Source organism: Callorhinus ursinus, unplaced genomic scaffold, assembly GCF_003265705.2.
Source record: "Callorhinus ursinus isolate GAN/ISIS: 27379988/994484 unplaced genomic scaffold, GSC_fseal_2.0 scaffold17, whole genome shotgun sequence".
NCBI lineage: Eukaryota > Metazoa > Chordata > Mammalia > Carnivora > Otariidae > Callorhinus > Callorhinus ursinus.
Window position 1 is genome coordinate 35,021,002 of NW_027397079.1, and position 71,153 is coordinate 35,092,154.

General features: G+C 41.1%; 3 protein-coding genes across 8 annotated transcripts in view; 2 read left to right on the top strand and 1 right to left on the bottom strand.

Annotated features, from left to right (window-relative positions):
* Positions 1–8,000: 8,000 nt before the first annotated feature.
* LSM1 (LSM1 homolog, mRNA degradation associated) lies at positions 8,001–19,794 on the bottom strand. Its single transcript, XM_025886294.2, has 4 exons — positions 19,662–19,794; positions 13,921–13,989; positions 12,444–12,559; positions 8,001–8,497 (listed from the first exon to the last, which is right to left on the bottom strand). The coding sequence occupies exons 1-4, from the start codon at positions 19,705–19,707 to the stop codon at positions 8,327–8,329; spliced, it is 402 nt and encodes a 133-aa protein (XP_025742079.1). The 5' UTR covers positions 19,708–19,794; the 3' UTR covers positions 8,001–8,326.
* Positions 19,795–19,892: 98 nt separating this feature from the next.
* BAG4 (BAG cochaperone 4) lies at positions 19,893–47,803 on the top strand. Of its 3 annotated transcripts, none has more exons than XM_025886289.2 (5): positions 19,893–20,003; positions 35,195–35,302; positions 44,599–44,853; positions 45,378–45,632; positions 46,345–47,803. In XM_025886289.2, exons 1-5 carry the CDS (start codon positions 20,001–20,003, stop codon positions 46,828–46,830), a joined length of 1,107 nt encoding a protein of 368 aa, XP_025742074.1. In that variant the 5' UTR covers positions 19,893–20,000; the 3' UTR covers positions 46,831–47,803. The 3 variants fall into 3 exon arrangements, with proteins under 3 accessions (XP_025742074.1, XP_025742071.1, XP_025742072.1); XM_025886286.2 differs by lacking the exon at positions 19,893–20,003 and adding an exon at positions 20,117–20,521; XM_025886287.2 differs by lacking the exons at positions 19,893–20,003; positions 35,195–35,302 and adding an exon at positions 20,117–20,521.
* Positions 47,804–60,454: 12,651 nt separating this feature from the next.
* Positions 60,455–71,153, top strand: part of DDHD2 (DDHD domain containing 2) — a 28,609-nt gene continuing 17,910 nt past the window's right edge. For 2 of the 4 annotated variants that reach the window (XM_025886284.2, XM_073902468.1), the window contains exons 1-8: positions 60,464–60,591; positions 60,859–60,961; positions 62,241–62,468; positions 63,428–63,618; positions 64,199–64,288; positions 64,828–64,948; positions 67,054–67,143; positions 68,729–68,864. In XM_025886284.2, the coding sequence (XP_025742069.2) occupies positions 62,249–62,468; positions 63,428–63,618; positions 64,199–64,288; positions 64,828–64,948; positions 67,054–67,143; positions 68,729–68,864 (848 nt within the window). In that variant the 5' untranslated portion in view covers positions 60,464–60,591; positions 60,859–60,961; positions 62,241–62,248. Of the gene's footprint in view, positions 60,592–60,858; positions 60,962–62,240; positions 62,469–63,427; positions 63,619–64,198; positions 64,289–64,827; positions 64,949–67,053; positions 67,144–68,728; positions 68,865–71,153 lie in introns of all 4 variants that reach the window. The other 2 variants (XM_025886285.2, XM_073902469.1) reach the window with 2 other exon arrangements.

Here is a 71,153-nt window from a genome sequence, read left to right on the forward strand (position 1 = left end):
GTCTCTCACGAAATCTTTTCCCTTTAAGATTGAACTTGAGGTTGCTTCTAAGCTAGATTCACCCGGCAGGGATATCGGGGGTCAAGAGAATCACACTAGTGTGGCCCCTGGCCCAGGGCCTGCCTGCCTTGTGAGAGAGTTGTGTGTCCTGTCACCACTGCCCCGAGGCAGGGAGGGAAGGCCTACGGAGTGGGGAGCAGTAGCAGAACCCTACGGGCTCCTGCTGGCTCCCTCACCACAGAAAGGATGAAAGGGACTGGACCTGCTCAGAGCTCGCCCAGAGCCCACGCAGAACCTAGTGACTCTCACCCCCACCCTCCATTAACCCCTCATGAGTGGGAAGGGTCCAGTGATCCAGGGGCCCTTGTCCTGGGCTCCTCTCTGAGCAGTGGCTGCCTGGAGGTCCCCTGGCCCATTTCTCAAGGCCCACTGTGGGCCCTCTTCCTCTGGGAAGCCTTCCTCGACCACCCCAACCTTCTGGAATGGCTTGTTCCTCTGTCTCACACTCTTACGGTCACTGCCACCGGAGGCGTGCATCATCTCGGGTCCCGATTTGTAGAATGGTTTGGGTGTGTTTGCTTGTCTCCTCCATGGGACTGTTTCTCCCTGAGGCAGGCGCCGTGTCCGCTCCCCCTCATCCCCCGCACTCAGCTCCAGGCAGGGCACAGAGCAGGCTCTTCCTCCTTCTCTCTGGGGTGCCCAACTGGGCAAGATGGGGGGTGTAGTATGTCTTTGGCTGAGAAAACCCAGCCTGTAGGCTTTGTTTCCAGCCCTTGCAGAGTCCCAGGGAAGACAGCACCAAAGGGAGAGGCCTGTGTGAGGGGTGGGGGGACTGAACCTTTCACGGCTGGATGAGAGGGTGCAGAGGGCTTGCTGAGAAGGCTGAATAGCAGCCCCCCCTCCCCTCGGCTTCTCCTCCCCGCATGGACACGTGCGCCCTCAAGCACATGTGCCCCTCAGTGGAGGTGGCGGGGAGCGGGAGGGGGTTATTATGGGACAGGCCATGCAGATAATGTTCAAGGCCCCGCTGTTGCCATCCTGGGGAGAGTTATGGCCACCGTGAGCGGGGAGGAGCTGGGCTGGGGAGACTGCAGGATCCAAGCACACAGCTGCTGCTGATGTCAGAGCGGCCACTGACTCAGGGAGGGGTGCTGGTGACCTCCCCCAAGGCCAAGGCCCTCGGCTTTCCTTCCTCATCATTCCCAGGACCAATGAGTAGTTAACTCTCACTGTCCCCCTGAGCAGTACGGTGGTTCCTCTGGCTCTGGACGTTATCTGTGTCTGGCTTTGCTTTTTGAGGACGGCAGAAGCCCCAAGGGAGGAGACAGGGTGGCCAAGGCAGGCCAGGGAGAAAGGCGACCAGAGGTCCGGCTCAGACGGTGCAGAGTGCGGGAGGGAGGCAGCGCTTGGGAGCACTCATTCCTTCAACACCCCCTTGTTGAGTGTCCACTGTGTGGCTCTGCCCTTGCGAGGGAAAATGAACCATGTGGCCCAGGAGGAGAGTCGGGGAGCCGAGGAGGAGTTCGGAAGTACAGAGGGTGGAGGGCCTCACCACACAGCGGGAAGGCGGAGTGGCCAGGAAGGCTTCTGGGAGGAAGGGACATTTGAGTTGAGTGTGCAAAGTGCGGTTAGGAGTTGCTGGGTTTGAGATCGAGGATGGGGTGCGGGGGTTCCGGGGAGAGCATCTGGCCAGCAGCCCGAGAAAAGATCTGAGGGTTGCTCCATAGCAGGTTGTAGGGAGTGGTGGGAGGTGGAGTACCAAGGGTGGGGGGGGGCACGGGAAGACCCTGCAGGTGACGGAGCTGTCCGGGCCCCCGCTAAGAGGAGGTGTGCACGGGGCATCCCCGGGGTCCCGGGGGCTGGGCTGGCCATGTGGCGAGGCTGGGGAGTGGAGGACACGTGGGTGTCGCACCTCAACAGGCTCCCAGCCCCCATCCCGCCCCGCCATCTGCCTCTTGCTTCGCAATTGCCAGCCTCTCACTCCTTCCGTCTCAACGTCCTGATCTGTGAAATTGGGGTGTATTTTCCTTTTCCTTTGTGTGACCCTCTCAGGGTGGTGAGAAGGCTGCCATCAGGTGACAAATACATTAGGAGCCCACAAGAGAAAGTCCGGCCCTCTTAGCCCAATCTCCAGGCCCTCCAGTGTCTCCCACCCCAGCTGTCTTCTCTGGGGCCTGCAGGCTGTCTGCCCTGTGCACACCTTCACTTCATCCAGGTAGCTCACGGCATCCCCTGCCCTCAGGGCTTCCCCTTGGGCCCCACCTCGCTCTGCTCTTTAACTAGAATTCGGTACTTTTTCCTTTGGGCCCCCTCAATAAACGTGTAGCACAGTATCAGTAAGTCTACTGGCCTCCCACACACCCCTTTTTAAAAAGACTACTATTTTAGAGCAGTTTTAGATTCTCAGCAAAATTGGGGGGAAGGTATAGAGGTTTTGTTTTTAAATTTTTTTTTAATTTAATTATTTGAGAGAGAGAGAAGGTACAAGCAAGGGGAGGGGCAGAGGGAGAGGGAGAAGCAGACTCCCCGCTGAGTGGGGAGCCTGACGTGGGGCTCAATCCCAGGACCTCAGGATCACCACCTGAGCCGAAGGCAGATGTCTAACCTACTGCGCCACCCAGGCGCCCTTAGTACAGAGGTCCCCACACTTGCAGGTCCCCCTTTTTTGCATATCCATAAGCTCCATAAGGACCTGTAAACTCCACGAGAACTTGGATCCTTTGCAAGTTCTTGAATCCCTAGCACTCAGCACAGTGCTAGATAATTCATGGATACTGCATACTGCATCAATGTTTAATAAATGATTGGAAGGCATAGAGCCTGGTACTTTGTAGATTTTTCAATAAATACTGATTTTCTTCCATCTCTTAAGGGTGGTCAGCTTGGAGGTGAGGGCAAATCCTGGACTGCTTTTAGGGTATATGCTTATTTAGGATTGAAAGAATGCAGTATTTTTCTCCCAAGGCATCGTTGTGAGGAGGCAACAGAGAGTTCAGGCAAGTTTGACTCGTTGGGCTTGAGGTAATTATGGATTACCTCCCATTAGAGTACATTTTATGTCGTTGGTATCTTAATTCCTTAACCCGAGTTGGTCACCATCATTTCACAGGGCACCCTTATTTGTACAAAGTATGAGTTCACTGAGGGTATGGAGTCTATCCCAAGAGTCTGGCACACGTTGGGGATTCAGCAGATGATAGTAGCTGACGCTGAGCACGCCTCTGGGCAAGGCACTCTTGCAAGCTCTTTATGCATATTACTTTATCCTTACAACCACCACCCGGAGTTGGTACTATTCTTTTTTTTTTTTTAAGATTTTATTTATTTATTCATGAGAGACAGAGAGAGAGAGAGGCAGAGGGAGAAGCAGGCTTCCAAGGAGCAGGGAGCCCGATGTGGGACCCGATCCCAGGACTCTGGGATCATGACCTGAGCTGAAGGCAGACGCTTAACCATCTGAGCCACCCAGGCGCCCGAGTTGGTACTATTCTTATGCCAGTTTTACGGATGAGGAAATTGAGGCATTGAGGTAAGCAGCTTGACCAACCTCAGACAGCTCTGAAGAAGCCAGGCAATCTAGTTTGTGCTCTTGGTTACACAGCTAAACCTTTAAAAATCTCGTGTTTCTGGTGACACAGTCTTGGTTTCAGCTCAGGTCATGATCTCAGTTGTGAGATCGAGCCCCGAGTAGGGCTCCACGCTCAGCGGGGAGTCCGCTTGAGATTCTCTCTCCCTCTCCCTCTGACCCTCCTGCTCATGTTCTTGCTCTCTCTCTAAAATGGATGAATAAATCTTAAAAAAAACCTCGTGTTTCTCTCTGGAAACCGGGGCCAAGAGTTGCCTCTCATAGCCTGTCAATCCTGGCATATAGAAGTCATCAACAAACTTAGGGCGATGAACGACTTATTCAAACTATATTTGGTTCCTTGTTGCCCCTTCACTCTGCGTCTCCGCAGGTAAGCCAGGCTTTAGGTCTTCTTGCCCAGAGATTTGGGCAGGGAACACAAAGCTTTCTGCCTTTTGGAATAGCCTAAACCAGAGGAGCAAATGGAAGGTGGGTGGGCTAAATTTAACCTTCCTGATTTTTTTTTTTTTTGATCTGTTACAGTATTTTAAGAAAATTTTGTATTAGTTGCCAACATAAACTATAGCAACAGGAAACAGGTCAGTGGTTGCCAGGGGCCGGGAAGGAGGGAGAAGTTAAATTCAAAGGGGCAGCGGTGGTGGGAACATAACTATATGCAGGTGTTAACTCATAGAGCTATGCACTGAAAGAGGGGATTTTACTGTGTATAAATTATGCGTCAATAAAATCTGGTCTTAGAGATAAATTCCCAGGCCATCTGGATATCTGACCTTGAGCTACACTGAGCCCTCACTCTTCCTTTTTGTCCTTGCTACGGGCTCGCTGGCTACCCAGAGCAGCAGTATCTGAGGCCATTACCAGCCAAGTGGCAGCAACCGCTACTGAGGGGCTGGAGTTAGGGAAAACATTTTTTTTAAAAAGATTTTATTTATTTATTTGAGAGAGAGCGAGTGAGCAAGCACGAGAAGGGGGAGGGTCAGAGGGAAAAGCAGACTCCCTGCTGAGCAGAGAGCCCCCCAGTGTGGGACTTGATCCTGGGACTCTGCGGTCATGACCTGAGCCAAAGGCAGACGCTTAACCAACTGAGCCACCCAGGCGCTCAGAAAAACATTTTTTTTTTTTTAAAGGAGAATGGGTACAATATAGGCTGAGAGGGGGAAAAGAGGCAGGGCGGTGAAATGAGGCAGGAGGAAAGAAAAGAACTTGATTTCATCCTCTGCTTCCAGGGAGCCCACGCAGAACCTGAGGCGGAGACAGGTAGAGGAGTCCTAACCCAGGCACACCCACCCAGATGAATAACAGATACGCTCCATTGCCTAGAGCTGGGTTTCCAATTCTTTCAGGCTCGAAGATCTTGCGAAGGGGATAGGAAAAGTTGCTTTCGATCTTGGTTCACTTAACTGGACACAGGACCTGCTTAGTTGTTAGAAGGCAGCTCTCCTTATTGGGGGAGGGGTGTGGCGCTGGAGGGTGATCGGCCAGATGGGGGTGGGGCACTGCAGTTGGGAGGAAAACAGGCTAAGAGTATGTTCTTTCCTTCCAACACCCCTGACAAGTCCACCCCCATCCCCAACCCCATGTTTCCCTGGGATGCTCTTCCAGACAATTGTACGCCAAGTACTTCCACTCTTCACACCTGGGGGTCTGTGGTCTGCAGTGAAGGCTGCCCTACAGTAAGCGCACATTTCCACATTCAGCACAAGGATCTCTAATGATTACTCCTGTTGGTTGCTCGGTGGGTCCAGTTGTCCTCATGTTCAGTCTCACTGGCAAAAGCCTGACCTCTCTTGGATTTAAGAAGCAGTTGACCCTTGAACATGTGTTTGAGCTGCCCAGGTGTGCTTATTTTGATAAATAGAGTATAGTACTGTAAATGTATTTTCTCTTATGATTTTTTAAAAGATTATTTCAGAGGAGGGGAGGGGCAGAGGGAGAGGGAGAATCTTCAAGCTGATTCCTTGCTGAGCGCGCAGAGCCCCACGACACAGGGCTCAATCCCAGTGTGGGGCTGGACTGCGGGACCCTGAGATCGTGACCTGAGCCGAAACCAAGAGCCCGCCGTTTAACTGACTGAGCCACCCAGGCGCCCTATTTTTTTTTAGTAACATTTTCTCTAGCCTACTTTATTGAAAGGATACAGTATATAATACATGTAACATACAAAATATGTGTTAATCAAATGTTTATTTTAAAGATTTTATTTATTTGACGGAGAGAAGAGAGCACAAGCAGGGGGAGCAGCAGAGGCAGAGGGAGAAGCAGGCTCCCCGCTGAGCAAGGAGCCCGATGCAGGGCTCCATCCCAGGATCCCGGGATCATGACCTGAGCCCAAAGCTGATGCTCAACAGACCGAGCCACCCAGGCGTCCCTGTGTTAATCAGTTGTTTATGTTATGGGTAAGGCTTTTCAGTTAACAGTAGGCTCTCAGTAGTTAAGTTTTGGGGGAGCCAGGAGTTACACGGGGATTTATGACTGTGTAGGGGGGCCGTGTTCCTGACCCCTGCATTGTTCAAGGGTCACCTTTAGGAACCAACTGCACTGGTAGAGCACGTGTGCATGTGAGCTTTTATCTCAGGTGACATTCCTGCTCAGCGCACATTAATTCCAAGGGGACAGCTCAGACTACTCTGCTGCTTTTCGCTTAAAGCTGGAGGACTGTTTCAGCATCGGGGCACCGGCCTGCAGCATCTACGGCCAGGATGACTTCTCTGTCCCTCACTGGGAATCCTGGCTCCTAATGTGAAAGGAAGTTGGATGGAGCTGCTCTCGTAGCATGCCTTTTTGAAAGGTGAAATATGCCCCTCCGAGACACACATATGTAGAGCTTCTTTTGGGGGAGAATGGAGGTGTGGAACTGTTCGTTAACTGCCTCTCCTCTAGCATTTCTTGCCCAGTACGATTCCTGGGATTGACTTTTTTTTTTTTAAAGATTTTATTTATTTGACAGAGAGGGACACAGTGTGAGAGGGAACACAAGCAGGGGGAGTGGGAGAGGGAAAAGCAGGCTTCCCGCGGAGCAGGGAGCCCGATGTGGGGGCTCGATCCCAGGACCCAGGGATCATGACCTGCGCCAAAGGCTCAACGACTGAGCCACCCAGGCGCCCCACTGGGACTGACTCTTGCGCTGTGCAGCGCTGCCATGAATCTCATGTATGGCTGCGACTAGAGGTTGCCTGGTGCGTCTGCTATCCGTACGGCCTCTGCCTGAGCCCACCAGCTTCTACTCGTCGGCAAAACGAGACCACTTCCCAGCCATCTTCACCTCTGTGTAACACCTCTGGGATTCATTCGGCCATGGCTTCCCTGAAAAGCCCTGCACAATGGACAAGTATCCAGGGCCTGTTAGGAGTTTATCAGAGCTAGGGAAGGCTGTGACTTGTTTATTTAAAAAGATTTTATCTATTTGAGAGCGAGAGAGCAGGAGTAGGGGGAGGGAGAAGCAGACTCCCTGCTGAGCAGGGAGCCCGACGTGGGATCCTGACCTGAGCCAAAGGCAGACGCTCAACTGAGCCACCCAGGCGCTCCAAAGCTGTGGTTTAAATCAGCTAAGAGCCTGTAATATAAGGTCGAGAGCCATGGAAAGGGAAAAAGAACAGCTAGAAGAGAAAGAGATAGGTTTCTGTATTCAATTTTATCAGAATAAAGATGGACAGGAAAGGAGCTTTGGTAGATCATCCTTATTTGTCTCCCTAGAAAGCAGTCTCATGGGAACCCCTATTGGAAGACACTACTAAAGATAATAGAAAAGTGTGAACTGAGGTGGAGTCTGAGTGGAAATTAATTTCCACTTAAAAAAAAAAATTTCCACTTAAGTGGAAATTAAGTGCCTTTTTCTCATAAACCGTAACTCTTGCTTGTTACTGCATTTGGAATTGTTTGAAGGAGGTTGGAAAAAACAAGATACTATAGTGAAGCAAATTTCTTGAAGGTATCAGATGTTCTGAAACAGTGGGGCCAGGAAAACGAATGTAATTCTGCTGACTCGCAGTTATCTTCTTAAAGTGACACATGCTTTTCAAAGGTGGGTGATGGGTCCTGTCCCTTGTTGTGTGTTAACTTTAGTAAAGTGCAGGATCTCATGGGAATGGAGTTTGAGAAGCTGCTGCTGAAGCACGGACAGCCAGTACAGCCTCTCCAAACCGACGCTTCTCGTACCACCAGTAACTGCAAAACTTGACTGAAAGCTCTTTCCTCAAGCCTGAAAATGTGTTTTTCTTACCAGACAAAAACATGAAAAGCGGAGAGGGGAGGACCTGCAAGGTATTTAGGATGCAAATATTCCTTCATCAGTAACTAGCAACTTGGAATTATCACTGAAGGGAGAAATCCCGGTGTGTGGACAGCTTATATCTTTGAGAGCAGAAACTTAGTTTTGTCTATTCACTGGAGGCAACTCAAAGTTAGGAAATAAAACGAGTCTTGAGATTTTTATTTTATTTACAAGTAAATGAGGAATGTCTCCCCTGTGAACGCTAATTTGGGACAAGACAAGCAATATAAAGTAGTTGCCAGCTCCACAGTGCCGTGTGAAAGGAGTCCTTGCCACTGCTTTTTTCTTAAACAATGATTTTTGTCATTAAAAAGGAAAAAAAAAAGCCACATGATTTCTTCATGTTGCACAAGTGAAAGAATTCAAAATAAACAGGACTTTGCAGAACTCTACAGTCTCTAGTCAAATGTGTGACTTTCGTTCAGTGACAGGCCCTGCTCCCCAAGAGCAATAGCCTCTGAGCAAATGACTTAATACTCATCCAGAGTATCTGCCCGAGGAATGGAGAGACCGCGATCCTTCAGCGCTTGAACTTTCAGCTTCTCGGCTTCCAGCTTGGTCTGCTGTTCTACCCTTTGTTCTTCTAAGATTTCTTCAATAGACACTTGCTGGAGGGGTGTGTCACTCTCCTTTTCCAAGTCCTACAAAAAGCAGGGTTGAAAATCTTCAACTGACCACCAAGAATAGAAAATATTACAGACCTTAAGGCAAATGGATTCCTGGGTCAGGCTTGGGTTATTTTTCATAATTGTGACAGGGCTGAAATACCCTTCTCCTGGGGACAGAGTGCCACTACTACAGAATATATACTTATGTGAATGTGGTAACATGGTATCAGTGTGTCTCACAAAGCTTGAAGTTATCTGAAGTCCTACATTACTCAAGGACTGCTTTTCTTAAAAAAATTATATATATATGTATATATGTATGAATAGCTATCTCCCCAACCTCAACAGATCTAAGAGAGAAGTTCCCGAGGCCAAGATGGCTTTAGATAAGTTTTGTAATTTTCCATTATCAAAGTCAGCTTAATTGCTGGTGGTTGGGGCTCACTAAGAAGGTAGAGAACACTGATTCAAAGAAGCGCCCCCCCACCCCCCAAAGGCAATAAACTGCCCCTCTATTCCATTAACTAGGAGTCTTTAAATTATAACACAAGATTCTTTCCCCCTCTATGGCAACAAATCTTCTAGAGAAAACCTCAGTAGACCAGTTAGGTTACTAAACCAGTTTGGCTCCAATATATTTCTCCACTGTTTTAATTTAAAATATTTTTGTTTAAAAAAAAACAACGTTATTTTTTCTCTTATTTTAAAAATACATGCTCACTGTATGAAATTTAGAAAGCAGACAAGAAAAAAAATTTTCTTAATTATCCATAATTCCATTATGGAGCAATATTTTGGTGAATATCTTTCCAATTTTTCCATGTATATATTGACTTAAAAAACCCCTACAATGCAAATATTAACTGTAATTTTTTCATTTATTCTGGCATAATATGCTTAGTTTTTTTAAGTAGGCTCCACACCTATCGCAGAGCCTAATGTGGGGCTCGAACTCACGACCCTGAGATCAGGACCTGAGCTGAGATCAAGAGTTGGATGCTCAACAGACTAAGCCACCCAGGTGCCCCTGTGCTTAATATTTTTATGTCTGAGCACCTTACAAATATTTAGTAACTAATCTTATGATGCAGAACCTCGTTATAAAAGTATTTTACCATCCAGATTCAACTTATTCTCCTTAAAATGAACATACAGGTACTATTCTGTGTTTCTGTAACATGGAAAGATTATATATACAAGGTATTCTTATTTCTTATCTTCCTCTATGATTTTCAATCATAAAATTCTGGGAAGGCATCAATACACACACAAATCCTCCAGACGTTACAGCCTACCACTGGGTACTAACATCCCATGTGCTGCCAAGGCCTCAGAACCCACAGGCAGTGACATCAGGTGGAAGATTTTCACCAGAGAGGTTAGAATGAAAGCCACACAAATTATATAAGCAAGTCCTGCCTTGGCTCAAATGTTAGCTGCACCGGGCAAAATATATCTTATCAACTATAACCCGCCCTCATAATCCATGGGTAGCAGCTTAAGGGAAGATAATGTTCTTAGTGTGGTGTACTGCCTCTTGGACTTTTCAATATGTTATTCATTGAGCTAGTCATGTGGTTATGATGATGCCAATTCCCAACAATCAGTCTTATTACTTAAGACTGTGTGCATCATTATCCTTGAGGCCGAATCCAGGGACTTCCTAAACAACAGACGTTTACAGCCCTTAATTGGTTTCTGGGTATGAGTTTCTCTAGGGCTGGGACTTGACTTCGCCACACTGCCTACTGACTCATACAGCTGTATAAGCATTCCTGAACCACAAGGCTTTAGTGGTACCACTGTGAAAATTCTGCAGCATCCAGACCATGAACATACTAGAGTCCTTTCTCCACAAAAGGGCTCCCAGGAAACAATGCATCTTCAAGAACAAATGCAAGGTCCCTCCTTCTCCTCACATCCACACACATCCACACAGGGGCCCATGTGTGCCAATGTAACTGGCACGCACAGCATTTCTGTGGTGTCCATGACTATCAAACTGAAGTAGAGTATGTGTAAATATTTTAACTTAAATCTTTTCTCCTGAGAGCAAAGTCATGTTTCCTCTTTAAAAATTATATTGAGAAAAGCATAAACAAAGGAGAAAATAATCACTCATACTCCTACTGTCCAGAGATGGGTGAGCCCCTCTTCATATACTGGCAGAGCACGTTATAGTCACTTTCTCCCGCCACTCCCCACACCGCATGGTACTAGAGTGCTATATTTCAACCTCTATGTATTACAACAAGATGACAACTTCTTCCGCTGAAACATGCAAAAAATGATCTACTGAACCAAAATTATCCATCACAAAAACACTATAAAAATTAGAAAAAAATACTTCCTACATTTCATAGCAGCAACTTAGCAATACTGTTACTGACAGTATTGATTCATCCTCTCTAGTTAACTGTTTCACCTTGAGGTCTCTAGGCCAACCTGACCCTGGCAGATTATCTCCTTACTTTCTCACATGGCTTATTGTTAAAAGCTGCTACAGACGAAACCACTCCGCTCCAAAGACTTCTGTAAACCTGACTTAAGATGTGGTTAGGTATTGAGAAACTATACTGGAAACTTTACAAACAAAATAGAAAAGGATAAAATTAAGCAAACGCCAAAATGTTTGATACTCCTGGCAAACTCAATAATCAGATGCAAAGCCAAAGGTTTTAAATAAGGTATTTTTCTTTTTATGTAAATATTTTATGTAAAACATGAAATCAAGTTTTATCTTCTTTTAAAAATGTCTGAGAATCACCATATTGTACACCTGAAACTAATATAACACTGTATGCTGGGGCGCCTGGCTGATTCAGTTGGAGGAACATGCGACTCTTGATCTTGGGGTTGTGAGTTTGAGCCCCACACTGGGTGCAGAAATTACTTAAAAATAAAATCTTTATCAAACAAACAATAACTACTGTATGTTAACTAACTGGAATTAAAATAAAAACCTAAAAAGCCAAAAAAAAAAAGTCTGAGCACTTCTATTAGCTATATAGGATTCTAATAGTTTTTTTTGTGTATATATATATATATATGCCTAAATATATGCATATGTGTATATGCATGGTTATGTACACACACACACACACACAGACGTATAGTAACACTTTAGAAGACTTAACTTTCCACCTGCCAACTGGCCTTCCTGGCATACAGAGGTATCCTCTTTGGTTGTGAGGATCCAAGTGAGGCTAAGCTCCATTCTCAGGAGTTAACAGAAAGGCTTCTCCTACAGGCCCTTCTTTCCTTCCCCTTCCCCCTTTAAAAAACAGGACATCACGATGTATATGCAATGTGTCTTTCCCCCAAGCATTGCTCATTAGCTTTATGTCATGAAAATCTACTTGTAACCAATTGTTTAAATGACTGCAAAATAGGGCGCCTAGGTGGCTCAGTTGGTTAAGCGACTGCCTTCAGCTCAGGTCACGATCCTGGAGTCCCGGGATCGAGTCCCACATCGGGCTCCCTGCTCGGAGGGGAGTCTGCTTCTCCCTCTGACCCGCCCCCCTCTCATGCTCTCCCTCTCATTCTCTCTCAAATAAATAAAATCTTAAAAAAAAAATAAATGACTGCAAAATATTCCAGTGTATATAAATCATACTTTATTGAATTATTCATCTCTTGTTTGGTATTAAGTTTTTCAATTTTCTGCTATTAGAGATAGCAGAAATAATATATTAATGAACACGTTTGTACAATATGCTACTTTTACATCAGGTAAAATTAATGATACTTTGCTGCTAATGGGATCAAAATGTTTAAAATGCCAAGAGGCACTGAAACAAAGTTAATTATTCTCTGTAGTCTTCCTTTTACACCTGTAGCTTTCCTAAGCTAATGTGGTAGTTTCTGTGAGAAGCTGGGTGCCATGTGGAAAATATATTTTTTCCTTCTTGAAAAGACAAAAAGAAACCTAACTAGTATGATTATCAAGACCCACAGCAGCTTAACGGTTTTCACTTACTATTTCTCCTAGTAGGACAACATTTTCTCCTCTGACCACAAAAATCCCTCGAGGAATATCACCGTATTTTTTGCCCACATGAATACGCTCCACAGTCTGATGTAGCACTAAATTAGCTATAAGTGCACAGGGAAGAAACAAAGATATTTAGTTCAAATTATTGGGTAAAGGTCCATAACTCAAATAATCAGTTATTTTGAGTAGAAAAGATTTCGCTGAACATGATTTCCAAACTTTCTAAAAAAAAATTCTAGGAAAAGCTAAAATTTTAAACAGTCTTCTCCTGTTTTATTAAGACACACCCCTTGAGAGACTTCTAAAAACTGCAAACAGAGAATATTGGGGATTATGTTGTACTAATGCATGAATGATGGTGGGAATCAGTTACAAAAATTAAATTCCTTTCCATCAGTGAAATTGTGAATACTGACATGACTATAAGAAAATATAAAGGGGTAGGGCACTTGGAAGACTCTAAAACCTAAACAACTGCAGAGGTCAAAACTTTTTTTTCTTTTTTTAAACAAAAAACAGTTTTTCTTTGTTGCGTGGGTATGTGTATATGATGATTTACCAAAGGTTTAACTTTGTTTCAGTACTTAGGATTCATTTAACCCAGTGCAGGTATCCATGGATTATGATACACGAAAACCTTTTTTTTCCCCATTTTGTGAGATAACCATACCTGGTAATCTGAGAATAAAGTCAGGATTTGCTACTTTCCCCCCAAGGTAGTTTGATGAATTTGACTTAAGATTCAGAACCCCAGTCTGTTAAGAATAATTTTTTTTTTAAATCGGTACTATTTGTCTTCTTTGAAGAAAAGCAAATATCTATGCTATCTTCTATAATTCCTCTAAGCGTTTCAATTATGTTACTTTTCCTCATGCCCAAATCCACTAGCAGATGTCCAACAAATGTGGATATGAACTGAGAAGTTCCTCGAAACAGAAGCAGATATAGATCTCTTTAGAAAAATGCAAGATGCAAAACAAAGACTGAGACTCTTTGAGTCTGATGTATCCCTAACATGTAAAATCTTGAGCTTAAAGTTGGGACCCCAAAAATGCTTCAGGAAATGCTTTCTACCCAATTTTCATTGGACAGGGAGGGATTACCTTCAGTGCAGGAACTGCTTTGAAGAGTAGTCGCTCCCAAGCCAATGTACAAATGAGCAGCTTTTTCAGTGGACTGAGTTTATTTCTATCATTTGGCTCCCTCTACTGGCGAAAATAAAAAAACAGTCCAAAACATTGTAATCATATGTTCTGATGAAAACCAGTTTTAGATATACAAGCTTGTAAATACTAGCTTTTGAATCACCTAATCATAATTTAGAAAACAATGACGCAATGACTTAAAACAGTATTCCATTATGCCAGACACTTGAAAAAGTTGCAGATAAATTTCAACATGAAATAACACAAACATACAATAGCAGCTCTTCACTGTAGAAAAGTCTGTAACTAGTACATACCAAATTGATCAATGCTTCTTAAAAAACCTATAAGCGTCCTTCCATCTCGAAGCAGGACCAAGTGCTTTTCTGGGGAGAGGAAAAAAGATCTTTAAAAAATGATAACTGTTGGGGCACCTGGATGGCTCAGTCGGTTAAGCAGATGCCTTCGGCTCAGGTCATGATCCCAGGGTCCTGGGATCGAGTTCCGCATCGGGCTCCCTGCTCGGCGGGAAGCCTGCCTCTCCCTCTGCCTGCCACTCCCCCTGCTTGTGCTCACTCTCCCTCCCTCTCTCTCTCAAATAAATAAAATCCGGTAACGGATTAACAATAAAAAAAAAAGTTAATAGTAGTTTAAGCTCTACCACTTCTTCCAATGTATTTAGGGCACAGTTTATTGGGAAATTAGAGGCAGGACCAAGGCATCCTGGGGTTTAGATGACAAGATCTGTAGTGGCAGAGTAGGCAAAGGACTGGATGAGTAGCCTAGAAGCCTGACCCCCAGCTCTAGATGTTGATGTTGGCAGTTAAACTCCCAGTGTCATGTCAGTTTCTATATCCACAAATTGAGAAATTTAGTCTAGATGACCTTTATGATCTTAATACTACAATTATTTTCCTCTCAACTTATAGAAGAGCTTCTATTTCACACTTTGGAATCAGGGAAGGTTTTATTATTTTATTTATTTTTTATTTTTTATTTTATTTTATTTTATTTTAAAGATTTTATTTATTTATTTGACAGAGAGAGACATAGCGAGAGCAGGAACACAAGCAGGGGGGAGTGGGAGAGGGAGAAGCAGGCTTCCCGCGGAGCAGGGAGCCCGATGTGGGGCTCGATCCCAGGATCCCGGGATCATGACCTGAGCCGAAGGCAGGCGCTTAATGACTGAGCCACCCAGGTGCCCTTATTATTTTATTTTTTAAAAAGGTTCTATTTATTTATTCATGACAGAGAGGGAGGCAGAGGGAGAAGCAGGCTTCCCGCGGAGCAGGGAGCCCAGTGTGGGGCTGGATCCCAGGACCCTGGGATCATGACCTGAGCTGAAGGCAGACGCTTAACCGACTGAGCCACCCAGGCGCCTGGGATCAGGGAAGGTTTTAAGTAAAAAAAAATGCCTCAAAAGGTAAATGAGGATGCTGAGAGTCAGCTAGAGCAAAAATTCATTTAATATTTATTGAGAGCTATGTGCTGCTCTGGGGCTTAGATATACAGTAGAGAAGAAGACTCAGAAAGTCACCAACTTTATCAACTTATATTCCTGGTGGAGGAAGGTGAGCAAGTAAAAAACAAACAAACAAACAAAAATCCCGACCTACTGTGAGTAGTACAATGGGATAACAAACAAGATAGCAGGATAATATGATGAAGAGAGAGGGAGTAGCTACAGAAGAGAGGGTGGCTGGGGGAAAAGGTGATTTTGAGCTGATACTGAAGAATGATAATAAAGCCAGTTGCTAGAATAACTAGCAAAATTCATTAATTTCTTTAATGCTATGCATAAAGTACTTTCTAGAAACATAACAGAGAAATAAGACAGTGATTCTTCCCTGAAGGAATCTGTAGCCTTCCTTGTGCCATAATTAAGTACCACTAGAAAGTAAATCTTAATTATATGTGAGAGAAACTATCTAGCTGGAGGAGGTATCTGAGTTGAGCCCTGAAAGATAGATAATTTTTGGCCTCTGGGATGAATGACAGGGAAAGGGAAAGGGGAATCTGTAATTTAGGAAGCAGGGGAAAAAAAAGGCTGGTATGTAGACATATGTTTGGCTAAAAATTGGGGGTGTAAAGGGAAGTCACAGGATATAAAGTCCCCAAAGTACCGGAAACAGGTTCAGATTGGATTATACTTCACAAGAAAACTTTGAAGACTGAACTGGCAGAAAAGGGAGAGCAGAATGTAAGACACGAAGAAACCTACACCACGGCCAATGAGAAGGGAGAGTTGAAGGAACTAAGCCTGTATAGTTCTGTTGTTTTTAAAAAAATGTATTTATTTATTTATCTTAGAGAGAGAGAGAAAGAACGTGTAGGCATGCTTATAGGGGGAGAAGGAGAGGGAGAGACAATCCTCAAGCAGACTCCACACTGAATGCCGAGCATGGGGCTCGATCCCAGGACCCTGAGATCATGACCTGAGCTGAAACCAAGAGTTGGACTTTTTTTTTTAATATTTATTTATTTGACAGAGAGAGAGAGACAGTGAGAGAGGGAACACAAGCAAGGAGAGTGTGAGAGGGAGAAACAGGCTTCCCGCGGAGCAGGGAGCCCGATGTGGGGCTCGATCCCAGGACCCTGGGATCATGACCTGAGCCGAAGGCAGACGCTTAATGACTGAGCCACCCAGGCACCCCAAGAGTTGGACTCTTAACCGACTGAGTCACAGATGCCCCAGACCGTGTAGTTTTTTTTTTTTTTAAGATTTCATTTATTTGTCAGAGAGAAAGAGAGAAAGAGAGAGAGAGCACGCATAAGCAGAGGGAGTGGCAGGCAGAGGGAGAAGCAGGCTCCCTGTTGAGCAGGGAGCCCGATGTGGGACTCCATCCCAGGACCCTGGGATCATGACCTGAGCTGAAGGCAGCTGCTTAACTGACTGAGCCACCCAGGCGCCCCAAGACTGTGTAGTTCTTTTTTTTGTTAAAGATTTATTTATTTTGAGAGAGTGAGAAAGAGAGAGAGAGAGAGAGCACATGAGAGGGGGGAGGGCCAGAGGGAGAAGCAGGTTCCTCGCTGAGAAGGGAGCCTGATGCGGGACTCGATCCTGGGACTCCAGGATCATGACCTGAGCCGAAGGCAGTCGCCCAACCAACTGAGCCACCCAGGCGCCCAAGACTGTGTAGTTCTAAGTGATGGGAATTTGCAAAGGTGGGGTGAGATTGTGTGTGTGTGTGTGTGGGGGGGGTTGCTGAAGAAATGAGTTAAGGACATGCAGGAATTTTTTTAAAGATTTATTTATTTATTGGAGAGAGAGAGAGTGAGAGCTTGCTCCAGTGTGCAAACGCTGGAGGGGGAGCAGAGGGAGAGGGAAAGAGAAACTCTAAGAAAACTCTGCATGGAGCCCGATGTGGGGCTCCATCTCATGACCCTGAGATCACAATCTGAGCTGAAACCAAGAGTCAGATGCTTAACCGACTGTACCCCTAGGCACCCCAAGATGTAGGAATTTTGAGTCATCATGTTACGGTGGATCATTTACCAAAAGTTGGCAATAAAAGAAGCTTAAGATGGAAGATTATTAGCTATTTGTGATTCTGAAGGGTTAATTAGGACACTGTCAACTGGCAGTTGGGAATCTAAGACTGGAATGTCAAAGAGGTCAGAATTAGAGCAATTTTGGGTAAGTCCACAAAGAGGTGATATAATTATTAAAGTCCAGGAGCTCTCTTAGAGATTTTATTTATTTTCTAAAAAAAAGATTTTATATATTTATTTGACAGAGGAAGAGATAGCGAGAGCAGGAACACAAGCAGGGGGAGTGGGAGAGGGAGAACCAGGCTTCCCACCGAGCAGGGAGCCCGATGCAGGGTTCGATCCCAGGTCCCTGGGATCATGACCTGAGCTGAAGGCAGCCGCTTAATGACTGAGCCACCTAGGCACCCCTCTCCTAGAGATTTAAAGAAAGAAGCATGGAGCACCTGTGTGGCTCTGTTGGTTGAGCGGCTGGCTCTTGATTTCAGCTCACGTCATGATCTTGGGGTCCTGGGATTGAGCTTCATGCTCAGACTGGCGTCTACTTGGGATTCTTTCTCTCCCTCTGCCCCCCACCCCCACCCCGCCCCATGCGTGCTCTCTCAAATAAATAAATCTTTAAAAAAAAAAAAAAAGAGGAAGACCAGAGATAGAACCTAAAGGGCCCCTATTTTAGGGAACAATAAGAGTTGGAGAGATGAGAAAATCAGCAAGTACCAGTGCTGGAGAAATCAAGAAAACAGAATTAAGAATATTAAGAACCCAGTGGTAATAGTATCACAATACTGCAGAGGGGAGGGAAGAACCCACAAGAATGCATCAAACTGCTGCGTTTTAAGAATGCAGCTTCAGCAGTGTGATGACAACAAAAATCAGACTGCAGAGGTTACAGAGGTGGTCTGCTGCAGACGGTCAGGAAGTAGAGTCAAAATGGAGAGGATTCAAAAGGTTTGGGGGTAAAGGTACAAAAAGGGGATGGGATTTTGATGAGGAGACATAACTGAAAAAAGTATGAGACGGATGGCCAAGAATATACATGAAGGGAAGGATCCAGTGGGAGAGAGAAGATAGGAGAGTAAAAGGGTGTTAACAGAAGAAATAGTGGGAAGAAAGAGTAATAAAAGACACAGACTGAAAGGGAGGAATACTTCCTACTCAGATGAGAGGATGGGTGAATATGTAGAAGACTTGAGAGAGGAGGAAATACTGTGTGTGGTTGGGGGGACAGGGAAGGATGCAAATGAAAGAAGTGAAGAAATGCTTTCAAACTTTTCAGTAAAGGAGGAGGCTTGGAGTCTACAAAGCAGGGGTTAGAGGGTTTGAGAACAAAAATTATTTTTAGTAGAATGGCAGAATGCATTAGGGGCCTCACATAAATCAGATATATAAAACGAAAGGAGGGGCCAAAACAGCATCCACAAGTGACTAAAGTTGAAGATTTCATTACATATTACAGATGGGCTTGTGTAATTGTTATTCATATACAAATATGGTCCAATTCACACTACATTTTCTTTCAATAGCAAAATCACTCATTTGGATTTAAAGAATGATTTCAGACAATAAGAAAAAGAGAATATGATCAAAGACTCACTTTTTATTATTTTTTAAAGGATTTCATTTTTAAGTAATCTCTACACCCAACGTGGTGCTGAACTCATAACCAAGAGATCAAGAGTCGCATGCTCTACTGGGTAAGCCAGCCAGACGCCCCATGGACTCACTTTTTAAATTTGCATACATAGTAACTGTGATTGTTGTAACTCGTTTGGAACTGTGTAAACCATTCTGCAGCAATTACAAGTTAATGAGACAGACCACAGGATTAAAACGATTAGGAAATGTTGCTTGAGGAATAATTCACAGATGAGAGTTTAGAAAAAGGAAAGACAGGAGTCTTTCTTTCGTACAGGACTGAACTCATCCTCAGGACGATGACCAGGAAAAAGGCAGGTCTTCTTTGAACAAGTAAAAGAAAACTGTCGAACAGAAAAATAAGTTTGAAGTGATTCAGCCTTTTCAGAAAAGTCAATACCTTTGTCTGGCAGTGATTTCTATTATCATAACCTGAAAGTGCTAAAGACTGCACTGTAAATGGCTACACAGCATAAAACCTATGTTTATTGCCAATTAAGTCCAACCGCTGTTATCTTATAATTTTCGTTTCTTAATCCTTTCTCTAAGTACTCTCATTCATCCACTAGTAACAACCTGGTACTTCGATATATTGCAGGTGGGAGAGAGTGGACGTGGGGAGGGGCAACTCTCATGTTTGACTCTTAGCAGCCGCGTCCCTCCAAAGAAGGAATGGATTCTACAGCTTGTGGCTTATCGACCCGGGGACTGGTGGAGGCTGCGAGACGCAGGATAGAGGTGGTCGGCTAGGAGGTGGGCAAACGGAGTGTCTTGGGGCTCTTCCCTCACATGTGGAACATGTCAACGCCGAACACCCTGAAATGTGCTAAAAACACACTCCCCCCGGCCCCAGACTCATATCCCTCTGAAGAGATACCCGCCCAGGAGGAAGGATCTCACCCCAGACTTCATCCAGAGGAGACGAACTACTCACTGTCGATGTCCTCTATGAGGCTGGCGGTGCCGGGCATATAATTCATTTTGAGCTGAGATAAGGCTGCAGTGTACAGCGGCGGTGGGCCAGTGCGTCCAACACCTCCTTTCTCCGACCACAGTCGCCGCCTGGGCGGGACCGGGACAAGAACCCGAACCAGGAGCAGCACGTCTGCCCCGGCTTTCAGCAGCCGGGGCCTGCCGGAAACGCCTCCATATTATTCCCACCCACTTCCGGTATCACGTGCCCGTCCTCAGGAAGAGGCGGGGCTGTCGTGCGGTCCCGGGACACCCATTCCCCATCCCTGATAAAAGGGGAAGAGGAATCTAGATTGACTAGATGGTAAGGAAAATGTATTCTCCCTTTTAAGAAACACGGTGCTGCCGCAAGTCTTTTTGCTTCCCAGACCCCCGAGTCACGGACCTCCGACCTTCAACTCTCAGACTCGGCAGCCGAAGGGGCGGGAACGGGCCTGGGATTGGCTGTTGTCGGCCGACCCCTTTCCCTGCTGTCCAGTTCCTCTCCTCGGCTGGCGCCTGCGCTATGGGCTGGCCGTGGGGGGCGGGAAGCGCTACGGGGCAGTAGAGCCCATGTCGGCCTTGAGGCGCTCGGGCTACGGCCCCAGTGACGGTCCTGCGTATGGCCGCTTCTACGGGCCCCGGGGTGGAGATGTGCCCATGCACCCACCTCCGCCCTTGTATCCTCCTCGCCCTGAACCTCCTCAGCCTCCCATTTCCTGGCGGGTGCGCGGGGGCGGCCCTGCTGAGACCACCTGGCCGGGAGAAGGCGGAGGAGGCGATGGCTACTATGTCTCTCCAGGCTCCTGGTCAGAAACGGGTCGAGCTGGAGGAAACCACCAGGTAAGCTTTGCACCATCTGTCCCGGGGGTTCCGATAAGGGGAGTCTTTGGAGGGTGAGGGCCATTGGGATTGATAAACCTCCAGAGTTCGTAATGGATCGGGTTTCGTATTTGTTTTCGTTATGGGGGGTTGGAGAGACAGAGACTGGATTTGTGGCTGGGGGGATATGCTTGTGTTCTCTTTGCGTCTCCTTTTCTGCTTCGACCATGATAAATGTGTCTGTTACCATTAAAAAAGGAAGAAAGATCCTGCGCTGACTTGGTAAGCTAAGTAGCAAGCTGCGGAATCTCTCGTCTTGGATTGATGTTGGGCTGGAGTGACCTGGCCAAGCTTTTTGAGCTCTAACAATTTATTCTGCGTGGCTCATATGGCTGGCTCTCCCCGAGAAGGGAGGTGGCTGCAGCCCCCGCTGTCACTCAGCAACCCCTCCCGACGGGAAGGATCTGAGAAGGAAGAGGAGGGATCGGGCATTTAGCCCTTTGCCCCTAATGCTGTGCCCAGGATTGAATCACCAATACTCACCTTTACTTGGATTGTTAAATTACGTTGCGGCTGCAACGTAATTGTCATTACAGCCTCCCTGTTTTATGATTTAATAGTTGGCTCTGAGAGGCTAACTCACTTGGTCAGTAGAGATATCCCTGGCTTTTTGAAGGTTCACCTTTATTGCCACTTTGTTTTTTAGGACAGACCTACCTTAGTGTCTGTTTTTACTAACTGAAAGAAATCTGAAGAGGAGTTTTGCTTTTAGGAAAAAAGGTGAAAAGCGAAAATAGCTTCAGCGTTTGTTTTGCAGCAAGCAGTTGTAGCGGCAGTGCGCCACTGGGCAGTGAGAGTGGCACCGCCAAGCTCCTGCCCTGGGAACTACACTCAGCATCACAGTGCCATAGCTTTGAACTGTGTCTGTGAGCCTCTGTGCTTTATCTCAATTTATTTTGTGCATCTGTTGGCAAGATATGTCCTAAGGTAGCAGAAAAGCCTAAGAAAGGTTATTTTGGGGGCCTGGGAATGCTAAAACATTTTTCATAAAAAATCAATGGTAATTGCTTTTTCGCTTTATGACATTTTGGCTTACAAAAGATTTCATAGGAATGTTCTACTTTCAGATAGCAGGGGGAACCTGTACACTCGGACTTACAACATTCTACTCCTTGTCTTCCTGCCAGAAATATACTTCTTTTTTGTTAAATCAGTATTCTTGGCAATGAATTATTATATGGTCAGGGGACACACCTCTCTTTCTGTTCAGTAATTATAATGTCCTCATGGGTTGAAAATGTAGTGGTGAAATTCCCATACATTGCTGGTGGGGATGTAAGATGGTTCAGTGCTTTGGAAAATAGTTTGGCAGTTCCTCAGAACGTTAAGCATAGAGTTAGTATATTACTCAGCAGGTTTGCTTTTAGGTATGTACCCAAGAGAACTGAAAACATATCTACTTAAAAACTTGCCTGTTTTTATGAACAACAAGCATGTTCATGGCAGCATTATTCAGAGTAGCCACAAAGTGGAAATAACCCAAATGGCCATCAACTGATGAATAGATAAAATATGGTATATTTATGCAATGAAATTATTTAGCCGTAGGGAGGAAATTAAGTACTGATACATTCTACGACATGGATGAACCTTGAAAACATCATGCTACATGGACAAAGATAGAAAGACCACACACATACTGTATAAGTCCATTTATATGAAATGTCCAGAATAGGCAAATCTGTAGGGACAGGAAGATTAGTGGTTACCAGAGGCTGGGGGACTGGGGACTTTGAGGTGATGGTAAAGGGTATGGGGTTTGTTTTGGGGGTGATGAGAATATTCTGGATTTAGATAGTGACGATGGTTGCACAACTTTGAATATACTAAAAACCATTGAATTGTACACTTTAAAAGGGTGGTTTTGGGGCACCTGGGTGGCTCAGTTAGGCGTCTGACTCTTGATTTCGGCTCCGGTTATGGTCTTAAGGTCCGGAGATCGGGCTCCGCCTCAGATCTGCACTCAGTGGAGTCTGCCTGTCCCTCTCCCTCTGCTCTTCCCCCCGCTTGCACTCTCTCTCTAATAAATAAATAAAAATAAAATCTTTTAAAAAGGGTGGGTTTTATGCTATGATGGTCATATCTTTAAAAAATTATATGAGAAACAACATGTAGGGAGTGATTAATTGTGAAGAACGGTTATATCTGTGTGTATGTGTGTGTGTGTGTGTGTGTGTGTGTGTGTAAATCTGGAATAAGTAGTCTTCGGAACTTTTATCCCATGGTAGATTAGAGTGATAAAATGCTTGGCCTATAAGTAGGCAAACTATACCAAAGATCAGTGGAAAGCAAGGAGAAAACGAACGATAAAGAGATGACTTCTCCTTGGACTTGCAGTATTCTTAAAACAAGAGTGTGTTTTCTGGGCAAGGTTAGAGAAGTTAAGATTTTAGAATTGTGTAGGGTGTTTTAGTAATCTGTACACCCAACGTGGGGCCCAAACTCACAACCCCAAGATCAAGAAGTCACATGCTCTTCCGACTGAACCAGCCATGCACCTGTATCAATCTTACTTTCTGAATGCATTTCCAAAACAAGCTGCGTAGATTTGAAAGACATTTTTAAAGGTATATATCAATTGGAAGTGAGGGAAGCCAGAGAAACATAAGGTGATTCTGAAGTTTTAGTATTTCCTAGGAATAAATGTTTCATAGTAATAAAAGGGAAGAGGAACAGGTTTTTTGGGAAGATATAGTTTAGTTTCATACCAGAAGAACTAGTGATTGGTTAATAGAGGAGCTTAAAAAAATGCAAAGACTTCACAAGGGTTTGTGTACTGCCTTTATTTCACTTCTGTTGGAAGCCAGTAATTCACCGTGGTTACTATGTGCCAAGCTCTGGATGTAATGTATGTGATTGATGAGACAGGAGTTTGTGATTTTCTCTTTTTGTTTTTGTTTTTTTTGATGCCAAATTTTATAGTCTCTGGTATCCAGGAGTTGTTGTCTATAGGAACAAAACAATAGATGTGGGGTCAGGTGGGTGATGGGGGATGGAGATGGTGATTTGAGAGTCATCAAAGCTAAGCATATTTGAATTACCAAACTGGGTAATGTTCTCACAGGAGATCTTTGAGAGTCTAGAATAAGTGACAAAGAAAGAGGATTCAGAAGAAGACAATAAGAGAGAATACTTGGAAAGATAGTAGGGAAATCAGGAAAGTCATGCAGTGCAAACCAAGCAAAGACACAATTATTTTGAATGTAAGTTATACGAGAACTGAAAAGATGCTGTTGGATTTGGCAATTGAAAGGGTCTTGTTGATTTTAGTGGTGGGAGTTTAAAATAGTGGCAGGTTTGGGTGCCAAGACAACACCCAAGTATGTACGTTTACATACGTTACTACTTCTAGAAGTTAGTAAATGAGAAAGTGGTTACTTGACTGCAAACCAGGATCGGGGAAAGAATTTTTAGTATTAGTGGCTTGAATATGTTTGTAAGCAGAGAGTAGGAAAAAAGATGGGAACAAAATGATGGAATGTGGCTCGTGGAGAGAGGGATGAAGTGAGGAAGAGCTGGAAAACCTTTTTCTCCAAGCTAAAGCGGTGGGGTGGGGGGAGATCAGTTTGGAGGTGGAGGGGAGGGACATTGAAAGAGTTTATAACTCTTGGTGTCCTTGGTGAAGTAGGAGGCTAGGTCATCTGAGAGGAGAGGAAGTGGAATAGCATAAACTGGGAATGTGATATGATAAATGTTTGAAACAGGTGCCAGGGGAAGTGGGAAATTGTAGAGAAGCCTGGGAGAGACCCAAATGAGATTGAAAATAAAAATTTAGGATGATGGTCAGCATAGGAACGTAAAGTGCTTTTGTAGTGATTTGGGCATATATAGCTAAAAATAATTTTTAATGTACTTTTCTAATTTTTGTCTAATTCTTGTGAACAACGTAAACAAATTTGTAAATGGGACTTAGTGGCAGCACTAGTCAGATTCTTCTGCCGTTAGATTTGTTTGGGTTGGGGTTATTTTTTGGAGGCATGTTGGTAAGTCACTTTGTAAATTTAATCTTGTATATACTTCTACAAAACTAGTTCTAAGATAAATATGAAAGAAGTTGACTCCAGCCTTCATCTGAGATTTAGGTGTTTCTTCTCAAAGAGGAAGTAAATGAATTTGTTATCTTCTTGCATAATTTTGATCAAATTTCCAGTGCAACAAGAACTTTAATTCACATTAATTACTGCCTCTTGTGAAAACCTTTTCTCATTTTTGTCTGGTTTACATCACCTTTTAGCACCTTTGTCTAGTTTCAGACAACAAATAAAAAATTTGGAAAGAGTTAAGCACATGATAACATTGGCAACTTGGATTATAAAACAGATCAGCTTCAGCCAGCTTCCTGTGAAACCAAATGATATTTCATAGAATTATGTCTTTCAGGTTAGGAAGGCCTTGAGTTACAGACTTTCAGTGTTACTGGGGATATTTTTAGATTTGTTCCATTTTGTCCAAAGGGGAGGAAAAAAAAGCAAAGACAGTCTTTTTATTAAGACTTAATAAAATTAGTAATTCTTGCCACTTCATTGAAGACATCTCCCATCCAAGTACTAAGCGGGCCCGACCCTACTTAGCTTCCGATTTCAGATGAGATTGGGCGTGTTCATGGTGGTGTGGCCATAGACAACAATCTATTTTTCATTTTTAAAAATTATGATATATTTACATTCTGTAAGTTGTACCTTTTTAAAGATATAGTTCTGTGAGTTTTGACAAATGCATACAGTCATGTAACCACTACCATAATCAAGGTATAGATAATGACCCATCTTTTAAAAGAAAGATTCCTAGGATAAGATGGAAGATTTAATTTTCATTCATTTCTAAACCCTATTAAAATTACAGAAAAGTAACTTTCTCATTTGTTTTAAGTGTCATCTCATTTGCATAATGTGTATATATGTATGTATACACATATAAAATATACTCTGTATTTTGAATGTATTTCAGTCAGTTACAATCATTATTTTTATTGCTTAAATGATTTCATATCATGAGAATGGGAGTCCCTTCTTCTTGGCTTCTGAGTCCTTTTGACGTGACCCACTGATTTTTGACACCTTCCTTGATTTCTGGTACAAGATGTGCCAGGCTTATTTTGTATGTATTCTGTCCCAGACATAATGAACCATTCCTTTAAGAAAACCTTGATTTTTTTTAAAAATGTAAGATTATATTTAGAAGCATATGTCAGGATCCAGGCAGGAAAACAGAACCTACACTAGTTCTTTTAAAAGAGAGATCTGGGGGCACCTGGGTGGCTCAGTCAGTTAAGCATCTGACACTTGATTTCAGCTCAGGTCATGATCTTGGGGTCCTGGGATCGAGCCCCACATCAAGCTCTGTGCTCAGTGGGGAGCCTGCTCCCCCTTCCCCTCCCCGACTCTAAAATAAATAAATAGATAGATAAATCCTTTAAATAAAAGAGAGAATTTGTTCTAGGAAATTAGTGAAGTGGGCATTGGTGATCTCAAAAGGCAAAAAGAGAAAGTGGAGGTAATACAGAGATGGTAACTTGGAAACAGCTACAGCTCCTAGGGCTGGGGAACAAAGAGAAGAGGTTGGGTTATTAGAACCTGCCAACTTGGAAGAATGGCCTGGTGGAGCTGGAACCCAGAAGGCACGGCCTGGCTAGCACTGGTGTCTGAGGGAGTTCTGGAAAACCAGAAGAATTTGGAGATTGCTGCTAACTGCCAACCCCAGGTGGAAGGGTGTTGCTAGGCTGACAATGACAGAAACAGCAAATAAGCAACTGGAAGGAGCCCGGAAGTCCCTTCTCTCCTCCTCTAACCTAGTGCCTCCTGTTGGCAGAACTGAATAGTAACCAAGCTGCGAAGGAGAAATGTTTGGACTGCCAATCCTGCAGGACGGAGCCAATTATAAAATGCTGTGTTGGGCGCCTGGGTGGCTCAGTTGGTTGGGCGACTGCCTTCGGCTCAGGTCATGATCCTGGGTCCCAGGATCGAGTCCCGCATCGGGCTCCCTGCTCAGCGGGGAGTCTGCTTCTCCCTCTGATCCTCTTCCCTCTCGTGCTCTCTATCTCTCATTCTCTCTCAAATAAATAAATAAAATCTTAAAAAAAAATAAAATGCTGTGTTGACGGACAATAGCTTCGTAAGTCGTACAGAAGTTAAATTTGAGTGCTAGGTATACTGATTGCAATTGTGTTATCACTGCTTCTAGACCTTTCGATGGACAGTTAATGAAATAGGTTTTTTTAATTAAAAAGTTTTTTCTTAAGATTTTATTTTTAAGTAATCTCTACACCCAGTTTGGGGCTCAAACTTACAATCCCGAGATCAAGAGTCGCATGCTCTGCCGACTGAGCCAGCCAGGTGCCCTGAAATAGGCTTTTTTTAAATAGAAAAATAAATGAGTTCATATTTATATTAATTCAAATTTAACATTACAAATTATTTTTATTTCTTTGATTGTATTTATTACTTTTCTCTTGTGTGGAATATCTTGGTTACTAACAATGTTAGGATAATTACAAATACTTGCACAGTCCTACAATAATATATAAAATAAGGCCAAAATAATGCCAGGTTCTAGTTCTGGCATGACAGCGTGAGGAGCTCTGTGGACCCAGTCCCCAGTGAAACTGGTGAAAACTGTTTTTCAAAAACAACCAGTTAAAGTCTCTGTAAATGGTTTTAGGTTATATAGCAAATGAATAAACATTTATTCTAGAAAATCTACTCAAACTCAGTGAGAACAGTGAGAGTCTGTGCTGTTTGAACCAGGACCTGCTCCATTCTTCCCTCAGAGCAGTGAGACAAACTCCATTCCAGACTGGTGCAGCCAAGAAAACAGGGCTCCCTCTTCTCCCAGCTCCCAGTCAGAGGGTTCTCATGCTGGGAGGGGCAGCACGTCAACATTTCTTATCTTGCCGCCAGCTATTGTTGATGAGACCAAATTCCAGGCAATTGTGGTTAAGTAATGCTGGTTCCCTCCTCTGCCCCGTACCTACTTGGGGATGGAGGCTTTATTTTGGGCAGGGCACTGCTGAGAATACTAGGGCTCTGATCACCCTTACCCTGGCTTATAAGGCAAGCTGAGAAGCCCTGAGGCTACTGCCCTTTCCTCCACCAGGTGCTCAGCTCTTAAAGCAGGGTGTCTCTTAGAGAGGCATACTATTGTCCCCAACCCAGCTGCGGAGGGTGGCTCAGACATTTTATTTGGAGGCAGAAGCAGACTGTAAAACAGGTAGCTCCTAATCTTTTCCCAAAGGAACTGACTTTATTTGCAACAGAGTGTGGTGTGGAGAAGCGGAAGCCTAAGGATGTTCTCGAAAACTGTGGAGATTGTTGTGAAAGGCAACTGGGAGGAGATTGGTAGATTCATGGGACATCTGGTCTAAACTATAGACCACCTAGTTTGCTAAAGAGAACCAGGGAAAGAAATAGCTGGGAGAAGCCCTTTGGGGTTAGAACAAATCTTAAACACTGACTTTGAGACCTGTCTCTTCCAAGAAGCCTAAATTTTGGTTGGATCAGTTTGTGGAACAATTTTTTATCCCAGGGTGTGGAGCTTTAACAGCTAGGTGTGGTGAGGGAAAGAAATACACACACATACACACACACTCATTACAGAAGTTAAAATATTACAGTAGAAAATATTCACTTAAGGCAAAAGAAAGCAGTAAAAGAAGAATAGAGGAACAAAAACAGATATGAGATAAAGAAAACAAAGAAGATCCAATTCTATGCTGTTGTGAGATAAAGAAAAAATATACATATTGGTCTCTGTCCTGGGTTCCTGGCGCAGAGCTCCTGAAACCCTTGTAAATTCCTAAATGAAAAGAGCACTAGGAGGGCGCCTGGGTGGCTCAGTTGGTTAAGCGACTGCCTTTGGCTCAGGTCATGATCTTGGAGTCCCGGGATCGAGTCCCGCATTGCGCTCCCTGCTCAGCAGGGAGTCTGCTTCTCCCCTGACCCACCCCCCCAAGTGTGCGCGCTCTCTCTCTCTCTCTCTCAAATAAATAAAATCTTTAAAAAAAAAAAAAGAGCACTAGGAGTATTTTTGTTCAATGTTTGGTCTATGACCCCAGTTCCTGACACAGGGCTCCTAAACCCATTGGAATTTCCTGGGTGATACACTATTTTTTGTTCTAATGAGGTGTCTCTGGGTGGTCTCCTGGATGGCTCCTGGGTGGGGCTGGTCACCAGAAAGACCAACCCATGATTAGATGTTTGGAGTTTTCAGTCCTGGTCCTCATTCTCCAGAGAAGGGAGAGGGGCTGGAAATGAAGTTAATAATTAATCATGCCTACGTGAGGGAGTCTCCATAAAAATCCAAACACAGTGGGGTTCAGAGAGCTTCCCGTTTGGTGTACCTATCTACATACTGGGAGGGTGATGCACCTTGACTCCGTGGGAACAGAAGCTTCTGTACATGGGGTCCTCCCAGACCTTGCCTGCCCTATGTATCTCTTCATCTGGCTGTTCATCTGTATCTTTTATCATATCCTTTAATAAACTGGTAATCGTAAATATTTCCCTGAGCCGGGTGAGATGTACTAGCAAATAATCAAATCCAAGGGGGAAGAGGTCATGGAAACCTCCACTTTGTAGCCTAGTGAGACATAAATTGTGGGTAACCTGGAGACCAGGGGACCTGTTGCTTGCATTTGGCATCTGAAGTGGTGGGGGGCACTCTCATGGGACTGAGGCCCCTAACCTCTGGGATCTGATGCTATTTACAGGTAGATAGTTTAATTGTAGGACAGCCAGCTGGTGTTGCAGAATTGCTTGGCATGGGGAAAAAAATCTCACATCTGGTATCAGAAGTGTTGTGAATGTGGTAATAGCGTGAGAGTAAATGAAAAACATAGGAGTAGAAGGTTTTTCCTTCTCAGCTGTCTGTGGGAGACACACTTCAGATGTAAAGATACAAATGGTTTAAAACTAAAAAGAGGAAAAAGAAATATGGAAACAGTAACTAGAAGAAAACTGTAGTGGCTATACAGTATCCAAGAAGTAAACTTTAAAACAAAAGATGTTACTAGGGATAAAGTGGGACATGATAAGAAGGGTAATCGATCAGGAAGATATAATAACTATAAAAATATGTGTACCTAATAACAAAATACCAAAATACATTGAGGAAAAGCTTACAGAAATAAAGGGAGGAAATAGTTCAATAATAGCTCAACAGTTATTATCAATCAATAATAGAGACTTCAGTACTCCACTTTCAGTAATGGATAGAACAACTAGATAATAAGATCAACAAGGAAATAGAAGATGTGAACGACCCTGTGAATCAATTAGACATAAGAGACATCTATAGAACACTCCACCCAACAATAGAATATACATTCTTCTCAAGTACACATGGAACATTCTCAAGAAAAACCATATGCTAGCCATAAAACAAATCTTAGTATACAAGGATAGAAATAATACAAAGGATGTTCTCCAACCATAATGTAAAGACATTAGATATTAATAGCAGGAAAGACCTTGGGAAACTCACGTCTATGTGGAAATTAAATAAAACACTCCTTAATATTTTTTAAAGATTTTATTTTTAAGTAATCTCTACATCCAACATGGGGCTCAAACTTACAACTCCAAGATCAAGAGTCACACGCTCTACCAACTGAACCAGTCAGGTGTCCCTTAAATAAAACACTCCTAAATAACCGGCAGGTCAAAGAAGAAATCAAAAGGGAAATTAAAAAATACTTTGAGATAAATGAAAATGAAGACAGTGTACCAAAACTCTTAAAATATAGCTAAAGTAGTAGTACTGCTTAGAAGGAAATTTATAGCTATAAATGCCTGTATTAAGAAAGAATAATGATTTCAGGGCACCTGGGTGGCTCAGTTCGTTAAGCGCCTGACTCTTGGTTTTGGCTCATGATCTCAGGGTGGTGAGATTGAGCCCCACTTGTGTGGGCTCAGTGTGAAGTCTGCTTGTCCTTTTCCCTCTGCTCCTCCCCCTCCCATAAAGAAATAAAATCTTAGGGGCGCCTGGGTGGCTCAGTCGTTAAGCATCTGCCTTCAGCTCAGGTCATGAGCCCCACATCGGGCTCCTTGCTCTGCGGAAAGCCTGCTTCTCCCTCTCCCACTCCCCCTGCTTGTGTTCCCTGTCTCGCTGTGTCTCTGTCAGATAAATAAATAAAATCTTTAAAAAAAAAATAAAATCTTAAAAAAAAAGGAATAATGATTTCAAATCAATAACCTAAGCTTCCATCTTGACACTGGAAAAAGAAGAGCAAACTATACCTAAAGCAAACAGAAGGAAGGAAATGCTAAGAGTGGTGGGGTACCTGCCTGGCATCTCGAAGAGTAGAAATTAATGTAAGAGAATAGAAAAACAGTAGAGGAAATCAATGCAAGGAAAGGCTGGTTCTTTGAAAAGATCAACACAATTGATGAGTCTTTAGCTAGATGGACCCAGAAAAAAAGAGAGAGAGATTACTAGAATCAGAAATGAAAGAGGGAACATTACTACTGATCTTACAGAAATAAAAATCATAATGGAATACTGTTGGATAATTGTATGCTAATAAATTAGGTAACATAGAAGAAGTTGGACAAATTTCTAGAAAGATACAAACTACCAAAACTAACTCAAGAAGAAATAGGAAATCTGAATAGACCTATAACAAGTAAAAAATTAAATTGGTAATAAACAAAACAAAAACTGCCCACAAAGAAAGTCTAAGCCCAGGTGGGCTACTGAATTCTACCAAACATTTCAAGAACCGATACACCAATTCTTCACAAATTCTTCTAAGAAATAGGAGAGAACACTTCTAAACTCATTCTGTGAAGCAGTTATTACCCTAATACCAAAACCAAAGACATCACAAGAAAACAGGCAATATCTCTTATGAATATGGATGCAGAAGTCCTCCAAAAAAAAAATAGTAAACCAAATCCAGCAACACATAAAAAGAATTATATACCATGACCAAGTGGGATTTATCCCAGGAATGCAAAGTTCATTTAACATCTGAAAATCAATGTAATATATCAATCAAAAAACAAAACCTCTATGATTATTTCAATAGATACAGAAAAAGAAAAAGCATTTGACAAAATCCAACACTCTTTCTTGATAAAAATCACTCCAGGAATACAAGGAAATTTCTCCAATCGGATAAAGGGCATCTATAAAACACCTTCAGCTAGCCAACCGCATGTTTAGTGATGTAAGACTGGATGCTTTTCCCTAAGATCAGGAGCAAGACCAGGATATCTTCCCTTGCCACTACTATTCAACATTGTCCTGGAAGTTCTAGCTAGGGCAATTGGGCAAGAAAAAGAAAAAGATATATGTAACTTATGTCTGTATGGAATAGAATTGAGAGTCCAGAAATAAATTCATGTTTCTGTGGTCAAGTGATTTTTGGTAAAGATGCCAAGCCCATTTAATAGAGGGACAGAGTAGTCTACGGTACAACGTACAATACCATGACAACTGGATAGCCATATATAATCGATAAAGTTGGACTCTCACACCATGTATAAAAGTTAGCTCAAAATGGATCATAGACATAAATGTAAGAACTAAAACTATGAAACTCTTAGAATAAACAAGGAGTAAGTCTTCATTACTTTGGGGGCACCTGGGTGGCTTAGTCGTTAAGCGTCTGCCTTCAGCTCAGGTCCTGGGATCAGGCCCAGAGTCAGACTCCCTGCTCAGTGGGAAGCCTGCTTCTCCCTCTCCCACTCTTCCTGCTTGTGTTCCCTCTCTCGCCGTGTCTCTCTCTGTCAAATGAATAAATCATAAAAAAACGTTGGCTTTGGCAGTTATGTTACTTTTTTAGGGATTTAAAAATATGTCATTTTCTATAATTATGTGAAATATTTACAATTGTTCTAAAGTCAGATGTGCTAAGCATGGTATATTTAAGGGAAGTCTGCCTTGAGTCCCTGCCCCACAGTGTTGTTTTTTTAAATTTTTTTTTTTTTAAGATTTTATTTATTAGCACAAGCAGGGGGAGCTGCAGGCAAAGGGAGAGGGAGAAGCAGACTTCCCGCTGAGCAAGGAGCATGATTCTGCTCAGCATGATTTGGGGCTCGATCCCAGGACCCTGGGATCATGATCTGAGCCGAAGGCAGACACCTAACTGACTGAGCCACCCAGGCACCCCATTTTTTAACTTTTTGTATTATAAACTTAAATTATATGTAAAAGTAGAGAGACTAGTATAATAAAACTTCCAGATAGCCATCACTCGTCTTCAGCAATTATCGGGTAGGTTATTGTTAATCTTACTGATTTATATGCCTACTCTTGCCACACTGTTATGGTAGTTTAAATATATATTTAAATATTTGTTTAGGAGAATCTTAAGGGCAGGTTTTTGTTGTAATGGGGGTGATCTGTTTGACTAGGAGAAGTAGAGGAAAGACTAACTACAGGAATCAAATCCTCTAGAAGGTAAGAGGTTATGTGGTCCATAGCTGTGTGGAGGGATTGGCCTTTAATAGGGCCAAAGGCACTTCATGCTCTCTGGGAAGACAATGGCTGGGTGCATTTGATTTAGTAAGTAGGAAGATGGAGTTTTTGTCTGATTGCTTCTTCCTTTTTAAAAAAAATTTTTGTTGGTGAAATATGTGATAAAGTTGTCAGTTGAAAAATGAGGGGCAGGCTAAAAGGATATTGGAGATTTGCGGGGGGAAGAGTGAAGTAGTTGTTCTGGAGAGTGAGATGAATATCCATCCTAAGGAAGTGTGGTGTAGTTGCTAGGCAGTGCTGTGTCTACTTGCGATTTGTGGTCTCTGAGAAAGAAAGCAGAGAGCTCTAGCGTTTCTCTCCACCAGTATTTAGAGGAAGTGCAGATGTGAAGGCAGGGGACAGTTGGGTTTAAACTGGGTTGAGTCTTTTCAGGGTGAGTGTATCTGAGGGAAGCAGCGGCAAAGGATTAGGTTTTGGGAAGCTGAGTTAAGGAAGGAAGTGAGGACATGGGTGAGGTGACGGATAGGAGGGTGAAGAAGTAATGAAAACGCGGAGTACCAGAGGGAGTCAGTCAGGAGGAGAGAACAGAAACCAGGGTGGTTCCGGAGATTCAGGTGCTAGTTCACCACTGCTGGGGTGAGGCAGCTTCAACCCTTGTCTTTTTATCTCTACTACTCAAGATTCAGATTCTTGGTAGAGAGAAATCAATTAGTCAAATGCTTACCCTTTAACCAGGGAAAGGAAGGGAGGGCATTAATTGGGGGCATCTGTCTGCTTGAGAAATTTGGTAGTTAGAATCTGAAGTTTGCCTGTAAAATTTTTTTAAATCTGGCTATTCTCTAGTTTCTGTATCATGTAAAGGAGATGCTCCTTGCCCAACTTGTATAATGTCATATGGAATAATTATGTGCTTTGAAAACAAAGCATTATGAAACTGATAAGTAGTACAGTTAAGCTAACATGGTGATAATTAAACTCTCAGTGATTACAACTGCCAATGAATTTCTTTGTGAAACAATTTGAAGATCTTGTTTAAGCTTAAAACTAAAAATATAAAGTTCAAAGCAAAATAAATTACAGGATAGCATGTATACATTAAACTAGACTCTAAAAAGTTTTGAGTTGATCTGGTCTCTTGGAGTTTATTGGCTTACTGCAAATCATTGCTTTAACTCTTGAGTTGGAGTGCAAAGCTGTAGAGATTAACGTTATAGCTAGATTCTCTTCTTGGAGTGGTAATTGTTCTTTATCAATTCATGATACTTGGGTTAGTTGTAGGCTGCCAGCAGAAACGTAGCCATAACAGAAAGTACAGGAATATGAAAAAAACTAGTGTGACATGGGGCACCTGAGTGGCTCAGTCAGTTGAGCAGCTGCCTTCAGCTCAGGTCATGATCCCAGGGTCCTGGGATTGAACCCTGCGTCGGGCTCCCTGCTCAGTGGGGAGCCTGCTTCTCCCTCTCCTTCTGTCTCCTGGCTCGTGCTCTCACTCTCTATCTCAAATAAATAAAATCTTAGAAAACAAAAAACAAAAATACTATGACAGACAAAAGAGTATTGAAGATTTATATGTTTGAAGTAAAGTTTAGTAGTAATATTTTCAAGCTCCAAAGCTGGTAAGATAGGCCTTAACAGTGGCAAAGAACTATAATCTTGTTGCATGAATTAAATTGGTAGTGACGGGGCTGGTGATTGGAGAGGGATAAAGGAATCTAGGTCTCTGGTTTTGCTAATCATGTTGGCATAGTAGAATTCCTTTATATATCATTTGGCATCATAATGCGTAAGAACAGACTTTTAATAGTCAATAATTGCTTTGTTCTAGGGCATGTGATTTACCATATAGTATTTCTGTATCAATTTGGTAATGAGAATTTGATAATGAGTGATTTTTTTTAAAGATTTTTATTTATTTGAGAGAGCGAGAATGAGAGAGAGAGAGAGTACATGAGAGGGGGGAGGATTAGAGGGAGAAGCAGGCTCCTCGCTGAGCAGGGAGCCCGATGCGGGACTAGATCCTGGGACTCCAGGATCATGACCTGAGCCGAAGGCAGTCGCTTAACCAACTGAGCCACCCAGGCGCCCTAATAATGAGTGATTTTATAGTAGTGTTCTATTGCTTTTTGTCTCTTTTCTTTTTTAATAATTATAGCTGCCTCTGTCAACTTTTCATTATGATATAAGAATATTATTAAAAGTGATTTTTTCCCCCCTTAGGACCAGCCACCATATTCTAGCTACAGTTCTAACTATTGGAATTCTCCTGCACGACCTAGGGCTCCATACCCAAGTACATATCCTGTAAGACCGGAAATGCAAGGCCAGGTATGATCTAAAATTGACTGACTTCCTGAATTTATTTTTTATTTATTTTTTTTAAGATTTTATTTATTTATTTGAGACAGAATGAGAGAGAGAGAGCACATGAGAGGGGGGACGGTCAGAGGGAGAAGCAGACTCCCCGCCGAGCAGGGAGCCTGATGCGGGACTCGATCCCAGGACTCCAGGATCATGACCTGAGCCGAAGGCAGTCACTTAACCAACTGAGCCACCCAGGCGCCCTATTTTTTATTTTATTTTTTAAAAGATTTTATTTATTTATTTGACAGAGAGAGAGACAGCGAGAGAGGGAACACAAGCAGGGGAAGTGGGAGAGGGAGAAGCAGGCTTCCCGCTGAGCAGGGAGCTTGATACGGGGCTCGATCCTAGGACCCCGAGATCATGACCTGAACCAAAGGCAGACGCCTAATGAACTGAACCACGCAGGCACCCGCTGAATTTATTTTTTAAAGATTTTATTTATTTATTTTAGAGAGAGAGCGAGCACAAGCAGGGGGAGGAGTAGAGGGGGAGGGAGAGGGAGGGAAAAAGAATCTCAAGCAGACTCCAGGCTGAGTTCAGAGCCTGACCTGGGGCTCGATCTCAGGGCCCTGAGATCATGACCTGAGCTGAAACCAAGAGTTGGGCACTCAACCTGCTGAGCCACCCAGGCATGCCCTGAAATTTTTCTTAATGTATTGATTTATTTTCAAAACCTGTGGAGATTTCATAGTAGCAGTGTGTGGAGTTTTGTTATTTAATGGACTCTGTCTTAATGTTTTTGGCTCAGAAGTAAGGAAATATCTAGGCAAATATTATCTATAGCAAAGGTAGCTTGAGGCATAATAGATTATTTCTTAGGACCTGGAAACAATAAACATACAATATACTTATTTTTTAAGTTTTAAGTTTGACTTTTTTTTGAAATATAATTGACATGTAACATTATATTAGTTTCAGGTATATAATGTAATGATTTGATATTTGTATACATTGTGAAATGATCACCACAATTAAGTCTATTTAACATCTGTTACCACATATCATTACAATTTTTTTCTTCTAATGAGAACTTTTATGATTTATTTTGTTAGCAACTTTCAGATATGCAATACAGTATTAACTGCAGTCACTATGCTGTATATTACATCCTCATGACTTACTTATTTCATAGCTAGAAGTTTGTACCTTTTGACCTCCTTCACCCATTTGTACCCCTGGCCCTGCCTCTAGCAACCATTAGTCTATTCTCTGAATGTAGGATTTTTTTTTTTTTTAAGATTCCACATATAAGTGACATCATATAATATTTGTGTTTCTCTGAGTTATTTCTATCCATGTTGTCACAAATGGCAAGATTTCCTTTTTTATGGCTGAATAATAGTAAATTGTTTATGTATACACCACATTTTCTTTATTCATCCATCGATAGACACTTAGGTTGCTTGCATGTCTTGGCTATTGTAAGTAATGCTGCAGTGAACATGGGGATGCAGATATCTTTTCGAGTTAGTGTTTTTGTGTCCTTTGGATATATTATAAGTAGTGGCATTGCTGGATCATTCTGTTTTTAATTTTGTGAGGAACCTCCAAACTGCTTTCTTTCCATAGTGGCTGTACCAATTTACATTCCCACCAACAGTGCACAAGGGATTTTCTTCACATCCTCACCAACACTTGTTATTTCTTGTCTTTTTGATACTAGCCATTTTAACAAGTATGGGGTGATATCTTGATGTGTACCTGTTGGCCATCTATGTCTTCTTTGGAAAAGTGTCTATTCAGGTTATCTGCCTATATTCTAATAGGATTGTTTCTTTTTTTGCTCTTGAGTTTTTTGAGTTCTTTATATATTTTCGATAGTAGCTCCTTATCAAATATATGATTTGAAAATATTTTCTTCCATTTAGTAGGTTGCCTTTTCATTCTGTTGGTGGTTTCCTTTGCTGTGCAGAAACTTTTTAGTTTCTTGTACTTCCACTTGTTTTTACTTTTGTTGCCTTTCCTTTTGGTGTCAAATAAATTGTACTCTTATGACAAATATTTAATTTTAAATATTTGAAGTATACTGAAAAGGTATAGAAAATTTGTATATCGTTTTATCCAGCACCTAGCTTTGTCAGTTTTTCAGTTTGCTACATTTGTTTCAGATTATTTTTAAAAGACTTATTTATTTGACAGAGAGAAAGAGAACTCAAGCGAACAAGCAGGGGGAGCGGCAGGCAGAGGGAGAGGGGAAACCTTCCCCCTGAGCAGGGAGCCTGATTTAGGGCTCGATCCCAGGACCCTGGGATCATGACGTGAGCTGAAGGCAGATGCTTAACTGACTGAGCCACCCAAGGACCTCTTGTTTCAGATTTTTAAAAAGAAGTAAAACAAATACAATTGAAGCCACATGTAACACTTCTTTCCATTTCCTGAAGTTATATTTATTATCTCATATGTGTTCTTATGCTGGTACTACTTGTATGTGCATTTACATAGTATTATTTACCATGACTTGATATGAATGGTTTCATACTAGCATTCTCCAGCTTGCTTTTTTACTCAGCATTGTTTTTCACTTCTTTGTTGTACACATGTGAGGCAAGAACTTCCCTGGGGTATGGAATTTTGGAGTTTTGGTATGTATGCTTATTAAATATAGCCAAATTATTTTTCCACAATACCGTTGTGGAAATGAGGGAATGTTTACAAAGTCACCCATAATCTGGCAACCTTAGTAAGGCAATAATTGTTACATATGCATATTTCCTTCCATTTTTTTCTGTCTAGATGCCATATTTCTATATGCAAATAATTTTTTAAATTGTTTTTTAGAAGATTTTATTTTTAATTAATCTCTCTACCCAGTGTGGGGCGCAAACTCACAACCCTAAGATCAAGAGTCGCATGCTCTTCTGACTGAGCCAGCCAGGTGCCCCTGAAAATAATTTTTATTTTTTATTTTTTTAAACATTTTATTTATTTATTTTGACAGACACAGCGAGAGAGGGTACACAAGCAGGGGGAGTGAGAGAGGGAGGGAGAAGCAAGCTTCTCGCGGAGCAGGGGGCCCGATGCGGGGCTCGATCCCAGGACGCTGGGATCATGACCTGAGCCAAAGGCAGACGCTTAACAACTGAGCCACTCAGGTGCCCCTGAAAATAATTTTTAAAAACATGATTGTAGTACATTCAAATTTTTTTAGAAGTAATCTCTACACCCAACATGGGGCTCGAACTCACAACCGCAAGATCAAGAGTCGCATATTCCACCGACTGAGCCAGCCAGGCGCCCCTGTAGTATATATAGTTTATAGTTTTAAAGCGGCTACATTTAAGCAGCTTTCAAAGAATTTGAATTTTATATTGAGGTCAGAATTCTCTGTAAACCGATGTTCTCTGCAGAATTAAATTTTCAGATCACCATAAAGTATACTAATGTAATTCTCCTGATAGTTTTCAAATAGATAATATATTCAAATTCTGTTCTGATTTTCTGGTGGCATGGAGGCTGAAATAATGAAAATAAGTTTCTTTATGGGGCTGAATAATTAATTCATTTAAAAAATCATGTTCCGGGTGCCTGGGTGGCTCAGTTGGTTGGGTGACTGCCTTCGGCTCGGATCATGATCCCGGAGTCCTGGGATCGAGTCCCGCATCGGGCTCCCGGCTCGGCGGGGAGCCTGCCTCTCCCTCTGACCTTCTCCCCTCTCATGCTGTTTCTCTCTCTCTCTCTCAAATAAATAAATAAAATCTTTAAAAAAAAAATCATGTTCCCTTTTTTCTCATTAATTTGGTGATACATTCCTTTAAGACTGATTTTGAGCTAGAAGAGTTTATTAAAGTTAGAGCAAGATTTACTTATGTACGTAAAGAAAACACAAAAACAGTTGATTTTTCATAATGATTATGGGTACTTGAACTTTAGGATAAAGTTGATATGAGATAGTGGAATACAAAATAAAAAAAATCTTAACACAGACTTCCATTTTACTTGTGTCATCTGCATTCCTATGACTGAAATCGAGAAGTAGGCAATGTTATTGCTTAATGTGATATGCTTGTGGTTTGGCCATATTTCATAAAATTCACCCTTTAAATGTACACATCAGTTGTTTTTAGTCTATTCACAAGGTGTGCAGTTATCATCACTGTCTGTTCCAGAACATTTTCATCACCCCAGTTAGAAACAATATATCTATCACACCATTTTTCTCTTCTCCTAGCCCCTGGCAACCTTTAATATACTTGTGATCTCTATGGATTTGCCTATTCTGGACATGTCACATAAACAGAATCATGTAATATTTGATATCTTATGACTGGCTTCTTTCTTTCAGCATAATGTTCATCCATGTTGTGGCAATGTACTGATACTTCATTCCTTTCTATGGCCAAATACTATCCATTTTATGGATATACCACATTTATTTTATCCAACATCAGTTGATAGAAATTTGAGGGTTTTTTTCCCACTTTTTGGCTGTTATGAATAATGCTGTTAAAAACATTTGTGTGCTCATTTTTACGTGGACATAAGTTTTTTCAGATCTCTTCGTTATATACGTAGGAGTAGAGATGCTGGGTCATATGGTAGCTCTGCTGTGTTTAACAATTTGAGGAACTGGCAAAGTTCTAACAAAGAAAACTGAGGTTCTTTTTTTTTTTAAGACTTTATTTGAGAGAGAGAGCAAGTGAGAGAGAGAGCACAAGCATGGGGAGGGGCGGAGGGTGAGAGAGAAGCAGACTTCCTGCCAAGCGGGGAGCCTGATGCGGGGCTCAATCCCAGGACCCTGGGATCATGACCTGAGCTGAAGGCAGAGGCTTAACCAACTGAGCCACCCAGGTGCCCCGAAAACTGAAGATAGCATTCTGAATTGAGAAACCATGATACAAAAAGACATTGGTCAGAACCTATGATACTTTTTCATTTAATTTGAAGGGGAACTGAGTTGTAAAATATAGCCTATTAAGAACTGTAGTTAGGAACTTGAGTGAGACAAAAATTGGAATAGTTCTTTTTTTTTTTTTTGAATATTTTATTTATTTATTTGACAGAGAGAGAGAGAGAACACAAGTAGGCAGAGTGGCAGGCAGGGAGCTGGATGTGGGGCTCGATCCCAGGACCCCAGGATCATGACCCGAGCCGAAGGCAGCCGCTTAACTGACTGAGCCGACTGAGCCACCCAGGTGCCCCTGGAATAGTTCTATAAGTAGAGATATGGCATGAGGAGGCAACCTATGTATGATCATAGATTTGGCAATTTCAAAAATGAGTATTAGAGAAATCCGAATTGATACCACCTGCTGATAATTATGAACTCTTGCAGTACTTATGTGGTAAGACTTTCCATGGTTTTCATGAGAAGCACAATAGGAGGAGTTCTGTTGCTTAGAGGTAATCTGTTTTTGCTTGTATTGGGTCTGTTTGCCTTGGAATGGACAGGGAATTCATTGAACAGTGTATCACTTTCTGGGTGAGAGACTTGACCACTTTTCGCCTCTTTGGAGTCTATATCTACACAATAGTCCATCAACTGTGAAACTGACTTTTGGAAGAAGTATTCATATTGGACGATCTTTAGCTTGCAATGAGACCCCTTTTGGTGTGACATTATTTTGACTTTTGAATGCTAAGTAATATCTATATTTACATCTAGAACAAGAGTAGCAGCTGGATTTTTTGTGATTCCAGTCTCTTGATTTCTTCTGGAAGCCAGAATGAGACTTTTACAGAAATTTAATAATTGTCAAAGATTTTATTTATTTCTGGGGCACCTGGGTCGCTCAGTCAGTGTCCAACTCTTGATTTTGGCTCAGGTCATGATCTTAGGGTCATGGGATCAAGCCCCGAGTCAGGCTCCATGCTCAGCACAGAGTCTGCTTGGGATGCTCTCTTTTCCTCTCCCCCTGCCCCTCTCCCCCTTTGTGCTCTCTATCTCTCTCTAAAATAAATCTTTTTTTTTTTTTAAGATTTTATGCATTTGAGAGAGAGAGAGAGAGAGCAAGAGAGAGCATTAGCAAGGTGAAGGGCAGAGGGAGAAGCAGACTCCCTGCTGAGCAGGGAGCCCGACACGGGACTTGATCCTGGGACTCTGGGATCACGACCTGAGCCGAAGGTAGACGCTTAACCAACTAAGCCATCCAGGTGCCCTAAAATAAATCTTTAAAGAAAAAAAAAGATTTTATTTATTTCTTGTAGTTGCTGTTTCAGATTTTATCTATTGGCATATCAGCTGACCGTTTTAAAATTGCAGCTTATTGTCATTAGATACAAGTTTCCCTTCATTAAAATAGTCTACTTGGACACTGATGAAGTTGCTGTGGTCCTAGCAGCCCACTGGATTCTAGACATACTTGGGATTTCATGACGTTTTTAAAAAATATTTTATTTATTTATTTATTTGAGAGAGGGAGCACACATGCAGGTGGGCGGGGGGAGGAGAGGGAGAGCGACAAGTAGACTCCCCACTGAGTTTGGATCCCTTGACCCCGAGAACATGAGACCATGACCCAAGCCAAAATCCAGAGCCGGATGCCCAACTGACTGAGCCACCGAGGTGCCCCTTTCATGACATTTTTAATAGCATAATTTTTTTTTTTAACTACCAAAGTAATACAACTTTATTACTAAATATTTGGAAAATACAGAAAAGGGGGAAACACTAATTCTGCCATCCTAATAGAGCTGTATTTTGGTAAATTTGTTTTGCCCTTTCCCTGCTTTAAACTTACTGTACATACACTTAAAAAAAAAGATTTATTTATTTTGGAGAGAGAGAGAGAGACCACGCATGAGTGGGGGTAGGGGTAGAGGGAGAAGGAAGAGGAGAGAATCTCAAGCGGACTCCCTGCTGAGCACGGAGCCCAATGTGGGTCTCCATCCCAAGACCCTGAGATCATGACCTGAGCTGAAATCAAGAGTCAGATGCTTAACCAACAGCCACCCAGTTTCCCCACACATATACTTTTTGTATGACTTTTTGTTTATCATATGTACTTTCCATGTTATAGGGTGAAATAACAGGTGAAGTTTTTTTTTTTTAATGAAATTTTCAGACAATCAGAAGGGATGAGAATAGCACAGTAATCTCCTATGTACTCATCTCAGCTTCAATAAGTATCAATACACAGTCTCTTGTTTCATCTTGTTTCATCTGTATCCTTGGATTATTTTGAAGCAAATTCCAGACATATTATTTTACTTATAAATACTCAAGTATATATCTTAAAATACAAGTTTTAAAAACATAACTTACTAAAATTTAAAAAAACTAAAAATAATTCTTTAGTATCATTAAATGGTCAGTTCTAACAATACATTTTTTTTTAAGATTTTATTTGAGAGAGTGAGTGAGTGAGAGAGAGAGCACAAGCCAGGGGAGAGGCAGAGGGAGAAGGAGAAGCAGACTCCCTGCTGAGCAGGGAGCCCGATGCAGGGCTTGATCCCAGGACCCCAGGATAATGACCTGAGCCGAAGGCAGACGCTTAACGGACTGAGCCACCCAGGCACCCTTCTAACAGTGAATTTTAAGACAATAAAATTCCCTGGATGAATAGCCCATTATGTACTCAATCATTCCGTTATATTGCAGGACATTTAGGTTGTTTGCAATTTTGTGTGACTATAAATAGTTCACGCCTGTAACTTTTTCTCTAGTTGAATCTTCTCCTTAGGAAGGATTTCTAGAAGTTGAATAACAGTACAAAAAGTCACATGATGTTTTATCAAGTTTCCAGCTGTGTGCGTTATATTAAGGATTCTTTTTTTAGGCACATCTAGGTGGATGACTTTAACAGTCTTGTAATAGCTTTAACAAAGAGGTGGTTCATCGTCCTTCTGGTTGGGGAGTGCCTTGCTGGATCTTCCATTGCACTGGTTCCTGCATGCAATTCTTTGGCCAAGTGGTGATAATAGCCTGTCTTTTATCTCCTTGCCATAAAAGTATGGTTGAGAATTTATTTTCCACAGAATAATGACTACCCTCCTACTTTGATTCATCCCAGTTTTTGATGTGTTAGAGTAGGAATCAAATTTGAATATTATTTTCTTCAGTCATTAACAACTGTATAAGCTATCTGGAGCCTTTTTTTAAATTGAGGCGTAATTAACATACAACATTGTATTAGTTCCAATGTACAATATAATGGTTCAATATTTGTATACAATGGGAGATGATCACCACAGTGAAGTCTAGTTAACATCGCAGGGATTCTTTTCTTGTTCTTCTACCTAAAGCGGGAAAGAGTATGTATCTTAGAAGAGTACAGGAAAACTCGATTCTATATTTTTACCGTTTAAAATTTAGCTTTAATCTTGTTTGGATAACTAAACTAGGATTCTGGGTGCCAATAATAGTCTGGAGAGGTGATTTAAAACTACAGTAAGCAACATAATGAAGAATTTGCCTCTGTAGTCTATTGTTGTTTACTTGGGAAGCAGAGTGGGATAGTACAAAGAACCTGGGCTTTGGGGTCAGATCTGGTTTCATTTCTTGATCTTGCCATAATAATAGTAACAACAGTGATATTATAAATAATTACCATTTATTGAGCATACTATGTGCCAGACACTAAGCATTTATACATAGCATCTCATAGTAGTCCTGCAAGGTAAGTTTATGATTTCCATTTTTCTGGTGGAGAAACGAAAGCTCCAGAGAGGTCAGACACAAACACAGAGCTGTCTCTCTAGTCTTCTCTTCTCTCAGTTGTATCATGTTTATTTTCTTCTCTGTGTAGCCCTTTCCCCGGTTTCCCAGAACCCTTCCCCAGGGGGAACGGCACAACTTCTCTGCTGTTAGGTGTTATTGTTAGGTATACTTAACGGAAGTGTTTGGGAAGCATGGCCCTGAGGCCATCACTTCATCATGTATCACAACATACTTTCTCATTGTTAGAACACAGACTCTACAGTGATAATTTGAGTTTAATATGTGGTATATGGTCATAATATATGAGAGGAAGAATGTTTCAGAGATTGCTTAGGGAGTTCATATTTTCTTTTTTTTTTAAGATTTTATTTATTTATTTGACAGAGCACAAGCAGGGGGAGTGGAAGGCAGAGGGAGAGGGAGAAGCATACTCCCCGCTGAGTAAGGAGCCTGATGTGGGACTCGATCCCAGGACCCTGGGATCATGACCTAGGCGAAGGCAGATGCTCAACTGACTGAGCCACCCAGGCACGCCGGGCGTTCATATTTTCATTAGTTACTAATCTTTTTCCTTCCTAAAGTTTTCAAAGTTGCATTTTAAGTCAGGGCATTTCAGTTCTTCCATTCAGTCATCCTTTTTTCTCTCAACTTTGCTTTTTTATAGAGTTTGAATTCTTACACAAATGGAGTATACGGCTCACCATACCCCACCGGTCCTGCGACAAATACTGCCTCATACTCTGGGGCATATTACACACCGGGATATACTCAGACCAGTTACTCCCCAGAGATTCCAAGCACTTATCGTTCACCCGGCAACAGCCCAGCCCCAGTTTCTCGTTGGCTGTATCCTCAGCAGGACTGCCAGACTGAAGCAGCCCCTCTTAGGGGGCAGGTTCCAGGATATCCTGCTTCACAGGTGAGCAGTTTTCTGTTGGGTTTTTATTTTTTAATATTCTGTGAGTGAGGGGCACCTGGGAGGCTTAGTTGGTTAAGTGTCCAGACTCTTGGTCGTGAGTTCAAGCTCTGCGTTGGGCTACTTTAAAAAAAAAATTCTATGAATGATACCATGTTTATCTCTCTGTGCACTTCAAGGGGAGTTCTAGTTCTAATACATCTTTTATTTGTGCTTCCTTATAGCATATGGGTCCACTTATTTATAATATCATGGGACAGACTTATGCTGTGCTTTAGCCATTGAATTTTAATCTTTCTTCTTCTGAGTTTGATTGTCACTAAATCTGCCCTTGTATCTTTCGAACCAAGCTCTTTTTTGGCTTGGAGAAATGACTACAACTGATTAGAGATGCTGCAGCTTATCTCAGTAGCAGCTAAAGTATACTCTGTTAAGCAGAGAGGAAACAGCTCAGTCTGTTTATACTATTTTCATTACTTTAAATTTTTTTTAGCAATGACCAGCATATTTCCTTCTTCTCAATCTAGAACCCTGGAATGACCCTGCCTCATTATCCTTATGGGGATGGTAATCGTAGTGTTCCACAACCAGGACCAACTGTACGACCACAAGAGGACTCATGGGCTTCTCCTGGTGCTTATGGAATGGGAACCCGTTACCCCTGGCCTTCAGCTGCCCCCTCAGCACCACCTGGGAATCCCTACATGAGTGAGAGTACTTCACCATGGCCTAATAGCAGCTCTCCTCAGTCACCTCCTTCACCACCACCCCATCAGCCCAAGGTAGGAGACCTTCTAAACATTCTTTTGATGTTTGGGTAATTGAGAGAGCACAACATGGAAATTTTCTGCATTGGTGTGTGTTAAATGGGGATTAATTGCAAAAAGTTGGTGATTACTACCTATAGCTTTACGTAGTCCGGTTTCTTTTTTCTTTTAACAAACTTTATTTTTTTAGAGCAGTTTTAGGTTCACATCTTTTTTGTAAAAGCCAGAAAAATGCTCATTTACTGTTTGTTGTACTGCACTTTGAATATTAAACAAAATCAAAGATGTATTTTATTACCTCAGTCTGTAGACAGAAGACGATACCAGTGTGAAATTGTATAAACCATCATTTGCCTATGGCTAGGTTCCTTTTTAAGATCTGTCTTAAGGTTTTAACTCTTTAGGGAAAAAAATAATTCCTATTTATTAAGTCACTGCGGATTGTGAGGTGGGAAGGATAGATTATGAGGTGTTCATGATGATGAGTGCTTCAGGGTAGATTCCAGCCATTATCAGGAATTCTCTGCCTTTTACTTGACAGAGCACTCCTTTTATCTTTTCAGGGTTGTGTTTTTCTCAAATGATTAAGGAGGGAGGTCCAATTTTATTAGTGGGGAATCTTTTCATGTCCCTTCATGGTCAGGTGAAAGATGTGGGCTAACAAATCTGATATTAATGGATTCCCATTAAAACAGCTCTTTTCCCCTCTTTGCTCTCCCACTCCAAGGATGCCTCATACCCCTATAGCCAATCAGATCAAGGCATGAACCGGCACAACTTTCCTTGCAATGTCCATCAGTACGAATCCTCGGGAACAATGAACAATGATAATTCAGATCTTTTGGATTCTCAAGTCCAGTATAGTGCTGAGCCTCAGCTGTATGGTAATGCCATCAATGAACACCCCAGCAATCAAGATCAAAGTGATAATCTTCCTGAAGAGTGTTTATCTTCAGATGAAGGTACTCCCCCAAGTATTAAAAAAATTATACATGTGCTGGAGAAGGTCCAGTATCTTGAGCAAGAAGTAGAAGAGTTCGTAGGGAAAAAGACAGACAAAGCATACTGGCTTCTGGAAGAAATGCTAACCAAGGAACTTTTGGAACTGGATTCAGTTGAAACTGGGGGCCAGGACTCTGTCCGGCAGGCCAGGAAAGAGGCTGTTTGTAAAATCCAGGCCATCCTGGAAAAACTGGAAAAAAAAGGATTATGAAGGATTTAGAACAAAGGGGAAGCCTGTTACTAACTTGACCAAAGAACTCTTGATTTTGGTTAATTAACCCTCTTTTTGAAATGTTTGTTGGTGACAAGAAGCAATACATTCCAACTTTCCTTTGATTAAAACTTGAAAAACTGGTAAAGGACTTGAAAGAACATTTTAGTTATGAGTTGTTTTCAGTTTTCAGACCAATGAATGTAATAGGAAACTGTGGAGTTACCGTTATTGCCAAGTAGACTCACTCCTTAAGAAAATTATGGATATCTACAAGCTGCTTCTTATCAGCAGGAGGGAAACACGCTTTATGTAACAGGCTTATCAAAAATCTACCAGATGAGACTGGATATAATCTGAGGCAAACAGTCTCTTGTTTTTTTAACCATCTGGATTACTTGTCACATTTTTGTACATTGTGACTGCTTTCAACATACACTTCATGTGTAAATTACAGCTTGGACTTTAGCCTTCTTGGACCTCTGTTTTGTTTTGTTATTTGCAGTTCACAAATATAGTATTATTCTTTACTTCTTGGTACGTTTTGTAGTAATATGTTTAATTATTCAAGAGACTATATTGACAGCCAGATAGTATGGCAGTTCTGAATGAATTTATATCTTTTCACCACTTGAACATATTGCAGTGTGTAGTGAGTTCTTGAGGTAAATTGTCTCCTTTTTTGTATAGATTATTAGGGTAGAGTTTTACCACTTCTCCTTTTCATGTTAATAATGGAAGGCGAATTGGGAGATGGCAAGGGCACAGGAATGAAATGTTTGTGGCCATTTTCTTTTTTGCTTTTTTATTCTTTTTGGGTAAAGATCCACCTTAAAATTTCCTTCCCCCATCCCTTAATTATCTTTTCACTGCTGCTGCTTCCATGTAGAGCATTATGATAGATACAGATGAAAAATTAAAGCCACAGTGAGAAGAAATAACTGCAAAACTAATAAATGTGACCATTTGGAAATGTGTTTCTCTAAAATAATTAGTTTCACCATCAAGATCCCTATGAACAGATTTCAGCTCAGCTTATAGTCAGAAACAATGAGGGTAATAAAGGATTCATGCTCAGGGAATGAATCAGCCATAGCGAGAGTGGGAAATTTTCTTCTTTTAAAGGTAGATTCGATGTTTACCTTTATTTCCCTAGGAAAAATTGTTTTATAAAAAAGATGTTTATTACCATTAATAATGGTCATTTCAGAGCCAGATTTAAGAAAGGGATATTGAAAGGGTTTTAGCTGGGCTTGATTGAGTAGCTTTATGTTATGGTGTGGAAGAGATTTAGGTAAATGACTTACTTTTTCTATCTAAGTGAGTTCTAGTATACAGTATCTGTTATTGGAAAAACAGCTGTTTCTTAATAAGATATCCAAGTGATAACTGTTTTTTCTAGACTGTCAGGCCTGTTAGTGATAATAAATCTATCAGTCATCTCCTCTCCTTTTTTTTTTTTTTTTTTAAGTAGGCTCCATGCCCAGCATGGAAGCCCAATGTGGGGCTTGAACTCCCAACCCTGAGATCAAGACCTGAGCCACCCAGGCACCCCCATCTCCTCTCCTTTTAAACAAAACCAGACAAATATATGATGAGAAGAAATGGAGTAAAAATATTGGCTGGGGCTTATGGGTGGGATGAGTGACTTTATGAGATAATGTGACAATTTTATTCTAGGATTTTAATTTTTGGCCTAACAGAGGAATGTTAAAAAAAAAAAAAAAGGCTTTCTATGAAAATTAGAAAATTGTACTTGAAACTAAAAATTTAGAAGGGGGAGAACCTTAAAGCCAACTTAAAGGAAACCAGTGAGACAGTGATGACTCAGTGACTAATTCAGGACAGAACACTGTTATTTAACTGAGGACCCAAGATACCAATTTCCACGAAGTCTCGATTTTTATACACACACACACACACACACACACACACATGCACATATATGTATGTGTATGTTTTTTAGCAGCTTTTTTTTTTAAATTTTGAGATAATTTTAGACCTCCTGAAGAGTTGTAAAAATTAGTAGTTTCTGTATACTCTTCACTGAACTTCCCCTTATGTTAACATCTTATATAACCATAGAACAATTGTCAAATTAAGAAATTAGCCTTGATACAATACTGTTAACTAAAGTAGAGAGTTTAAAAAGTAGAGATTTTCTTGGTCTTTTCACTGATGTCCTTTTACTGTTCCAAGATCCCATGCAGGATTCTACCTTGCATTTAGTTGTCATGTCTCCATAGTGTCCTCCTAGTCTGTGACAGTGTATCATGACACCTGATGTCATAATGTGTTTCTGGTGTTGTTAACTTTAATCGCTATCTAAGGTGGTGTCTGCTAGGATTCTCTACTGTAAAATTCCTACATTTTCTTTGTAATGACTAAATATTTGCTGGAGATACTTTGAGACTATGCAAATGTTTCTGCTTAAACTGTTGCCCACTCATTTTCGTGTCCACTGCCAGATCTTGCTTGTGTCAGTTACTACTGTGGTGTTCTAATGGTGATTTTCTGTTTCTCTCATTTCTTCTACATTTACTCATTGGAATTCTTCTGTAAGGAAGCATTATCACATTTGGATTTATATTTTCATCAAGATATTCAGGATAAGTACAAACTTAGAACTTAAAGAAGTAAACCATGTTAAAATGATTCCATATACCTGTATCAAAGAAAGGAGAAAATATAATGAACTTAAGAAGGAAAGTAGTATTTATCACTTGTGGGTTTGGTTCAGTATTTGACCTAGTATTGACTCCAGACTGAATTCAAAATTTTCTTGGAGTTTCACATCTGGACTTTCTAAAAGTATCTAAATTTATATTACTTTGGGGATAGTTTTTGTCAAAATCTTGAATAAAGTTACCCACATCTGGCATGTTAAATACAGCTATGTCTTCTTTATAATAAGCCATTATTATTTCACATATAAATGCCAATATAAATGTTTAGACAAATATGCCCTAATGAAGTATCTGGATGGCGGGTTATGCTTGTCTCTACATTGTTGGTATGGAACTCTTCTAAATGCTTTCAAAAATAGGGTTTTGAAAACAGTTCTTTAGTGGTTAATGTAATACCATTAAAGATAGGCAGATTTAAAATAAAGTTGAAGACTATAGATTAAATTGGCATTTACAAAAAAGATTTTGGGGAGATGGATAGTTGATGACTGGATTTTTTCTTTTTCATCTTTTTAAGAAAGTTATAAGCTTGAAGACTCAAATAATTCTATGGAAGTTATAAGGGTAAAGAGTCAATTCTCTGACAAGGACCATGCTCCTGCTCCCAGTCCCTTGTTTCCTTCTACAAAAGCAAGCACTTTCAACGGAGTTTTTAACAAATTCTCTCCATATTTTTGTTGTTTTCCTATTGTTTTTTTGGTTGCTATATCATTTATTTCTGCTTCCATCTTTATTATTTCCTTCCTTGTGCTGCTTTTGGGTTTTGTTCTTTTTCTAGCTCCTTTAGGTGTTATCTCCATATTTTAAATTTTTATTTATTTTTTTAAAGGTTTTATTTTTTTAAGTAATCTCTACACTCAGTGTGGGGCTTGAACTTACAGCCCCAAGATCAAGAGTTGTACAGTCCACCGACTGAGCCAGCCAGGCACCTTTCCATATTTTTTCATGACACAATTGTATTGCTGCTTTCATTTTATCAATTTTAGGTCATTTCTACTAATTTTCTATTAGAGAGGCTGAAGGTTTAGGTTTATCTCTCTGCCCTTACCATACACACATCTCAGTCCTCATCCCCCAAAACTCAACCTCCCCAAATGTAGTTATATGATTTTGCTGTACATTATTAGGACCACGTAAATGCTAACCAGAGCTCAGTCATGTAAACTGTGACTATTCTTCCTTTCCCGAACAACTCCTTCTTTCCCCTGCAGTTAATCATTTGTCTTATTTATTGAGTTTGCTCATGTACTTATAGCTAATTTGACCTCAAACCCTCCATCATTTGCGTAAATCTTATCAGATGTTCAGACAGACATTTTCTCAATTTCAAATTCCTGAAGAAGTCTACCCTGGAGCCTTCTGACTGCAGAACTGGTATGTTCTGATTGCATGTTATCATTCCGAGATCATCTTATCCTGGGGATTCTTTTTGCTTCTCCCGCTGGTTTCCTATTTGCTGTCCTTTATGCCTTTCTCTTAATTTACTCCCTCAGTTTGGTGTAGAGCATGTTCTCCAGTAGCTTCCTGCAAAAGGGTGCAGGAGAAATAGTTTTTTTTTTTACATCTTACATATTTGAAAATGTGTTTTCATGATCCTTTGCATAAAACCCTTCTCTCTGGAAGCTTGTATGATATTTTTGTCCCCTGTGTTCTGAAATTTCCTAACAGTGTAGCTTTGGTGTGGGCCTGTTTTTGTGCATCTTATTGGGCACATTTCATTCTGGAAACTCATACCCTAAGTCCTCTGACACTGTCTTGATTTTGTTAATTTTCCGCCTTATCACCCATCACCCTCATCTGTTAACTCTTTCTAGAATTCCTGCCGTTTCTGTTATAGACGTCTTAGACTGTTTTTTTGTTTTTTTTTTTGTTTTTTTTTTAAAGATTTTATTTATTTGAGAGAGAGAGAATGAGAGATAGCACGAGAGGGAAGAGGGTCAGAGGGAGAAGCAGACTCCCCGCCGAGCAGGGAGCCCGATGTGGGACTCGATCCCGGGACTCCAGGATCATGACCTGAGCCGAAGGCAGTCGCTTAACCAACTGAGCCACCCAGGCACCCTGTTTTTGTTTTTTTTAAGGGAGAGAGTGGTGGATGGGTGGGACAGAGGGAGAGAGAGAATCTTAAGAAGGCTCCATGCGCAGTGCAGAGCCTGGCGTGGAGCTCCATCTCACGATCCTGAGATCATGACCTGAGCCGAAATCAAGAGTGGGATGCTTAACCCAGTGAGCCACCCAGGTGCCCCTAGACTGGTTCTTTGATTCACTTTTCTTTTTTACTTTTTGCCTTTCTGCTGTACTTTGCAGGAGGTTTACTCACCTTCATCTTCTAAATCTTCATTGAGTTTTACATTTCTACTATATATTTTTAAATTGTAACAATTTTTTTTGTTCTCTGTGTTCCTTTATGGAATTCTGCTTTTGTTTGTGGTTGTAGCATCTTCTATCTCTGAGGACTATTAATGATAATGTCTCAGTGTTTCCTTTTTACTGAATAATGGATTTCCTCCATAACTGCTTTTTCCTTTCTTTTTGATCTCCATTTTTATCATATTAGAGATATTTTCTCAGATGTCTGTTAGTTCTTAGTTGTGTTTTGCAGGATTATACTGGAGACCCAAAATTGTTCCTAGAAAATGCTTCCTCACTATTTTGTTTTTATTTTTTCATAATCTTTGTTAGAAGGGAATAGCTCTTTTAAATCTGAAATTAGGGAGGATTGTCTGAATAATTTTCATTCTCGTGTGTAAATGGGCGGTTTTATACTCCATGTGGCTTTTCTCACCAGGAGTAGTGGGCACATTTGTTGTCATGAAATGTGAGGCAGAGGAGGTACCAGCTCTGAGAGTGAGGATTTAGGGGTTTCTGGGATCAGGGCACATTTTCTGTCTGCCAACCTTTAAATGTCCTTTTATTTTGCAATATATACTTTGTCTTCATAGGCTAATGTTAAGAGTAGTATTGTCTGATAAATTATAGGACTCCTAGATACATTTGGATTTCAGATAAATAACAAATCATTTTTTTAAATGATTACGTTCCAAATATTGTGTGGGACATACTAATACTAAAAATGACTGTTTTCCTGAAATTCAGATTTACTGGAGGTACTGTATTTTTTGAAGTTTTGAGATACTTGTAGATCCCCAGGCAGTTTTAAGAAATAATGCACAGCTTTCATGTACTCTTTACCCAGTTTCCCGCAATGGTAATATTTTGCAAAACTTAACTGCAGTGTCACAACCAGCATATTGACACTGATACTGTCAAGAAAGAACAATTCCACCACAACATTTATTCTTACTATTGACCTTTCACAGGTACACCTACTTCTCCTTTCCCACCACACTAAACCTGTGGCAATCACTAATCTGTTTTCCATTTCTGAATTTTGCCATTTTGAGAATGTTATATAAGTAGAATTGTACAGTAACCATTAGAGATTGGCTTTTTTTTTCACTCAGGATACTTCTCTTGAGATTCATTCAAGTGGTTTCCTGTATCAGTAGTTCTTTTTTATTGCTAAGTAGTAGTCTATGATATGGATGTACCACAGTTTAACCACTCACCTATTGAAGACATCTGAGTTGTTTCCAATTTGGGGCTATTATGAATAAAGCTGCTATGTACATTCATGTACAGGTTTTTGTGTGGACATGGTTTTCATTTCTTTGGGGAAACATGCCCAGGAATGCAGCTCTGGGCCATAGTGTAGTTGCATGCTTAATTTTGTAGGAAATTACCAAACTTTTTTAGAGTGGCTGCACCATTTTACATTCCCACCAGCATGGATGAATTTCTCTGCATCCTTGCCAGTATTTGATGGTGTCACTATTTTTTATTTTAGGCGTTCTGATAGATGTGTAATGATACCTCATTGTGGTTTAATTTGCATTTCCTTAATAGTTAATCATGTTGAACATCTTGGCATGTGCTTATTTGCCACCTGTATATTCTCTCCCATGAAATGTCTGTGTGTGTCTTTTGCTCATTTTAGGGGGATTTATTTTAATAAGCTTCTTACTTTAGAAGAGTTTAGATTTACAGAAAATTTAGGATGCTACAGAGTTCCTTTATACTCCACAATCTGTTAACAATTTAAATTAGTATTATACATTTGACACAATTAATGGACCAATAAGGATAGATTCTCATTAACTAAAATGGCTGTGACAGTTTCTCAGAGTTTCCTTGTTTTTGGTGACCATGACCGGAGTACTGGTCAGATATTTTGTAGACTGCCCCTCAACTGCAGTTTGTCTGATGTTTTTTCATACACATTGGGGTTGTGGGTTTTTGGGAGGAAGACCACAGAGGTAAGAATCCATCTCATCATATATCAAATAACTTATACTGTTGATGTTAACCTTAATCACCTGGCTGAGGTAGGGTTTGTTAGGTTTCTCTACCATAAAATTACTTTCTTTTCCCCTTTCTCATACTGTACTCTTTGGAAGGAAGTCCTTATACACAGTGCCATGCTTAAGGAGCAGGGAGTTATCCTCCACCTTGAGAGTGTTTATCTACATAAATTATGTGGAATTTCCCTGCAAGGGATATTTGTCTATTCTCCCATTTGTTTGTTTGTTTAATCAATTTATATCAGTATGGGTTCACAGATATTTATTTTATACTTTGTATTATAATCTAATACTACCGTATTTATTTTGTTGCTCAGATTCTCTTGCTTTGGCCATTGGGAGCGCTCTCAGTTGGGTCTGACATACCCCCATCATTGTGTGTGGCTTTTTTTTTTTTTTTACCCCCTTCCCTTACTTTCTGGCACTAGAAGAATCTCCAGGCTCATCTTGTATATTTCCTGTTCTAGTCTTATAATCAGTTATTTCTCCAAGAAGTCCTGGTTCCTGTTACTAAAAATGGTATTGAAACCAAACTTGGGCTCCATCGTATTCACTGTTGAGTTTTGAAAATTCTTTATTTTCTAGAGACAAGTCCCTTGTCGTATGTGTGCTTTGCAAATATTTTATCCTGGTCTGCAACTTGTCTGTTAATCCTCTTAACAGAGTCTTTCCCAGAGCAAAAGTTTTTAATTTTGAAGCAATCCTATTTATCATTTTTTCTTTTTAGGGAGTGGACTTTTGATGACAAGTCTCTAAGAACTTCTGGTTTATTTAACCCTAGTTCCTGAAGATTTTCTGTTTTTTTTTCTAAAAGTGTTATATTTTACATTTGTGTTTGCTACATTTACATTGGCTCTGAAGGAAAGGAAAAATTCTTCCTCTACCCTCAAGGTCTTCCAGCTGGGCTAAGAATTAAATTTACATGGGACAGAGTAACAGGAGAGAAACACCAAAGTTTTTTTTTTTTTTTTTTAAAGATTTTATTTATTTATTTGAGAGAGAGAATGAGAGAGATAGAGAGCATGAGAGGGAAGAGGGTCAGAGGGAGAAGCAGACTCCCTGCTGAGCAGGGAGCCCGATGTGGGACTCGATCCCGGGACTCCAGGATCATGACCTGAGCCGAAGGCAGTCGCTTAACCAACTGAGCCACCCAGGCGCCCAACACCAAAGTTTTATTATGTGTGCATGGAGGCCCAATAATGAAATTGAGATCTCAAGTGACCAAGGCAGGAAGTATTTATACTTTTTTGACAGACAAATTTGTGAGGAATTGACAGGACAAAGAAAACTTTAGGAGGTTCAATTAGTGAGGAATACTAAACAGAATTTGGGCTGTGGTAGTCAGTTAGTAAAAAGTAACAAGGGTTGTTTACACAGCCTTCTTGGCTGTAAATTTCCCATCTCTGGGTGATAGGGATGTCTCTTGTACCTCCTGGTGCAGGGAGGGTACCTTTCCCATGGGAGACTTATTTCCTGCTTCCCGGGGACAGAGGAAGGTCTGAGTGTCCTTGCACAGCCTGTCTCTTAAGTAACTTTTATTTTAAAAGATTTTATTTATTTATTTGAGAGAGAAAGCACAAGCAGGCAGAGGGGCAGAGAGAGAGGTAGAAACACTGCTGAGCAGGGAGCCCGATGCAGGGCTCGATCCCAGTATGCTGGGATTATGACCTGAGCCGAAGGCAGACACTTAACCAACTGAGCCACCCAGGCACTCCTTAAGTAACTTTTATTTTAAATAATTAATATACCAACGTGGCCTGTGGTAGGGCCGCCTGCCATTGGCCCCTACAGCTCAGTCTGACAACCCTAGCCAACAGGAAGCCTTGGCTTGATGGAAACCTCCAAGAGCTAGAGGAGAGCCAGCTTGCTGCACAGCTTAAAGTGAAGTTCTCAGGTTATCAGCCTCCAAAACAGCTCTCATTGCAGGAAGACAGGAAAATCATAAGGGAAGCATAAATCATTTTCCTCAAAGTAAAAACATTCTAAGATTATTAAAACTGAGGGCAGGAACTATTCAATTGTGGCTATAAAGTAATACAATGCATTTTCATGAATGATTTATGGACTTAAGAGAAATCTCCAACTTTGGGTTGGAGAACATCACACTATTAATCACTAAGGTTTCTTCTAGTTCTAGCATTCTTATTTTATAAACAAAGTTAGTGGTATAGCCAAAATTATAGCTCAGGTCTTCTGTTTCTCAATTTAAGCACCTTGCCTCATAGCGGTAGCCTGTATATTCTAGATTAAAATGTAGATTCATGACCCCTCTGATTAAACTCTTGTAGTTAATCAGAATCTCTGGCTGTTGGATCTAAAAATCTACATTTTAAAGAATTTACTTAGCGGGGCACCTGGGTGGCTCAGTCGGTTAAGCGTCTGCCTTTGGCTCAGGTCATGATCCCAGGGTCCTGGGATTGAGCCCCGCAATTGGGCTCCCTGCTGAGCTGCTTCTCCCCCTGCGTGCCACTCCCCCTGCCACTCCCCCTGCTTGTGCTGTCAAATAAAATAAAATAATAAAATAAAATAAAAATAATCTACTTAGCATATTCTTCTATTTATTGAAGTTTGAGAATCACCATCACAGCCTGAAGTCCTATTGTTATTTTATAGTCAGAGCAGCCAAGACAACTGTGGAATGTTCTCAACTTGGGATGCTTAGCTGTCCACCAGGGATTGGGGACTCCTGCCTCCAAAAACTATATATCCTTATGCCTAATGCCTTGATAGGCACTCAACACATACATTTTGAATACTGAAATATGGTTTATTTTGGAAAGAAATGGGAATTCAAAATTGATGCCTCACAATTTTTCCTACTTTGGATATGAAATCCAGTTGTTTTATGACCTTAGGCTCCTGCTTTTGCTTTTTGGGCAACTTACAGGCAATTAGCATTATCTTTAGTCTTAGAGCATGGAGTCAGCAGACTGCCTAGCACCAGAGACCAAATGTAACCCACTGCCTGCTTTTGTAAACAAAGTTTTGTTGGGGCACAGCCACACATCACTTTACCTATTGTCTCTGGCAGCTTTTGTGGTACAGTGGGAGACCTGATTAGTTGTGACAGAAAACTTATGGCCCAGAAAGCCTGAAACAGTTATCTGGCCCTTTACAGAAAAAAGTTTGCTGCCCCCTCCACTAGAAGGAAAAAGGTAATTTGTTTCAGATTTTGCCTTTTTAAGGTTTTTTTTTTCTTCTGGTAAAAGATCTGATGTACAACTGTTAACAACAGCCAGTGAAAATTAAGTGGGATTTTTTTTGAGCGATATACCATAAAATATTCTTTTTCTGAATCTACCTACCTACCTACTGAGCCTTTTTGGGAACCTAAAATTTATACTGCTTAGGGCAGTGTTTCTCAGAGATCTCAAGTAGGTCCCATACTATCTGCCTCTAAATCATCTGGAGTGCTTGTTTAAAATGCAGATTCCTGAATCCCACCAAAAACCTGAATGAGAATTTCTGGGGGGTATGCTTGGACCTCTGATAACTCCCTCTTTTGTAACTATCAATGTATCTGGCTCCTGTATCTGTTATGACACTCAAGATATATTTGTTTACCTGCTTGTCTCTTAAGACTGAACTCCTTCAGGGTAGGTATTGTGTTATTCATTACTTTTATATTCCAAGCTGCAGGGTGGGCACATTTAATTGCTGTAGTTCTCAAAGGGTAGTCCACGCATGCTGGGGTCCTTTCAGGGATCACCAGATCAAAACTATTAATACTAAGACATGATTTGCTTTTTTTTTTGCTGTGTTTCTGACATTTGCACTGTTGATGCAAAAGCAATGGTGGGTAAAACTGTTGGCGCCTTAGCAAGAATTAAGGCAGTGGAAATAAATTGTACTGTCAGTCATTGTATTGTGCACTGCCATGCGTTCCTAATAAAAATAGTGCCCATTTCACTTAAGAATACTGTTCATGAAGTAAAAATTATTAATTTTATTAAATATTAACCCTCGCATTCACACCTTTTTCATATTCTGTGTGACAAAATAGTATGCCTAAAACAGTTCTGCATCCTGAAGTATGCTGGTCTGTTGAGGAAAAAGCACTTAACAGGTGATTTGAATTGGTAACTGCACTAGCTACTCTTGTTTTCATGGATCATCATTTTTACTTAAATGTACAACAGAGAACTAGGACTAGTCAGATTTAGCTATTTGACAGAGCCTCTCGAAAACAAAGTGAGCTTTTTACTTCAAGGAAAACAACTGACAGTATTTGTTGCCAATGATAAAATGTGACCCTTTAAGAAAAAAGCAGACTTTAGAGAACTTTTATTTACTAAGAGCTTGACAGCTTCCCAATACTTAAAGGCTCTTCCAATGAGACCGGTGGGAATTAAAAAAATATATATTGTATAATGAAATGTGTTAACATTTGGAAGACTGAATAGCACTGTGAACTGATATTTTCCAAATAACCAATGTTTGATGTCATAAATCATGTATAGGTAAAAGCCATTCAAAGTGCAAGATAGACCAATGGATTTTAATGTATCAGAGTACAAAATCTTCACTGATATGTTTTCAGGTTCCATATTGCAACTAACCTTTAAGAAGCCACCATTTGTTGAATTTTATCTGAAGAGGCTGTTAAAATACTTTTCTCCAACGACATAGTTGAGGGAAGCTGAGTTTTCTTCATATACTTCAACCAAAACTAAAGTTGTAACAGTTTGAATGCAGAAGTAACTATGAGAATCTAACAATTTTCTACTAAACCAGACATTAAAGAAATTTACAAAAATGTAAAGCAATGTCATTCTTTCCCCTGATTTTTTCATTTTGGAAAATAGTTATTTTTCCGTTAAAAATTTATTTATAAGAAACGGGTTTTTAATGTTATTTTAAATGAATTAGTAAACATTTAAATTTGTTTTAATTTCTAGCAAACAGTAATAGATATAACCTACATAATACACTTTAGGGTCCTTAATTATAGTGTAAAGGGTTCCTGAGGCCAAAAAAGTTGAGAACAGCTGTTACGGATACAGAGATTTGGAGATAGAGGACCTAAATTCAAGGTCTGGTTTTGTCTTTAAGTAAGTTACTTAACGTGCAGGCTCTGAAGACAGACACTGTGTTTGCTATTTTGGGTCCATCACTTGCTGATAGTATGACTTTGGTTAAGTCATTTTACCTTTGCAAATAGAACTATAGTCTACTTCAAGTTGTGGTGAGGACTAAATGGGATTACACTTGCCTACCTAGAAGTAGTAAGAGCTCAGTAAATGCTAGCTCCTATTAGTCTATGATATTAGCTAGTCATCTGACAAGAGTCTAGAGAATGGGACAACTCTGGCATTCCTTACCCTCTCCCTGGGAAGCGGAAGCTTTTTAGGTGTTGTAAGTTTCAGAACATATAAGTAAACTTGTGGATATTTGTGTGTGGCTGTTAACCTGTAAGAGAATTCATGTGTTATAAAAATTCTTTTTTCTCGGTTTCTGAAGAAATAACAAAACTGAAAAACTTCCCTGAATCCTTGCCCTATAAACTAGTTAGAAAATAGGCAAGCATCTTACTGAATACTCAAAGGAGCTGAGGTCTTCCAGAAAACTAAATACTCAGGAGAGCAGGGCAGGGCTATTGGCTTCATGACTGTGAGAAATTCATTTAAACTTTTCACCTCAATTATATCGTCGTGTTTGGACAAAAATATCTCGTTTCCAACCTCGTGCAGCTTTTAAATCTGGTGAAGCTCACCTCTACATTTTTTTACACGTATCTTTTTGGCAGCCTCGAAATGCTAAGAAATGTAAGGGGGAGGGGGGCAAAGCCCCAGAGATAAACTTTATTTTTTTTTTTTTAAAGATTTTATTTATTTGAGAGAGAGAGAGAATGAGAGGTCCGGGTCAGAGGGAGAAGCAGACTCCCCGTTGAGCGGGTAGTCCGATGTGGGACTCGATCCCGAGACTCCAGGATCATGACCTGAGCCGAAGGCAGTCACTTAACCAACTGAGCCACCCAGGCGCCCGAGATAAACTTTCTTCTTTGCAAGTGCCAATAGTATCCATTTTCCTCCACACCCAGAAGTGGAAGCTGCTGCTAGCTAGCGCCGTATAGTCCAATTGGCTCACTAGCGGCGTGGCATCTGCGTCTCCCTCGGGTTCTCCGCATCTTTCCTGGCCCTTTAGTACAGTTAGAGTAGTACCAGGGTCAGCGCGCCTCTTTTCCCATCTAGTCTACCAAGTGAGGAGGCAGGGCTGGTTAATTCTGAAGAAGCTTTCTTTCACTGAAACTCAAAATGCTCCCTTACACCTATAATGTCTTACCCCCAACCCTACCTTTCAAAGACCTCCGACCTCAGACGGAGATTCCGCACGCCGGCTCAGAGCGGAGGGCACGCCCCACGCACCGCCCGCACGCCCAGCGCTTCGGCTCCCTGCCCGCAGGAAGGAGCCACATCTCGCGCGATTCCTCCCACCTCTCGCGACACTTCCTGCCAGACTCCTGCGGCCCTCCTTGCCCCACCCATCGCTTCCACGCCGCGGTCCTCGCTACCTCACCTTTGCTCTCAGTAGCCGGACCCGCTGCTCGCCCGCTGGGAGCGCAGTGGAGCCCAGTGTTGGGCACGAGCCCGGCGGGGCCACAGGCTCCGCCCTGCTGCGCCCCGCCCCGCCTGCGCTCGGGGGAAAGGCCGCCGCGGGGACATGTCGTGCCCCCCTCAGCGAGGGCAGGAGTGTGTGAGAGGCAGCGGAGCTGTCAGGTGAGTCCGTGATGGCGTGTTGGGGTGGGCGGCTGGGCGGAGGGAGGCCCCGCTGGGCTGCGGGTTGGAGGCACTGCGGGATGGGGATGCCGGGGGCGGAGGAGGACGCGATGCCTGAGGCAGAGAAGGGAGGTGTTGGGAGAACCACCCCGGGGTGGGGGGTGACCTCGGTCCGGGTGAAGCGGCCAGGCTTCCCTTTGTACGGACTGCGCTCTAAGGCACCGGGAAATTACCTTGTTCCATCGGTGGCTCCGCTCCTCTCTGCAGGGCTGGAAGCGGGAGGATGCAAGTCCCCGAGCTCTGAGGTCCCAGATCTGGGCTGCAGGAGGCCCAGGGTCGTGGGGGAGAGGGACGCGCCAAGGTGGCGGAGGTAAATTGGTGCTAGGATAAAGTGGCCGAAAGCCAGGCGAGCGTTCGCTCAGAGGAGGCCAGGTGTTTGCCATCCGGCTGCGCTCGGTGCTGAGATACCAACAATGCTCACTCCCCTCAGGTTGAGTACACTTCGGTGTGTGCAGTGTTCCTTGCCAAGTGGTCTGAGTGTTGGAGGGGCAGGACCATATAGGTCAGAGTCGTCTTTAAGAGAAGGAGGCTTTTGAGGTCACTTGTTACTTTTCTCCTGAGACCTGGATGGTGTGAGTGGGTGCGCGCGTGCGCACAGTGGCTCAAACTAGGGTTCGTGTTTTCAGAATTCGTTCCCTAGTCGCTAATTAAGTACACTTCAAGGATCAATAAAAGGTGACAGGTTCTTCGGGCGCCTGGGTAACTCAGGTCATGATACCAGGGTCCTGGGATCGAGCCCCGCATCGGGCTCCCTGCTCGGCGGGAAGCCTGCTTCTCCCTCTCCCACTCCCCTGCTTGTGTTCCCTCTCTCGCTGTGTCTCTCTCTGTGAAATAAATAAAACCTTAAAAAAAAAAAAGGTGACAGGTTCTTAAGTGAATAGTTTTACTTTCAATATTTTAAGATTCCAATGATCACGTAAGTGTGTAATGATAGGGGCCTGGAACCTAAAATCTAGGTAAGACAGTTGGAGTAAATTTTTTGCCTTTAGCAATAGACTTAGATGGAAATTGGGGTAGGATGTTTTGTTGCAATCAAGTTTTTAACCATGTGTTTCTTCTGATTCTTCTTCTTCTGAAACTTTTTTTAAAGTTATTATTTTTAAAATTGTATTTATTTGAGAGAGAGAGAGTGAGCGAGAGCAGGAGCAGGGGGAGGAGCAGAGGGAGAGGGAGAAGCAGACTCCCCGCAGAGCGGGGAGCCCGAAGCCATTCCAGGACCCTGAGATCATGACCTGAGCCTGAGCCAAAGGCAGATGCTTAACTGACAGAGCCACCCAGGCGCCCCTTTGGTTTGTCTGTTTAAAAGCCATGCAGTTTTCTGAAAGAATTGGGAAATTGGGAAATCAGTGTAAAGTGGTTGGTCTGACTATAAGAAGCATTCTGTTTAAAGCTTCCCCTCAAATCCAGCTGTTAATTTATACATTATTTCTTGAGATTTTTTTTTCCAGAAATGGCACCTTAAAATGACCAGTTGTGTGTGTGTGTGTGTGTGTGTGTGTGTGAGAGAGAGAGAGAGAGAGAGAGAAATGTCACTGTTAATAGAAGAAAAATGATTTTTCCCGATAGTTTTCTTATATCTTGTCTTTTAGAGAGCGAAATGTCATCAGTGGAATCACACCAGCAACAATTGTCCCAGTCAGATCCATCCCCGTCACCAAACTCATGTAGTTCCTTTGAACTACTAGACATGGATGCTGGCAGTTTGTATGAGCCAGTTTCTCCTCATTGGTTTTATTGTAAAATAATAGATTCTAAGGAGACATGGATTCCTTTCAACTCTGAGGATTCACAGCAGCTAGAAGAGGCATATGGTTCTGGTAGGATGAAAATGATGACTTTTAATAGATTAAGACTATTTCTCTCAGTCTAATATAATAGTTCTTATATTGAATGCTATTAAAAATATTAGATTTTTTTCTAGTTCTCTCTGTAGCATATTTTTTTGCAGTTCTCTCTTCTGTAGCATTTTTATATAGAAATAGAAGTTTTGCACTACTAACCAGTCAATTTATAATATTTAAGAATTTGGTCTGTATTTGAAAATAGTACTTATTGTAATTTCTGCGGAGTTATCTAATATTTCTTTTTTTTAAAGATTTTATTTATTTGATAGAGAAAGAGAGAGAGAGAGAGAGCACATGAGAGGGTGGGGGGGGAGGGTCAAAGGGAGAAGCAGACTCCCTGATAAGCAGGGAGCCCGATGCGGAACTTGATCCCAGGACTCCAGGATCATGACCTGAGCTAAAGGCAATTGCTTAACCAACTGAGCCACCCAGACGCCCTTTAATAATATTTCTTATGTTCCAGCATATGTTTCAGTTTTTGTTTATGAAGAATGGGGGCATGTCACATTGCAAAAGAATGAATTCTTTAACTTGTCACTTGTTTTTTCTTCCTTTATGAAAGAAGAATGACACTGGTAACTGTTTTATCATCATGATGGTCATGGTTGTTAATTTACTTTTTGGCTCCTCAAGCGAAAAATTCAGAAAACCCTTATATACTTTTGTTTCTTTAATGGGACATGACTGTCTCTCAGAAAAAGAACAAAACAGTGTAGGGGTATTATCTTTTTCATGTATCATTAAAACCAAGAATGGTTTTGATGGCTTGGGAAGTAGTGAAAAAATGCAATTCCGTTTTGCTTAATGTTTAGCCAAGTAGAAAATGTTCATTCTTATGTCTCATAACACTATTTAGAGTATAACTCAGAATTGTATTTTGGGAGATTTATTTTTATATATGTACTTCTTTCCCCCTTTCCAATCCTTGATAGGAAAAGATTGTAATGGGAGAGTTGTCCCCACTGATGGGGGCAGATATGATGTGCATTTGGGGGAGAGGATGCGGTATGCTGTATACTGGGATGAGCTAGCATCGGAAGTGAGACGATGTACCTGGTTTTACAAGGGAGACAAAGATAATAAGTATGTTCCCTACTCAGAGAGCTTCAGCCAAGTATTAGAGGTATTTCTTTGACCCCTTTTCACTTATTTTCATTTTTTTCTTCTCTTATTTAATAATCTTTTCTTGTGACTTATTTTTGTGAAATTTCTAGAAAGAGTTTGGTTCTGTCTGGATCACATGTATAGCATTTCTTTTGCAAGTTAGTTTCAAGATAAAGTAGTTTTCTTTTCAGATTTTAAATTACTATGTAAACTGTTACGCCTTTAAGTTAAAATTTTTTCCCTGAAGGTGATCATTGTTAATAATATTTAAATTATGACCACAGGATTGGTCTTTTCAGCCTTTTATTTTTCTGGCTCTGGAAACAGTCTGAAATTTGGTTTCTTTAAATTGGAGTAGACATTAATACTATTGAAAGAAGTATATCAAATGTGAACAGTGATTTTATCTAGTCTAGATGATAAAAGTAGGAGTGACTTACTGTTATCTGTTGTAATTTTAAAAGCATTTTCAAATATTTGATAAATAGGAGTCGGATATTCTTATGTAATTGTTTATGTAGCAGTATTCTTGTAAAAAAAAGTTAAGTTTTAATAGAAAAGCTATTAGAGAAATCTAAAGAAATGTGTTTTCTCTTAAGGAAACGTACAAGCTTGCTGTAACTCTGGATGAGTGGAAAAAGAAACTGGAGTCTCCCAACAGAGAAATTATTATATTACACAATCCAAAGGTAAAGCAAATTAAGCCTTTCATGTGGGATTAAGGGTTAATTGCATTCCTAAGGGGAACTTAATTGGTTTCTTTTTCATGGGGATTCTGTTTAGGGTACCCTTTGGAAATTTTTACATTGCATTCACAATTATGAAACTTGTAGCCACTGCCACTATTTTTTACCTCCTTCACCTTATACAAAAGAATTTGCTTAGAGAAAATTATGCCACTGTACATTAAGAATATCACTGACCCATTATGTGGGCATATTTTATATTTTACATGTGTAGGGTATTATTGAAAGATGTTAGCGTGATATTTTTTTTTGGCTTTATTGAGGTATAATTGACAAAATCGTAAGGTATGTAACATGTACAACATTGGCCTACTGTATTTTCAGGGTTTTCATTTCAAGCCATCAGAGTTGCATATCAAAATTCCACTTGAGATCTGACTATATATTCTGTTTTGAAAGACATGTTCCTGTCCCTCAGAGTGTATAAATAGAGATGTCTATAATGTAGAATATATTTATTGCTCTCATCTTTTCTATTTAAGCTTATGGTGCATTACCAGCCAGTTGCAGGGTCTGATGAATGGGGTTCAACACCCACTGAACAGGGTCGACCAAGAACAGTGAAGAGAGGGGTTGAGAACATCTCTGTTGACATTCATTGTGGTAATGTTGTTTATTTTTTCTTCTGATGTACTTATTTATGACTTAAATTATGACCTTTTTCTATGGTTTTGGATTACCTCAAGGCTTAAAAATGATTTAGTCATATGGGCTTATGAGTTAAGATTAGCATCATTTCATCTACTAAGAATCTTTTTTTTTTATTGATTGATTTTAGAGAGAGCACGCAAGCGGGAGGGACAGAGGGAGAGGGAGAGAGATCTCAAGCAGACTCTGCGCTGAGTGTGGAGCTGGAGGTGGGGCTCCATCTCATGACCCTGAGATCACAACCTGAGCTGAAACTTAGTCGATTGCACCACCCAGGTGCCCCACTAAGAATCTTAATAGATATAAAAATCTGTTTTAAGGTTGCTAAGTATATATATTGTGGAATAGGTAAAATTTGGCAGTACTAATCAAGAAGTCACTTGGTACAAATGAACTGATGTAGTTCTAATTTTAAGAAGTGTGATTCCACCTGTTTGATTAAAAATTAATTTCTGGTAACTCCTGTTCTTGAAGATCGTGAACTAAGGAAAACTTCTTCAGTAGAACTTTGATGGTTATCCATTGCTATCTAGCTAGGGCCATTTATGGTTGGTTTTATAATATATTTAACTGGATTATAAAATTCCTTTTATCTCTGAGAGGAGATGGCTTGTCTTAGACTTACTATAATTTAAAAAGATGAGTTTGGGGACACCTGGCTGGCTCAGTCAGAGGAGTATATGACTCTTGATCTCAGGGTTGTAAGTTCGAGCCCCATGTTGGGTGTAGAGATTACTTAAATAAAGAAAAACTTAAAAAAAATAAAAACTAAAAAGGTGAGTTTAAAAATTTAGGGTTTATATACACACCATACATTATTGGTATAATTGATAAAAATGGAATATTAGATAAAAGTATCCTACCAATGTTATGTTGCCTGAATTTGATAACTGTGGTTATTTAAAACCTTTTTTTTTTAGATTTTATTTATTTGAGAGAGGGAATGAGATAGAGAGCATGAGAGGGGGGAGGGTCAGAGGGAGAAGCAGACTCCCCGCTGAGCAGGGAGCCCGATGCGGGACTCAATCCTGGGACTCCAGGATCATGACCTGAGCCAAAGGCAGTTGCTTAACCAACTGAGCCACCCAGGCGCCCGATAACTGGTTATTTAAGAAAATATTCTTAGGAAATATGTATTAAAATATTTAAAGGGTTAAGTATTTAAAGAGGTATGATGTGTACAGTCTGATAATATATGCAACCTGCTTCCAAATGGTTCAGAAAAATAAATGTGTATAAACACATACACATAGAGAATAATAAAGCAAATCTCAGGTTAAAGTTTTGAATCTATAAAAAGTATGTGGGAGTGTCTATACTATTCTTTCATGTTTTCTGTAAGATTGCAGTTATTTCAAAATAAAAAGTTTAAAGCCTTAAAAAATTTTTTTACAGATTTATGTCAAGATAAATTAGAAACACAGTAAAATCACTGTATTTTTACTAAGTAAAATATAGGACTGTTTTGTGTCCTTTAAATGATCTGCTTGGGGGCACTCGGGTGGCTCAGTCGTTAAGCGTCTGCCTTAGGCTCAGGTCATGATCTCAGAGTCCTGGGATCTAGCCCCGCATCGGGCTCCCTGCTCGGCGGGAAGCCTGCTTCTCCCTCCCCCACTCCCCCTGCTTGTGTTCCCTCTCTCGCTTTCTCTCTCTCTGTCAAATAAATAAATAAAATCTTTAAAATAAATAAATAAATGATCTGCTTAGGGAGTCTGAGTGGCTCAGTCGGTTAAGAGACTGACTTTTTTTTTTAAAGACCTGAGCCGAAGGCAGACGTTTAATGACTGAGCCACCCAGGTGCCCAAGGGACCGACTCTTGATTTTGGCTCAGGTCATGATCTCAGGGTTGTGGGATTGAGCCTCTGCTGAGTGTAGAGTCTGCTTGTCCCTCTCCCTCTGCCCTTCTCCTCACTTCTCAAATAAATAAATAAATTCTTAAAGAAAATGACCTTATATTTTAATTTACCATCTTTATAGCCTATTCTTTGTGAATATTTGACTATAAACAGAATATAAGACTAGTTATATGAAATAATTTTTCTTTTTAATTTCATTTACAGGAGAACCTTTACAAATAGATCACTTGGTTTTTGTAGTCCATGGGATTGGACCAGCTTGTGATCTCCGCTTTCGAAGCATTGTACAGTGTGGTAGGTTTGCAAAGCATGTAAGATTAAATCATTTAAGGGGAATATTAGTGCTCCTGTAAGCTGTTGTTTTTATTTAGTCTTTTGTCTTACCTGCATAATAAGATTTGGAGAGATAAAGACAGGTGGCAAGGTAGTAAAGCTTCTTAACTTAGACCTAAAGTACTAGTAAATTCCTTAGGCTAATAGTTTATACTCTTAACTAATAATTCTTGAATGAACAAGCCCTTAATCCTCATAAAATTGTTTTATGAATGTGATGGTCCTCTTTCTTTTTTTTTAATTCTTTTTTTTAAAAATATTTTATTTATTTATTCATGAGAGACAGAGGGAGAAAGAGAGGGAGAGAGAGAGAGAGAAGCAGAGGAAGAAGCAGGCTCCCAAGGAGCAGGGAGCCCGATGTGGGACTCGATCCCAGGACCCTGGGATCATGACCTGAGCCGAAGGCAGATGCTTAACCATCTGAGCCACCCAGGCGCCCTGATGGTCCTCTTTCTAACCATTCCAAATTTAAAGGGAACCAAAAAGATGATATCGTTTACTTTTTATTTTTTTAAAGATTTTATTTATTTATTTGACGGAGAGAGAGAGAGAGTGCGAGAGAGGGAACACAAGCAGGGGGAGTGGGAGAGGGAGAAGCAGGCTTCCCGCTGAGCTGGGAGCCCGATGTGGGGCTCTATCCCAGGACCCTGGGATCATGACCTGAGCCGAAGGTAGACGCTTAATGACTGAGCCACCCAGGCGCCCCGATGATATAGTTTAAATGAATAACAGGGGGCGCCTGGGTGGCTCAGTCGTTGGGCATCTGCCTTCGGCTCAGGTCATGATCCCAGGGTCCTGGGATCGAGCCCCGCATTGGGCTCCCTGCTCGAGGGGAGGCCTGCCTCTCCCTCTCCCACTCCCGCTGCTTGTGTTCCTGCTCTTGCTATCTCTGTCTCTGTCAAATAAATAAAATCTTAAAAAAAAAAAAATAACAGAACCAACAATCATTTTTGTAATTCACTAGTGTGGTAAAGCTCTTGATATTCTATTTAGAATATTTAGGTCATTAGTATAACTTGATTTTGAAAGGTAATGTCCTCTAAAACTTAATTGTACATATTTAGAGTATGTACCAACTTGGGAATCTTCTCCTAGTGGGTAATGCTTCTAAGCGTAAACCTTCTGGAAGGTTAAGAGACTGATGTAGTATGAATTTCAAATAGCAGTTGTTTTTTTTTTTTTATAATATAAAATATTGGTTACTGGTTGTTTATAAGAACCAGAAAGTTAGTTAGGAATCTAACTGTGAGGCCAATTGACACAGTCATGTAATTTTTTCCTTTTTTAAAAAATTGAAATCGTTCCCATGACACAGTTTTGAAGTTAGCTTCTCTTTAGAGAAAATGTTTTTTATAATAAAGTTCTGTGGTAAGGGAACAGCTTTTGTGCACTGATAATATTTTCTGAACACTACTGTTTGCCGTTTTTGACTCAAGTAAATATGTGTTCTAAGCCAATGGAGAGAGTATAATTACATTATCTATTGCATCCTTATTCTGTGAATTCATTGCTTCCCTGGTGATGCATAAGTTAATTTCTTTTCCAGTTAACGATTTTCGCAGTGTTTCCTTGAACCTGCTACAGACACATTTTAAGAAAGCCCAAGAAAATCAGCAGATTGGGAGGGTAGAATTTCTTCCAGTCAACTGGCATAGTCCTTTGCATTCTACTGGTGTGGATGTGTGAGTAATACCTTATGTCTTTGGTTGTTAACTAAGATTGTAATGCGTTTTCTGATCATTGATATGGTTGGGATGTTTGTGCTATAGCTGATTATATAAAAATTTGTTCAATGAGAAGTTTTTTATACTTCTATGTCTTTTCTTAGAGATACATCATTAAATGCTGACCAATCCCTTGGTTTAACTAGCCTGATTAGGAGTAAAGAACTGTGTGTATCTTCTAGTATGTTTTATTAGCTCAGTAGTATCTACATGCTAAAACCAAACATTGCTTTCTTCCTATAGTGTATAAGCATTTCTGTCTTTAGATGTCAAAGCCAGCCTAACTCAGGATGTACAAAGTATTTTGTTGTTCCTTTTGTGATCATATTTAGATAATACTTGTCCATGTTGGGAAAAAAAAGGAAATCCCCAAACATTAAATTATTAGCATTTATAACTAGAGGTATAATTCGTATAACTTTTAAGTGATGGCTTTCTTAAGTTACAAACCCAGTTTTGTTTGTAGGTTTTATGGTAATGTCAGAGAAGATTGCCTTATGTTAAGGATATTTTGGAGAGCTATAGGCTCTCCAGAAAGAAGTGTGTTCATAATATAGTTCTAGGGTAGAATGGCAAATGCTTTTCTGGAGGAAATAGTATTATTTCCGTGTTGGTCTTGAAAATGACTTTTCTGATTCTTTGTCTCTCAGTTCTTAATACTGTATGATTTGAGCATATTCCATGTGCCAGATGTTGTATTGTGTTGCTAGTTAAGGAGTTCACATTCTTCATGTTTGAGCTGATGCTAAGAGGTTCCTAAGGCAAATTGCCCTCTAAACTACAGAAGCTGTTGAATCTTTGAGGACTCTTTCTGGGTATTTTGAGAAAGCTTTAACTGGAAGTTGATTTGGATAATGTCAGCATGGTTTTCCTTTTTGAGATATGAGTTCTGTTTGCCTTTGGCATCTGGCAGTCTCTCTTTCAGCTTTCAGAAATTCTGCATTGAGAGAGGGAGCAGATCCATTTATCAGCTGACTTGTGATCAAAAAACCTTAATGCTGAGAATTCTAGAAAAATCATCTTGTATTTTCTGTCTTTAAAAATCCTTTATTATATGGGGCACCTGGGTGGCTCACTTGGTTAAGCTACTGCCTTTAGCTCAGGTCGTGATCCCAGGGTCCTGGGATCGAGCCCCACATTGGGCTCCCTGCTCAGCGGGAAGCCTGCTTCTCCCTCTCCCACTCCCCCTGCTTGTGTTCCCTCTTATGCTGTCTCTCTCTCTCTCCCTGTCAATTAAATAAATAAATAAAATCTTTAAAAAAAATCCTTTATTATAGAGAATTTTGTAAAAAAAAATAGCTTATATAATGAATCTTCATGTACAGATTATGATTACTCAGGGCAAACAAGCCTCAACACATGGCCAGTTCTGCTCTATCCATTATATTTCAACCTCTGTCTACTGTCCATCCTGCCACCATATTATTTTTGAACCAGATCCTAAGATATTGTATCATTTCATCTATAAATGTTTGTTTGTATATTGGAAAGAACTTTTTAAAATATATTAACCATAACACCATTATCACACCTAAAAAAACTTTTTTTTTTTTAAAGATTATTTATTTGAGAGAGAGAGCTTGCACGAGCAGGGGGAGGGACAGAAGGAAAGGGGACAAGCAGACTGCCTGCTGAGCACTGAGGCGCCCCTAAAGAAATTCTTAATATCAGCAAATATACAGTGTTCAAATTTCCAATTGTCTTAGTAAATGTTGTAGTTTATACACACACACACACACACACACTTTATTTAGGTTAAAGATTTTATTTATTTGACAGAGAGAGAGAGATTGAGCACAAGCAGAGGGAGAAGGAGGTAGAGGAAGAAGGAGACTCCCCACTGAGCAGGGAGCCCGACACGGGGCTCGATCCCAGGACCCTGGGGTCATGACCTCGCTTAAGGCAGACGCTTTTAACTGACTGAGCCATCCAGGAGCCCCTTGTTGATACATCTTTTAAGTCTCTTTTAATCTCTTGATTACCTTTCCATCTCTTATTTCCTTGCAATTTATGTATTGAAGAAACTGGTATTTGTCTTGTAGAAATTCTCACTGACTTGCTGATCACATCGTTTTGACTTAATTAAACATGTCTCTGAGTCCTTTGTACTTCTTATTAATAGATACTTGTCTCTTGTATCTTTAAATATCTAAGTCTAAGCTTGAAGGGTAAGCTGGGTAATAACTTAGAGGAAGTTATGGAATGTATTAGGTTTTCTGCTTAAAAAACCTTTTTTTTTTTTTGTCA

Excerpts from the sequence above, each read along its gene's own strand:
- LSM1 (XM_025886294.2), bottom strand. The coding sequence starts at position 19,707 with ATGAATTATATGCCCGGCACCGCCAGCCTCATAGAGGACATCGACA. Across the intron at positions 12,560-13,920 it reads AAGAAGCATTGATCAATTTG|CTAATTTAGTGCTACATCAG; the intron begins GTATGTACTAGT and ends GTGCACTTATAG. Across the intron at positions 8,498-12,443 it reads TTGTCCTACTAGGAGAAATA|GACTTGGAAAAGGAGAGTGA; the intron begins GTAAGTGAAAAC and ends TGCTTTTTGTAG.
- BAG4 (XM_025886286.2), top strand. The coding sequence starts at position 20,252 with ATGTCGGCCTTGAGGCGCTCGGGCTACGGCCCCAGTGACGGTCCTGCG. Across the intron at positions 20,522-35,194 it reads GAGCTGGAGGAAACCACCAG|GACCAGCCACCATATTCTAG; the intron begins GTAAGCTTTGCA and ends TTCCCCCCTTAG. Across the intron at positions 45,633-46,344 it reads CACCACCCCATCAGCCCAAG|GATGCCTCATACCCCTATAG; the intron begins GTAGGAGACCTT and ends TCCCACTCCAAG.